Raw genomic sequence first — 72,089 nt, 5'->3', positions numbered from 1 at the left:
AGCCCCCGAGAAACGTTTCAAATCCCCGATATTTGCAGCCCCCGAGAAACGTTTCAAATCCCAGATATTTGCAGCCCCGAGAAACGTTTCAAATCCAAGATATTTGCAGCCCCCAAGGGCATTACAAATCCCGGATATTTGCAGCCCCCAAGGGCACGTTTCAAATCCCGGATATTTGCAGCCCCCTAGGGCACGTTTCAAATCCCAGATATTTGCAGCGCCAAAGGGCACGTTTCCAATCCCAGATATTTGCAGCCCCCGAGAAACGTTTCAAATCCCAGATATTTGCAGCCCCGAGAAACGTTTCAAATCCCAGATATTTGCAGCCCCGAGAAACGTTTCAAATCCCAGATATTTGCAGCCCCCGAGAAACATTTCAAATCCCAGATATTTGCAGCCCCCGAGAAAAGTTTCAAATCCCAGATATTTGCAGCCCCCAAGAAACGTTTCAAATCCCAGATATTTTCAGCCCCCAAGAAACGTTTCAAATCCCAGATATTTGCAGCCCCCAAGAAACGTTTCAAATCCCAGATATTTTCAGCCCCCAAGAAACGTTTCACATCCCAGATATTTGCAGCCCCCAAGAAACGTTTCAAATCCCAGATATTTGCAGCCTCCAAGGGCACGTTTCAAATCCCAGATATTTGCAGCCCCCAAGAAATGCCAGATATTTGCAGCGCCAAAGGGCACGTTTCACATCCCAGATATTTGTAGCCCATAAGAAACGTTTCAAATCCCAGATATTTGCAGCCCCCAAGAAACGTTTCAAATCCCAGATATTTGCAGCGCCAAAGGGCACGTTTCAAATCCCAGATATTTGAAGCCCCGAGAAACGTTTCAAATCCCAGATATTTGCAGCCCCCAAGAAACGTTTCAAATCCCAGATATTTGCAGCCCGCAAGAAACGTTTCAAATCCCAGATATTTGCAGCCCCCAAGAAACGTTTCAAATCCCAGATATTTGCAGCCCGCAAGAAACGTTTCAAATCTTAGATATTTGCAGCCCCCAAGAAACGTTTCAAATCTTAGATATTTGCAGCCCCCAAGAAACGTTTCAAATCCCAGATATTTGCACCCCCCAAGAAACGTTTCAAATCCCAGATATTTACTTTTTTCAAAACCGATTTCGAGTCAACGATATTTCTATTATTTCCAATTCGAGATACAACTAAACTAGATTAAATTCCTATTTATTTGCAATATCAAAATCTATACAAATCCTTACATCTCAAACATGTCTACTCATAATAAACATTGCCATGAAACAAAGATTTCAAACCGCTATTTATAATTTTCAAACAAATTGGAATGGAGAAGTTACCTCTGGCGTGGCTTACAAGGCCAAGCCTACCGTACCACGATATTGAAATATTTAAAATATATTGAGCATTAATAGTACAAGTTCTTACGAAAATACTTTGCTTATTTCACTGCCTCCTATTCGTTCTACAGTAGTTAGTTTGTTTACACATAATGTTGAATTGTTTAAACTTCCATTGACATCAGCGAGAAACAAAGGCTTCTGTGTTCTAACTAAGAAAGCCGTATTTACGTTCCGAGAGCGCATTAAGGCTTCTCAGAGAAGTCCGCACTTCTCTCGGAACTTCATACTTTTAATTTAATTGAATTTAATCAACTTGAAGTCACTTTCATTACAATATAATCTAATTTCAACAAGTGTTAAGCGGCCCGGTGACAATGGAGAACCACCAAAGAGAGTGCCGCGCGGTCTTCATAAAAATGGAAACGAAGAAATTATTGCTGAGTAACGTAGAGAGGCTAGAGAGAGAGAGAGGCGAGAAGGGAAAATCGAGGAATGGCGATTCGTCAGCGTGCTTGCCAAAGCAGGGGTTTTTTAGAAGGGATAAGACACATTACCTAGAAAAGCATTACACTTCTCGTCTCCCGTGCAGGGTAGGAAATAAGACAGGTTTACAAGTCCAAAACCAGTTTATTTATTCCAAAACTTGGGGTCAGTGGTCCCAGAGGCCACTTTATTAATTATTGTTTTTGGAAAAAATTGGTGGGACCAGTTTATTAATTCGGGGTTCATTATTAGAATTTTTCTAGCTCAACACATTTTCTTCTAATTCTACTCATAAGTAGTTAGTACTCCTTGGCTACAACTTCCCTACAAAAGTTTTGCAGTCTCTTGACTATTGTTCTTGTCTAGCGTGTTTACTCTAGAATGAGTCTCTTGCTGTCGACAGTCTTGACCATAGTCTGTACTAGTTGTCAGTAGTCGTATTAGGCAGTATTATTAGAGATGTGAGTCGGTAATTTACCGTCCATAAATTACCGGTAATATACCAAATACCGCGTAAATTACCGTTTATATCTTACCGTAATTTTACAATGGTAATTTACCGGTAAATTACCATTGTAAATTACGAAACATTTTTACTACGCATTAAATGTTCATTTTACTCTTAAATGATCAATTATTTCTGTGTTTACTTCCAAAATGACTCACCAGGTGCTATTCGCTAGCCAGTACCAGTGTGGAAAATAAGGCGGGGGCACAGGGCAAATGACCAGTTTAAAATTTGTCTCGACCAGTTTAAAAATTAAATCGGAGGGGGGTCAGTGGTCCACGGGAACACTAAAAAAACTCAAGGGTAACCAGAGTTCAGACATTAAAACTCTAACATTTACATTATGCTCTTCTTTAGTTTAGCAGACGACGTGCCCTGGCCAGTGGTCATGGACCAGTTTATTTATTCCAGGGGTCCGTTCAGTAACCCTCTTTGATGACAGCGATTACTAAGCGATGTCAGATTTTAAGTACTGTACGCTTTTTCGCGTTTCCGGTTTTGACGTCATGATGCTCAGCGCTTGGTCATCAAAAAAACCATCTAATCGATATGGTTTTTTTGATGGAGTGACGTAGCGCTTGACTCTTGAACACTTGACAGACGAAAAGTTGGCGTGGGATTTAAAAATTAAATTCCAATAATGCTATTCCTACAGTAATTGTTTTAGTTTTCTTTACAAAACTACTTCTACCATTCAAATGGACAATTTTCTTGAACAATTTCATTATTTGCGAGCTCGTTAATAATTGAAAAGAACCATTTGCTCTTCGTAACGTTTTGAGGGCCAGTAAGACGCTTCCCCAACTCCATTTTCAAAAACAGCGCTAACTTCAAATTGTCACTTTTGCGTTCAACAACTTTTTACGTCACTGTGACGTCTCGAGCCCATCAACCCAACATCAAGAAAACAGCGATTTCTTTGAGATTTTCGTTACTGAACGTACTCCAGATTAGGGGGGTCGCTGGCTTAATGTCCAGTTTAAAAAAATCCTTATTTCCCACCCTGTTACAATGTAAAGGTTCTATTATCCCCTCTGACCAGGGCCGGAAATAAGCACAGGACACTGGACATTGTCTAATAAAATTTTAAAATGTCCCATAATTTTTTTAAAAACTAAGGGGGTCACTGGACATTTTGACCTATAAATTTTCCGAAGTTTTGATACCTTGACTATGGAGAAGCGACACCATTTTTGCACACTCCAGTGGACAATGTCCTATAAATTCCAGTCAAACAGGGGGTCACTGGACACATGTCCTATAACAAATTTTTCTTATTTCCGGCCCTGCCTCTGACACTGTTTTACCCCGAAAAGCCGTAGCCGAAACTCGAAGTCATTTAGAATATTTTAGCAGACGACGTATAGGATGAATTCTCCTATTTCTTATACCGTTTTCCTTTGGGCCAATTTTGTGTTGCCGGCGCTGGCGGCAAAAAAACCCAATTTCGCGTAATGCTGTTACAGGATCAAACAAATTATCGACAACTTCAAATGTCAATGGAATATACCCATGACAGAAACATATTTAATCTTGTTTCAATGGAACACACTATTCGTTCGACTTTGGTACGAAATAGCTATGTTCGGAAGAAGTCAGTTCTTATACTAGTACAAAGTGCGTATTCCATTGGTAGGGTGGAAAATGCCCCTTAAGAACCGATAAATGCAAATTTGCCATGTAAATCCATTGGTGTTACGATCACGTGATCGTGACGACACAATAAATGTTGTAGTATGCATATTCCATTGGAAAAATGGCCCTAAATTACGAAAGCCTGATTTTTGAGGCTAAAAGTGGTAGGTGGCACCGTGGCCAGTTTTTTAATTAAAATACCTAGGCTCTACTGGCCACAGGTCCAGTTTTTAAAAAATCCTTATTTCCCACACTGGCTGGCATGGCGCTGGGAGCAGAGTTGGGCACTCCTCCTTAGATAGATTTTTTTCCTATCAAACTATCATAGATGGCGAAACTATCAATTCTTCTGGCTATATTTTAGAGTGGAACTCCTTCTTAGATAGATTTTTTTCCTCTCAAACTATCATAGATGGCGGAACTATCAACTCTTCTGACTATATTTTAGACTGACATTGCTGGTTAGATAGATATTTTTCCTCTCAAACTATCATAGATAGCGAAACTATCAACTCTTCTGACTATATTTTAGACTGACACTGCTGGTTAGATAGATATTTTTCCTCTCAAACTATCATATTTGGCGAAACTATCAATTCTTCTAGCTATATTTTAGACGGGCATTATTTGTTAGATAGATTTTTTCCCTCTCAACAAATCATAGATGGTGAAACTATCAAATCTTCCTTCAATATGTTAGATTGGCTCTCATTGTTAGATAGATTTTTTGCCTATCAAATCAAATTGAAATCTTTAGGAACGACTAAATTAATCGATTATTTAATTTCCGGACTTTAAATTTGATTGTTTTCGATCAAACTGATTTGGGCTCTACCTACTTTTACTCTGTTTAATCGATTCCTGATATTTCCTGATTTTGTAGAATTTCTAATATTTTCATATATTCATATAATTTCCATAATCTCATTTCTCAAGTTTGACTTTTAACTGTCTATAGTTCAAAAGCTACTATCCAAACTTTTTCAAATTATTCGCCCTTGATTTAATCTAAACCATCTACTATAAACGGTTAACTAATAATAATTAAAGGCAAAAATTGCAATTAAAACTGTGGGTAATAAAAATCAGAAAATCTACACTTTAATTTATCTAATTCTACGTTTGGATGATTTCGTGGAATCGTTCTTCCTCCTCGAGTAGTCGTTCACATCAGTGACAGCACGGAGCTTCTATATACAAGAAGCTCCGTCTTCACAGTTTGAACTGTTGAACCATCGTTTATTTTATTTTTATTTATTTTTTTTTTTGTTTGAGAGGGTTATAATGACCACCAAGTACAGAATCTTCTTATAGAATAAACCTACACTTGCTAACGTTCAAATATATTAAAAACTTCGATATCATTCAAAAAACGACTTATCTTTCCAGAAATTTTCATAACTATCAAAATTGCCTATCAAAGATTAGCACATAATTTTTTAAAATGAAATCAGAAAACAGATGTCGCCAAATAAACTCACTCAAAGAATCAATTTATTTCTCAAGGAATAATGCCTATCATTTTTTATGATTTCTAAAAGATGGGGTTAGTAGCCAGATCACGTTGAGAATCGATATTTTTCTCTAGAAGATTTCAACGAATCAATGAATCATATCAACTTCGAGTGCACTTTCTAAGCTATCAAACTCAATCGATCATTATAATTCAAATTTTTCTCGAAAATAACTATCAAAATTGATACTTTGATAGGGGCAGATTTAGTTTTCTATCGTATCAAGTGGTAAAACTATCAAATGATATGATAGTGCCCATCTATGGCTGGGAGTTCAAGGCTAATTTTACCAATGGAGCACGCACAGCGTCTCATCACTACTGAGCTTAAACCATTGGAATACGCAAAGGTTTTTCGAGCGCCTCCGGCAGTAAAAAATCTGCCCAAAGGAAAACGCCATTAGATTTTGGTGTAATTCGGGAATATGTTAGTAGTTTTGGGGTAATATAGTGTTCCCCGGTTTGCCGTGAAAGGCTAGCGAAGCTGGGTAAACGTAATCCTTGACTTGTAAATGTAAATGATTCTCCTGAAGTTTAACCGTAGTTTTTGTGGTTTTAAATAGCGCTGTTATAATTTTGTTACAATTTTAAAAAATGGAGCTAAGTTTTATTATTGTTATTCGTGCAGTTAGGCAGCAATAAAGGTCTTTCAAAGTGAGATATAAATAGCCCATCCACTTACTCCTCATCTTTTCCAATGGGAAAGGAAAAGAACCAAGGCTTAATGATTATAAGCTTTGTTAATTAATTTATAATTAATAACGCGGTAGGATTTTACTTTACCTACCTAACCCAACCAACACTTGATTCTGACTAATTAGGCCACGGGGAGTTCGAAAAAAATAGTGAAAAAATTCTAAACCCGCCGCAAGTTGGTGAAAAAAATTTTTGAAAATTTGAAAATTGCAAGTACTTACCGCCATTAAGACCGCTACGCGCCTAAACGCATTCTGCCCTCGATCTTGAAAAACTACCCGGGGGGGTAATAATAAGGACTCGCGACGGAAATCAAGGAGCACATACTGCGGAAATATAGCTATGAAATTTTAAACACCCACTGAAACATTTAGAATTCTCATACCAGGATAGAAAAATATTTGAAGCGAGCTCCAATTTTAAAAATAAACAACGATATTTTGCTAAATTGCGTAGATTATTTCGGAAGTAAATAAAGATAAACAATAATATTTTGGAAAAGGTGTAACATTATTTGGGAAGTAAATAAAGATAAACAATAATATTTTGGAAAAGGTGTAACATTATTTGGGAAGTAAATGAAGATAAACCACAATATTTTGGAAAAGGCGTAACATTATTTGGGAAATAAATGAAGATAAACCACAATATTTTGGAAAAGGCATAATATTTTTTGGGAAATAAATGAAGGCATAGAATGATATTTTGGAAAAGACGTAACATTATTTGGGAAGTAAATGAAGATAAACCGCAATATTTTGGAAAAGGCGTAATATTATTTGGGAAGTAAATATAGATAAACAATAATATTTTGGAAAAGGCGTAACATTATTTGGGAAGTAAATGAAGATAAACAATAATATTTTGGAAAAGGCGTAACATTATTTGGGAAGTAAATGAAGGTAAAGCACAATATTTTGGAAAAGGCATAATATTGTTTGTTAAGTAAATGAAGATAATTAGCAATATTTTTGAAAAGGCGGCCAATTATTGGGAAGCAAATGGTGGTGATCAACAATATTTTAAAAAGGCTTCAATATGTTGGAAGAAAGTGTATGTTAAAAATTATACACTACTAACTGCAAAACTGTTTATACCGATGGCTATGCAGTAAAGTGTGGCACTTAGCGTTACCCGAGAAACACCACTTGGAGGTGGCCACACGTCGTTTCTCATGAGGAGTTTTGATAAGGCAGGCCCCCTTGCCTACTGCCGCTACAATCCAACCGGGAGTTTTGATAAGGCAGGCCCCTTGCCTACTGCCGCTATAATCCAACCGGGAGTTTTGATAAGGCAGGCCCCTTGCCTACTGCCGCTATAATCCAACCGGGAGTTTTTATAAGGCAGGCCCCTTGCCTAATGCCGCTATAATCCAACCGGGGAGTTTTGATAAGGCAGGCCCCTTGCCTACTGCCAAAAACTAAGAAAACGTTGCCTTATTCGTCAGTGAATTCGGCAGTGTTTTCTTCGTTTTGGCCAGCAATTAAAAATGCTGGTTCTGTCTCGGGATCGAGAGTAGCCAGCTCTTCCTCCGAGACCCCGATTTCAATTAATTCAAGGCCTTTTTTGCCCGGTCCAGGGTAGCAAGCCTTTACGTCTTCCAAGAACCGAGCAAAATTGGTTCCAGGAGGAAGCCAGTTTCCATCCTGGTCCTTGAAAAATAGGCATCGGTACCAATAAGAAGCCATATAGCTACTTAATGACCTGTCTGTTCTGTGGGACTTAATGGCATCCTTCACGTGTCTATTTCGGTTCTCGATGTTGTTCGTATGGGCGCGAGAATCTTCCGAGTTGACAAACTCGTACTTATGAAGCACGGTAAGGTGCTCCCGAAAGCCCATTAACGTACAATTCATGTACATAGGGGCTCCGTCAGACACGATGATGGACCCAGGGGCTATATATTTTGCCATTTGCGTCCACAGAACAGCACGGGACTTATTTTTCACTTTCAAAAATAGACCATCTTTTGTATCCCGGCAATAAATTCCAAAGATACAAATGGTTTCCCCGGCTAACTCCGCCCCTCGGTTGTATTTGCGAGTATGAAGGTAGGTTTCGTCCACCTCCACAAACAGTCCTGGTCCTCCAATCTGAACTTTGTCGGCCCTATTAGAAATGACAATCTCCGTTACCTCACGACACATGGAAAAATAATCCACAACTGTTCGTGAGGAACATTCACTATGGGTTGTAGCGTCAGTGACGCTCATTTTACAAACCCAAAGGAAAACGAGGAAAAGATTGTCGGTAACCGACAAATTTTGATTATAAAACCATGTGTTTTTGGAGGGGACGAAAGCCTTCACACACTCGGAAACCAAATGATCGGGAACCTTTTTCTTCAATGCCCTTAAAGCCTTTCGCTTGTTGGCTCGAGATTGCCCAGTGGAACATCGGATTACGTATCCAAACCGACTTTGGTTGTTAAACACCCCCACAAGAAATCCATCGATAATTCCATCGTCGGATTTATTTCCGCAAGTACAAGCGATCTTTCTTTCATTGAAAGAAGTAACGCTTGGAACCAAGTCCAATGAAATCACCAGAGTTTTAGCGTCCCTTTCAGATTTGGCCCTTAACTCTTCGTTCATACATGGAAAAAATCCACCCCAATTTTTTAACGAAATACTGTGGAAAAACTGTTCCGCAGTTTCAAAATTAGGGTTTTCAAAAGTTGGATTTTCCATTTTTGAAAATAGGCCAGCCACAAAACCAAATGCTTCCCACCAAAAATGTGTTTCTTCCCACCAGAAATGTCTCTTCCCACCAAAAATATCTCTTCCCAACAAAAATATCTCTTCCCAACAAAATAATGCCACAAAATTGAGTTTTATTAAACCTCTCGCTTAGCTCGCTCAAACGCGTCTGATGAGTAATAAAGAATTGTCTTAAAAGGTCACCTGTTACTTAAAAACGGTTCGCGCATGCGCGAACCGTTGCCATGGCAAAGAAGAAGGTTGCCACGTTACCATGACAACCATTGTGCCGGCGGTGGGTTTGGATGTTTTAAATCTAGAACAAAAATTCATTTTCTCCACGTGAAGTGAAATCCTAAGCTATCCGAACCAAAAACCTAACCGAACCTGCTTCTGCCCACAATAAAAGGTAGATTTAGATCTTTTTTTTTCAAACCATTTATTGAAAAGGATTAACGGTTTGTAAAAATAAAAATTATTTGAGATAAAGTTGATAATTATGGCTTTCAAAAGCAATCGCGTTGCAGCGATGCGAAGGTTGCTAAATGGAAAGGATGTATCTGATTTTAGCAGCGTTCCTGAACATATTGTGTGTGCTTTTTTTGACGAATGCACCATAGAGAAAGAAAGGTGTTACTGGAGTGGCCGATACAATGCCTACAACACGCGTATGTTGTACCGATGTGTAGCACAGAATCCACCAGAGGCGCTACATGTTAAGGTTGGTGCGTACGACTATAGCGCCTTCTATGGTGAAAATAATTTAAAAATATTCAAAGAAACTTTGAAATATTTTAGTACAAATTTTAGTACACAGATGGCAGCACTATATTACGCACCAACCCAAACTTAGGCTGCTCATGGAGCGTCCACTCGGCCACTCCAGTAAAATGCACATACGTAAAAAGAATGCAAGTTGTAGCATTCTGCATATTGAATGGAATATCGGAATACAATTTTTGGCGAATCATTCGTTGGAAAGATTGTTCAAGGCAGGACGAACGTAAGGTTGCAGATCTTTTCATTTACATGAAAAAACCGGAAAATCAGGGTAGATATTATTCATATGATATTCATTCAGGACTTATAAAATATTTGGATGGGGCTACTAGATATTTAGGTTCTCGAATTGAGTCATCTTAATTAATTTATTATTTACCGATTTTCACGAGATTTGGTGGAATTTCAGTAAATATATACGGCAGTAGGCAAGGGGACCTGCCTAAACAAAACTCCCCATGAGAAACGACGTGTGGCCACCTCCATGTGGTGTTTCTCGGGTAACGCTAAGTGCCACATTTTAAGCAAATATTATATAATTTTCCAAATAAGTGACCGCCTTTCCAAAATATGTTGTTTATCATCCCAAATAATGTTACGCCTTTTCCAAAATATTGTGGTTTATCTTCATTTACTTCCCAAATAATGTTACGCCTTTTCCAAAATATTGTTGTTTATATTCATTTATTTCCCAAATAATGTTACGCCTTTTCCAAAATATTGTTGTTTATCTTCATTTATTTCCCAAATAATGTTACGCCTTTTCCAAAATATTGTGGTTTATCTTCATTTACTTCCCAAATAATGTTACACCTTTTCCAAAATATTATTGTTTATCTTTATTTACTTCCGAAATAATCTACGCAATTTAGCAAAATATCGTTGTTTATTTTTAAAATTGGAGCTCGCTTCAAATATTTTTCTATCCTGGTATGAGAATTCTAAATGTTTCAGTGGGTGTTTAAAATTTCATAGCTATATTTCCGCAGTATGTGCTCCTTGATTTCCGTCGCGAGTCCTTATTATTATATTTACCCCCCCCCCCCCGGGTAGTTTTTCAAGATCGAGGGCAGAATGCGTTTAGGCGCGTAGCGGTCTTAATGGCGGTAAGTACATGCAATTTTCAAATTTTCAAAAATTTTTTTGACCAACTTGCGGCGGGTTAAGAATTTTTTCACTATTTTTTCCGAACTCCCCGTGGCCTAATTAGTCAGAATCAAGTGTTGGTTGGGTTAGGTAGGTAAAGTAAAATCTTACCAATAACGCGTCATTCAGGAATCGAGGAACCTCAGGGTAAGTCTTCTTTATTAAAATGTTTATCATTAGAATTTTAATTACACTAATTTGGTAAACTACCATTAGGAGTATAGAGTAGTGGCACTCCATGTTATCTACCCATAGAGTTTAATACAGTCAAAGGCAAGTAGGTGCCATTACTCTATTTGACCTTTAATTATTTCTACATTAAAGTGATTATGATTGTGAGTGTTCTTTTAAGCCCAACTAAGAGAGGATGAAACGCAAGAAAAGTCCATTGCTGCATCGTAAAAGCGGGGGTGGATCGGGGCCAGGAAGCGATGGTAGTAGAACGCCTAAACAGAGCACACCTCCAACCTCAAGTTCTTCTTTACTTGTAGTACCCAACAGTTCCGTGGTCTCGTCTTCGGGTACGCCCGCGCAAAGTCACGCCAACGCTGCTCTTCCCGCTGAAGAATATTTTAGTAGCGAGGAATTGACTGATTGGGTAAGAAGCCCCCCCCCCATTCCTTTCCTTTCACTCTTAATTTGGTATTAGTAACATTATGAACCCTCCTTTCATGAGCTAATTCGGACCACGGGCCTCGAGACTTCCCGTAGATTTCCCGCAATCAAATGAGTTCGGTCTCGTTGCTGGAAAATGCTTGGTTCCTGATTTAGTTTGGACCTCGGGCCTGGGGACTTCCTGGAAACTTCTCGCAATCAGATTAATAGGGACTTGGCAGTACTACGTCATGCAACGTCAGGCTTCCTTCCACTAGTGCTAAAAAACATACCAGGAGGAGGGGCTTATATAGCTTTCATTCTGTTAAAAAAACATACCATAATGGTGCTGGGGGCGGAGTTAAGCCCGAATTGCCAAGTCCCTATTCACTCTCGTTGCTGGACAAATTTTTGGTTCGTGATTTAATTCGGACTGTAACAGGTTTAGGCCTAGGCTACCGCTATGTCAGTAGAACTATTAATAATAATAACTCACTCTCGGTATATCCAGTGAACTGCCAGGGGCTCGGTTCATATCCTGTCGTCTGCTGCTTATCAAATACCGTGAGACCGCGACTCCGTAACTACCCACCGCCGACCTCACTCGATCACAAAACAACACTACCCCCGGATCCCAGCGGATCCCAGGCTTTTATAGCCACCGCTCTATACTGCCTTGGTCACGTGGTTAGCAGACGACAGGATACTCCTACAGGACCACAGACCTCGGGACTTCCCGGAAACTTCCCGCAATTATTACCGAATTATTTAACTGATCAGAAAAATAGAGATAAGAATGACATTTCTGACCAATAGAAGTCGCTATATAAAAAGTTTGGGGGCGGAGTCGAAATATAAGCAGATGAAGAGGACGCTTATTACATTGATCCGCTTTTGATATTAGATCAGGTTTCCATGCAAAATTGACCTCCGTTCGTTGACAGAGCCGCAATTCAGACGTAACTGGTCAATATTTTTGAGAGTGTTAAGGGCCTTTTATTCTCCTAAAGTTTCCCGTGCTCGTTACCAACGGAATATGTATTAGGGCCAGTTTGACGTAGGGTTTGTAATTTGCACTGGCACTCTGGGATGTAAGAATATTTTTTAATCTAGTCCTTGGGACCAGTGACTCCCCCCCCCCTAGTGTTCAAAATAATAAACTGGTCCCAGCTTTTTTCAATGCCTACAAGATGTATGTATAAATCTCGTAGGCGTTGCTTGGGTTCTATAGATTTGCAATTGATAAAGTGGTCCCAAGGTCCAGTAACCCCCCACCCACTGCCTTCTCTAATACTAGGCCTTGCGATAGGAATAAAAGGGGGGTGGCAGTTAGGATTTCACAAATGGCACTAGATGTCGCTTTTCTGAGGTTTTAATATGGCGGCAAATTCAAAACTATGGGAAATTTGGTGGATGTTTTGACACGTGTCAATGGCGTCTGCATGGAAATTTCAACCCATCACAGCCCTTAAGTTTTTCCCAAAAACTGCCACTGCCAATGAAATAGCTTAAGTTTGATTTGGATTGCCCAATGAGCGAGCTTAGGAGAGGTAGGAGGAGATTTCTTTGGCGGCTGAATTCGGACACAGACATTAACTCCAATATTTTAATTATCCACTTCTCTTGTTTAGCAGACGTTGTGCCCTGGTCAAAAGTCATGGACTAGGTTATTTAGTCCAGTTTAAAAAATCCTTATTTCCCTTCCTGGTCCGCCATAAGCGAAAGACGTGACGTCATCCGAGACTGCGCAGTACGATTTTACTTTCGTCATCCCGAAAATTCGCCTCAGAAAAGAGCCATCTAACGGTTACTAAGCGAAAATGCAAAATTTCACATAAAAAATGCTTCTGTTGTACATTTCAAGGCCTAGTATTAGGGAAGGCAGTGCCCCACCTCTTGAATATGAAAAGTAGTCCAAGCAAATAACAAACTGGTTTTGGAGCAGAGGAAGTGTGCTATTTCCCAGACTTGTTTACAGACCATATTTCTGACATTTTAGTTCGCCGTTAATCTCCACTAGGTGAGCTCTTTGCTAAATTTCGCAGTCTACCCGCGGTACAACGTTAACAAACGTGACGTCACGCTTTTGGGAAGGATACAAAACTTATGTTTTTCCAATTCAATTTCCTCGAATCACTTTCACAATTGCCAAATGCGAAAACCTTTATTGTTCCTATTTTTAATTACTTTATTAAACTTAACTTTCATATAGATAGTTTTCACGCATGGAGGATTCATACCATTTACACCAGGAAGCCGGGCTATCTGGAGGACAAAAGCAGACTGGTTTTTGTCCGCCAGATAGCCCGGTCTCCTGGTGTAAATGGTATGAATCCTCCATGTGTGAAAACTATCTATAGATGCTTAAGAATTAACATTAGTCCCAAGGCTTAGTGAAATGAGACCAAGCGGGCATTTTACTTGTTTACATTCTACTGTCTTTCTCCAAGACCTTGTCGTCTGCTAGCTTTTTTTTTCCTTATTATTTTGGGACACTTTAGCTAGAAAATTTTAACATGAGATCCGCCGTTAAGATTCTGGTTCATTATATACAAGGTTCATGCTTTAATGAATGATCCCTTTATAGATGAATGGCAACTAGCGCCGTCACGCGACGAAATATATAAGGTAAAGCCCCCCCCCCCATCTTCAGCCAAGCTTGAACTTGTGGCCCAAAGATGCTGCCATATTGAGGGAAATTTCCACAAGGGAAAAGGGAAATTTTGACTACTGTAAACTGTAGAAAGGGAAAAGGGAAAGTCCACCAAAAATTTGCTAACTCTAGAGTACTGAGATTCCATGGGAAGAAATATTTTATTGAAAGCCAACAATCTCAACATAGAAATAGAACAATTTCATCAAATAGCCCCTTCCAAAAAGTTTGACTGCCTGCCCTTGTGCATCTTGTTGTTTAAGTTCTTCGCGCATGCGCACTTGGAGCTAAAAACGTCATATCTAGGTTGTGAACTAGGCTATGCGGGGAAACTACTTCCTGTTTGTAGGAAGAACTGAACTGACTCAGACTAAGAACATTTTTTCAAAACTTTTTGGAAGGGGCTATGGACTTATTATTTGGCGGCGACTATTTAGGCCCAAGAATTGTGCCTAAATAATTTGCTTAATTGTCCGGCAAACACTAATAATAGCTCCCGTACGGTTTATCAGTAGCCAGTAAAAACGACGTCATGAAGCTCATGCACATGCGTGACTTCTTATAAATCGGAAAATCAAAAACCGTACAGTAAAAAAACAATATGTATCTGATGCACTCGGTTACTGAACATAACCTTTAAGTACATATTGCACTTAGAATATTCTTTCAGACAGTTTTGACAAATTCAATTTATTTGGATTTGAATTAAACTCCGTAAATGCTACAGTATCTCGAATTGTTAAGGTGGCGTCCTCTACTGGTTTATGGGAACATTAAAGTATTTTATGTAAAAAAAGGTGAATACCAGGCTTTAGATGATCTTGAGTACGGACGTTAGGAGTCGAGACATGACGCGCACGCGCAATGCTAAAGCATAGACACACTGCTAATGTTTTTCTATTATTTAATTACAAAAGAAATTGGATAACTACCATAAGCGAATTGGCGACTTAGAAACCCACGGTATTAGCAGTAGTCATTGGCAACCCAGAGGGGTTCTACGCGATGTTGGACAAGGACTTAAGTAAGTCGTTCGCGCAATTCATTTGTTTACGCGAATAAAACGCTACAAGTTAGGAGCGTGGTAATACCGCTTTTTGGGGATCGAATTGCTTATCAAATACCAAAGATCATTGAGTATTTAATTAAGACTTGGAAAATTGTATATTGAATTATTAATTGCCACTAGGGATCTGCGAATAGCACTTTTTGGGTATCGAACCGGTTGCCGAATACCAAAAAATGTTCCTTATCGAATACCGAATAGTTAAGCCTTGGTTATTTTTAGTAACCGACTAATCGCTAATAGTTAACCCTATTACTCGCGAATAGTTAACCCTAATACTCGCGAATAGTTAACTCTAGTAATCGCGAATAGTTAACCCTAATACTCGCGAATAGTTAACTCTAATAATCGCGAATAGTTAACCCTAATACTCGCGAATAGTTAACCCTAATACTCGCGAATAGTTAACCCTAATACTCGCGAATAGTTAACCCTAATACTCGCGAATATTAGGCTTAACTATTGGCGATTAATCGGGTGGTAACCCTAATATTCGCGAATAGTTAATTCAAAGCAAGGACAAAAACCTTTTGAAGTTCCTAAATTTCAAAAATACCTCTCCTCTTTGGTCATCTAGCATTTCTTAAAATTTCCTAGGCACTTGCTGGTAGTTTAATTTCGATGGGAGACAAATAAAATCGGGATGATATTTTTTAAAATAAGGTGGGTCTCTCAGTCTCAAGTGCAAAGGGCTTAAATTTATGGCAGTCGAACTTAAACCGAATAGTCAATTCGGTATTCGATATTCGTATCGAATAGTGAAAATGGGCTTATTGAATACCGGATCGCAATATTCGATTTAAACGTTTAACCGCACACTTGTAATTGCACATTGTATGCGTGAACGTAAAAAACCTTGCTACTTTGTCCGCTAGATGCCACCTAAGGAGTAGTCCCAAGCTAAAGCGAAGTATGCTGGGTATTTTAAACTGCCAACCAGTCCGTATGGTGGAAGACCTTTCTGTAATGGGTATAGGCTAGCTTTTAGTCTCCAGTCAATCTGGTGATCCTCCAAGGTGGAATCATGGACGAACAATGCTAAAGAATGGGTTATAAGGAGTCAAACTTGAAAAATACTCGTTAATTCGCCGTTTAGCGGCAGAAAGTAGCCGTTTTTGGAATCAGATGAGCTAACAACGCCTTGTTTTGTCTAGATGGCGCTGTCTTTTTCCGGAATTTGCCTCAGTATTTTTCATAACCCCACCCACCACTATACAAGCCGCAGGGTTGGCAAGTTTTTGCCAGGGGTGGAAAAAACCGCGGTTTTAACCAGGGCGGCAAAAGCTAAATTTTCCGCGGTTTAAACCAGGTTAAAACCGGTGCCAAAAACTTTTTTCCGCATTTTTTTCCACTTTTTAAGGTTTTTTCCTGAATTCTATGCAAAGTATTTGACTAATTATTCGTTAAATATTCGCGCACAACTTGAAGCTAAATTAATATAAAAAATTAATATCAGTTATCATTATGCCTTTAATTTACTAGCATTGGGTACAAGGGCCACTACTCTAGAGAGCGTTAGAAAATTCAGTTCTTTTTCCACACGCTTCTTATTGGCCATGTAACCAACCAAATATAGTGACATGTTATAGCTCAGCCTCGATAGATAGAATGTTTTCTACTCTGTCTTTCATTAATGGAAAACTTTGAAATAGGTTAAAGAATGAAACCGCTTCTAATTCTGTTTTGTTGGCAAATGCTCGTGGAAAGACACCTGGCAAATTTGAATACTAAACATTAAATACATCAATAACCACCTCAAATTTAAAAATTAAAAATACTGTTGTTATTTTTCTAACATTACATCAACAAACATCACGAAAATGCACTTAAAACTCGCTAGTTTACCACTTTGTAACCATGAATTTAGTTTTTGCCGGTTTTTTCCACGTGTTCCGGCAAAAACTAGTTTTGCCCGGATTTTTGCCAACCAAGGGGCAAGTCAGCTTAATTAACATTGGTTGCGCTCTATGGCCCGTTTAGTATTGTTCGTCCGTGGTCAAATAAGTCCTTTCGATCCCAAATATTTAAGTAACACAAAGAAAATGGAAAATTGTCTTACGTTTTACATATTAAATCTTTAAAAACGTTTCCATAAATAAATTGGTCAATTTCCATGCTACCTTAGACTCATAGCACCTGACCCATGGACAGGCAAAGCCAGGTTAAACCCGCGTTAACAAGTGGCAATTCGTAGCACGCGCCCCCGTCTAATTTAGAATTTTCGGGTTTTATTCATGGTTTAATCGATCAAGTAATCAAATTACATTAACCTAATCATTAGGTTACTTATATAGTTTGATGTTTTTATTACGATTAGCCATACTTGCGCGTTAATTAATTTTCTCAACAAATTAAAATTAGTAATTGAATGGTAATTGTTTGAATGGATTGAGCTGGTTTAAAAAATGCGTGGGATCTCGTATCTTTAAACACGATTGTCCTTCTTGGAAAGTGCGGAGAATGTTTCTCAAATTGAAAGCGGGGCAATTAGACGCGGGATAAGATGTATTTCCCAGGGTGTCGGGTGCTCAGAATTTAGAATAGAATGCGATAAATAGAAGACGCGTGCTTTTGCTTTTCATTTTCCAGCTTACGGATAATAATTTAGCAGTCTTAAAGGTAGCGCGATAGTTTTTCCATGGATAAAGAATGCCCGAGAGCGTGAAATTTGTTTTCACGCTATAGGATAGGCAACTCCCTATCTCGAACGACAGCTTATTCTGTATATACTCATGTTACAACATCGGTTGTCAGCACAAACCTAGGTCTCGATGTAACCTAGCCATGTACGTGCTGTCAAGAGACAAAAAACTTCAGTATCTTCAGGATTTAAAATCGTTTAAAATATCCCGAAGTTTTTTAGCCTCTTGTCAGCACGAACAAGGCTAAATTACATTGAGACCTAGTTTTGCGAGTGCTGACAACCGATCTTGTAATAGAGTATATACGGAATAAGCTGTCGTTCGAGATAGGGAGTTGCCGATCCTATAGCGTGATAATAAAATTTCAAGCTCACGCGCATTCTTTATCCAGGGTTTTTCGCTACATCGTTTGGTGAACATCTAACGATGGGCTATTATTTTCACTCGGTCTGAAGAAAAAGTATCGTTCGCCTTTTTAAAGGGAGAGTGAAAACTGAAAAGAATGATTTAAATAAGAGTGCGGTGCGGATGCGCAATGGCACATATTTTTGAAGAAACTTTTTAAATGACATCCGTTGGGAAATGTCACAATCAATTATAGCATTTCGCTGACATACGTTGGGAAATGCTATAATTGATTTTAAATTTTAGCCTCACTTAAGTAGAGAATGAAAACGAAACCCTTAACCAAATTCACTTCAATCGCTTATGTATCTGCCATTCGTAACCCTAAGCCAAATTCTCTTTCAAACGCTTACGCGTCAAAGGCAGTCTATAAGGGCTATCCATAGGTGATTTCAAAAGGGGGTCTAGGGACTATTCGCTAAATCATTGGCGATTTTTAAGGTCACTCGAGTTGCTACTCACTTATTCAATGGTGACCTATACTCAATAATTGGTAATATTTAAAGGGAATCGAGGAGCTATTCACTAATTCATAAGTAATGATTGGCGATTCGAGCGACTACTAACTCAATCATTTTCGATTTCAAAAGAGTCGAGAGGCAACCTACTTATCATAGCCGATTTATAAAGGGAGTCGAGGGGCTACTCACTTAATCATTGCCTGTTTTAGTGGGTGTCGAGGGGCTACTCACTTTATCTTTGGAGATTTTAAAAGGGAATCGAGGGGCTACTCACTTAATCATTGCCTGTTTTTAATGGGAGTGAAGGGGCTACTCACTCAATCTTTGGCGACTAATAAAAGGGAGTCGGGGAGGCTACAGAATGATTCCTCTCAAATGTATGGATTCTTGTTACTATACATGGGGTACGATAGTATAGCTACGTAGATGGTTGCCGTTTTTATTATAATGGGGAATACCTTTGGAAAGAGTCGTATGGGTGAAAAGGTAATATATAGGTAACACTTTTAGCCATACATTACCAGGGTCAAGCTTGACTCAAATAACATTCTTGATTACCCCAAACCCCTTTGGCCGAGAATGTTATTTGGGTGAAAAAGTAACGCATTGGTAATATGGTTTTAGCCATACCTAACCTTTTAAAACCCCTGATCTATTCAAACACTTACTGTTGTCTCGTTACACCGGCAAACTTAACGCTGTTACTTATACCGCTGATTGGCTTATGTTAAGTACAGGTGACTACTTCTGTTTATTCATTGAATATCCGTTTATCGTTTAGTCTTCAAGATGAACTGCATCACCATTGGGTTCGTGAAAGAGGAAATAGCCAAATGGCATAAAGGCCCATGCCGGGATCTTCGAGCAAACTGTTCAACATGGGCCAGTTGGTTGACGCCATGCTCGCTACTTTTGAAAAAAATTTCAACCATGGCGGCTGTGTAAAACTGTTCCCGATTCATCCGCGAGTGACAAATCTAACAACTCTAGCGCTTTCAGAAGATCATTCCGTCAAAGGCAACCCCCAATTATTTGGAAAATGGTGGCCTATGAAGATAAAGATCCAAATGACGTTGAAATGGAAGAGGAAAGCTATACGATGTTCGTTGGAGAGAAAATTAACCTCCTTCCCATACCAAATCCTTTGAAAATGTACCTGAACCATGACCGCAAACTTTAATAACCCTGAAAGATTCAGTCGAAACTCTTTTTTTCTTTAGTTCTCTATACCCCTTTTTCTTATTGTTATTTACAAGAAAAAGTCTCTCTATAAAAAGAAAGAGTACTTTATAATTTTTGAATTTTTTCTTTCGATTTTTTTTAGAATGCACGCAAAATTAAAAACATCCTTGTCAAAATTTTCTTTTATAAAAGTTTTAAGGTAGTTTTGATTATAGAAATGTAACTATAATTAATTACTAGTTAGTTAATAATTTTAAGCAAATAAAGAATATTTGCTCGAATGTTTAATAATTGATGGGGAATACTTTTTTTTTACCATTTTGTTGTTTCCTTTTAAAACTAAAAACGGGGTTACTTATTTCCCCCACTAACAAGACTTAAGTACTAGATCCTCTTTATAAAGTTGATATTAATCTCAAATCGTTATAATCTTGTAAATATTTCTTGATAAGTAACGGTTATGAAACAGAAATTGCTTTTATTTTAATACGTATGTCGCGAGTAAAGAATTAATAATAAACCAACAACCGAAAAAAAGCATATTTCTTTTCTATAGTTGTAGAAGTTTCTTTTCTATAGTTGTAGAAGTTTCTTTTCTATAGTTGTAGAAGTTTCTTTTCTATAGTTGTAGAAGTTTCTTTTCTTTAATAAAAACGTGATATCTCCAATCATAATGGTCTTAATGTTTTTAAATTAGACCTAGGCTTAAAAATATTGTTTAGAGCCCATCGAGATTTGAAAACCCCATGCTTCTAATACTCTTAGTGAAAAAAAATTCCGTTATTTGACACCAGATATACCGCCTCTTTGGAGAGAGAGAGAGAGAGAGAGAGAGAGAGAGAGAGAGAGAGAGAGAGAGAGAGAGAGAGAGAGAGAGAGAGAGAGAGAGAGAGAGAATTCCTCCCTTAAAGTATACGGGAAGAAGCAGCCAGGGAAGAAGGGGACTTTTTTAATCCTTAGATGTTGTCGAAGAAAGCGCAAATATACATCAGAGCGGTTTTTTTAAAGGTACACGGTGACATTACGAATTTTCTAACGCTTCGTCGCTCATAGTATAAAGGTGTAGTATAGCGTTTCAGGTATAACCACCTGTTTTTGTAGATTTGTTTTGTTTTTTAAAAATATTTGACTCTCCAAAAACCTATTAAAAAACCTCATGTTATTTAGACCCTAATTTCGAAAGATTAAATGCATTAAACATAACTGAATTATAAAATATATCAAGTTAAAGTTAGGCTGTCAATAAAGAAAACAACACCCCACCGTGTCACGTGATTCAAAACAAAATTTCTCTGTCACAAGGAAAAGCAAAACGCCGCACGAGATTTTGAAAATAAAAATTCTCATGGAATGATTCGAGGATTTCCCATGGCTTTTATTGTTTTTTGTATTGGGATCTCATATTTATTTATGTCGGCTGCCGTTTAAACTGCATATGCGCGTCTTTGTTTCGCGGTCCTCGGGTCTCCTTGGAAGTTATGGTGGTATGTACAGGGTGTTTACGATAAGTCTGACGTAAATTAAAAGGTGTGTTCTTAGGGTCAAACTGAGTCAGTGGCAAGTGTCACCAGAACATGGATGGGGTCTACAACATTTAGTTACGTGCAGAGATATGAGCTCCCAAAACATGGATTGGCCCCTATCGTCGTAAATAAAGTTCTGCTTACACTTTCCACTCAGTTTGACCCTATAAGAACACAATCTCTAATTTATGGCAGACTTATCAGAAACACCCTGTATAGAAGGTACTCTTTCGAAGTGCTCATACCGAGTTTAGGTTATGGATTAGGTTTTCATTGAGAAATCGAGGGATGAAACTGAGATGCGTTTTTTTTCTTCTCTCTAAACATTTGGCCGGAGATGGGTTGGATGTTTTAAAACTTCCCGTAAAGAAATGAAAAGCGTTTGGCAAACACCTTTTCAGGAGTCTAGAAAAATGGAAGCCTTATTTTTATATGGCGATGCCCAGATCATATTGGGTTTCAAAGATGTTAAAAATAAGCGGGGACCCTTACGTTGGGCCCCCTTTTCAACCATATGCTACCCTAGTTACGCCTAAAACTACCTTTTTTATCCACTTCAAGAAACCAAATTCAGTATATATGAGAATGCTTTTAAAATTATATAAAGTAATTGCCTAATTTTTCTTAATACTACTATATGGGGGGGATCAAATAGGAGCTCGGAGTTCGGCGAATAACGATTGTTTGTTCGCTTATTCTTGGTTTAGATGTAGTGTTGCCACTGGTTTGGGAAAAATGTGTGGAAAAAACTAGGAATTTTAACGTTGACATCGGAGAATTTTATTTAATGGGGAAGATTTTTTGGGTTTTTGGAATTGTATTAATGAACGTACTTTCCAAATTAAGAGTTGACTCTAGACAAGTGTCGCGAGTCATTTGCTCTAGCTCCTTTAGTGCACACATCATTCTTAACAAATATCCCTGTTAACATTGACAACTAATTTTTCTTGTTGTTATTTGGTCTAAAAAATAATTACGGAAAATCAAATGAAGGAAATACAGGTAGTATACCACTGAAAATTATTTCAAATTGTAGCAACCGTATGAAAGGTCAACCCCCTGTTTTTCCTGACCAATATAACAATGTCGGTATGATCAAAAAGAGTAGTTGAAAATAGGTATGGTTGCACTTTTGTAGAGAGGGGAACCCTTTATGGTGAATACGGTCTAAAAAGGGGCTTCTATTATGACATGTTGGCCATCAGGCTAGCGTCATGACAATCAACAACACACCCCCTACCAGCGAGAAAAAACTCAACATCCCTGCATCTCTCCAAAATACCATTGAATAGAATAGGTTCTCGAACGATTTCGCTAAATAGGGGCTTAACCCCAAGGTTCGTAAAGAAAGCGCTATATAAGGTTGCCTCGATCGCGCCGTTTTCTTTTGATTTTTTCTCGTTATTTGATTGGTCTCTCCCTGACTCTCTCTGTGACGTAGTACGTGGAGATTCTGCAGACGACGATAGCTCAAATATACAGCGTAGAGGCTATAAGTTATGGACAAGGCTTAGATAAAATCAATTAATTTTGATTAGTTCCTATTTTTTAACTTGTTTTAATGACCTAAATAAAATATTTAACATGCCGTACGGTGGAGCAAAGTGTGCAATAACTGGATGTGATAATAAATTTTCCGTAACTTCCAAAAATGTGGACAAGAATCATATCAGTTACTTTACATTACCAAAGGACTCAAAAATCCGAAGAATATGGATTACTTAATGTTACAATCCTAAAATTAATACTACTTATGCAAGAATTTGCTCGGAACATTTCAAAGACGAAGATTTTGTAAGAGATTTTAAAGCTGAACTGATGGGAACGAAGCCTAAAAGACGGTTAAATTCAAGTGCAGTTCCTTCTATGAAGTTACCATACCAACAGTCTGTGTTGGTGAAAAGTTCAGAAGCAAGAGAGTCTAGAGCCAGATGTAGAGAAAGAAGAAAACTTATTGATCAGTTAGTAAATTCAGAACTGTTAGAATCTACCAACATTTCTTCCAAATCAAGTATATTATCTAATGAAACTTCCAACGTATTTACTATTGATACGCCCAATATTACTATTGATACGTCCAATGTTACTCTTGTTACGCCCAATACTACTATTGATACGCCCAATGTTCCTATTGATACGTCCAATGTTGCTATTGATACGTCCAATGTTACTATTTCCTCTGGCTCAAATGTGTCATGTAACAACATTATCAACGTTAGTATTACTACCGAATCGTCAAGTACTAACAACACGACCAATAGCGTATTATTCAATGTTAATACTGAAATTATCAAAGCCTGTGATAATTTACACGATTCTAGTCTACAAAATAATTCAAGTGAGAAAGTATTAAAGCTTTACAATGAAGACATGAATGTTTGTAAGGAAAAATCAAGTTGCTTGAAAATGGTTCCTATTAACGAAGGTCAATGTTTAAAGTGTTCTCGGTGTTACTGAAATTGTGATGGCGTAGAAGAATTAAGAAAAAGTAACATTTTCTGGAAAAACTTTGAACATTCAGAAAAAGAGAACAGAACGTTAGCCAAGCACTTAAACAATGCTAAACATCGGCTTTTGAAAAAAAAGCGAAAGAATAAGCTTCAATACTATGAAATTGCTCGTCAAAACGCTACTATTCGGAGTTTGAATAAAGAAGTAAAGCGTTTACAGAAAAAAGTTAAAGACAGTGAGAAGTATCACGGAAAATACATGGGGTGTTTAGAGAAAATATTTACACTAAGTCAAATAAAAAACTGTTGGGGAAGAAGAAAGTCAACTGGGACCGTGAAGTCATAGCGAACGCTTTCACACTCCGTTATCTAAGTAAACGAGCGTATGTCTATTTGAGAGACCAAAAAAATATTCCACTACCTGGTATATCAACTCTACAACGCTACGCTTCCCAAATATATCTAAGAAAAGGCTTAATTGCTGATGTTATTTCATTGATAAAGTCAATAGGTCAAACCAGGGAGTAAGGAACGTTAGAGGGAGTATTAAAGTGAATAGGCGCGTTCGTTAGATTCGTGGCTAAAATCGTCTCTCTCTGGCGCTGACTCGGGGACTCAACGCGGTGTCCGCGCGCATGCGTCAAATTTAAAAACCGTCGTGCATCTGTTTTTAACGAGGTATTTTTCTGTTCTCGCCGTTACGGCAAGCCCGGCCGCCGGCGGCTCGAGATGCGCCGCTCGGCCTCAGCCGATGATATCTAACCAAGGCTTAGTGTAGTTTTCGTGTCTAATTTTATTCTCAGAGCTATATTTATGTTGAAATTTAACGAAAATGTTATAATATTTAGTTGAAGACTTGGTAAATGTCTCAAAAAATTTCGAAACTTGAGCTTTAAAACGTTGAATATTTTATAACGCCTACCGAACGATACCGCAAATTCGCCTTCCGGGCTTTCGGTTATCTCGACGGCGAGTCGAACAGAGTGAGTGGGGCAGCAGTCGATGGAAGCGGAAGCTGGCGCTGGCTGCAGAGAGAATTTTTAAATTCTCTCTGCTGGCGGTAGTAAACGACGTCACTCGCGCCTGCGCGTTAGCAAAAATTGAGGAACGGAGATAAAAATTCCTACCCCCCACTTTCTTTACCATTTGCCACTGTATGACGGTTTTTTTAGCATTAGATCAAAACTCCCTCTAACGTTCCTTACTCCCTGGTCAAACTCTCTCCAATACAGAGAAACTTACTGTACTATCATTTGACGAAGTTAACGTCAAATAGTTTTATGAGTACGACGTCAAAAATGACCAGATAATTGGCAAACACAAATATCTGCAAGTCATAATGGCTAGGGGTTTGTTTGGAAAATGGAAACAACCCATATATTTAGAATTTGACCAGAAAATGACCAAGGATATTTTATCAAGCGCCATTACGGAGATGCAAAAAGCTGGATTTACGGTTGTGGCTTGCGTCAATGATATGGGAGGAGGGAATATGGGACTTTGGCGTCAACTTGGTATAAATATAAATAGAACCTGGTTTGACATCCCAGCCCTTCCGAATGAGAAAATATACTGTTTCGCTGACGCACCGCATGCATTGAAACTAGTCAGAAATTGGTTTTTGGACACTGGATTTGATTTAGAAGGAGCTACTGTTAAGAAAGATTTTGTTGTGACTGTATTTAAGCAAGACAGAGCTGAATTGAAGATGTGCAACAAGCTTACCAAACTTCACCTTGAGTGTGTCAAAACACAGCGGAAAAACGTTCGCCTAGCTGCGGAACTGTTGTCAGGAACTGTAGCTACGGCTGTTAAGAGACTGCCTTCGTTACCCGATGAAGGTGAAGAAGAATCGCGAACAAAAACCGTTGAGTTCCTTGAAACCGTCAACAGTTGGTTCGATGTCATGAATAGTTACAGCCAAAATAATGGTACCAAAAGTGGGTATGGTGTGAATTTCAAAGAGCAGACAGCAGCTTTAGAAAATATGAGCCACCTGATGCAAGCGATAAGATGTTTCAACAAAAAAAGGTGTGCCGTTAAATAGTTTGCAGCTTTTTCAAAAAGGAATTATTATATCCAATAAATCACTTCAATCTCTCTGGTATGATCTGAAATATAAGTATGGAATTAATTATATTTTGACACACCGTCTGAATCAGGACTGTTTGGAAAATTTCTTTTCCCAACTGCGAACACGTGGTGGGCTTGATGATCACCCGACACCATTAAACGCTCTAGCCCGAATTAAAATGATTATTCTGGGTAAAAACCCCGGAATCCTACAAAGAAATTCCAACACGCAATCACAGACCAATGATGAGTACTTGGTTACAAAAGTATTTGAACCAACAGATGTAGAAGAAATTGATGATGTTGATGAAATTGACTTTCTTTTCAATGGTGGCTTAGATTCAACTGCAAACTGTGATAGTACAATTCTAACGCCATTCAATTCAACGCCAATCATTCGACCTAAACTAAATAATATTACCAATTGCATTCAGAATGTAGCGCTTTCACCATCCAAAACAAGTACACCAAAAACGAGTACCTTTGAGCCTTCACTACAAACAACACTAAGAAGAAATAACGAAAATCAGAATCCGGAAAGAAATAAGCTCCTCTATGATTTCAGTGAACAAGAAGAAGGGGGTATAGAATATTTAGCGGGTTGGGTTGCGAAGAAATACATAGATAAATACCCTAACTTAAATTTAAAATCAGTTTGCTCTGTCCTAGAGCACGACAATGCAGTTCCTTCGTGGGTCACACAACTCTCGTATGGTGGAACTATTGTACCATCAAATCAATTTTTGAAAGATGTTAAATAATTTGAAACCATTTTTCTCAACCATCATTACAAAAACAATGATCTTAAACAAACAATGTCAAATGAGGTTGGAGTTGTTCGAAATGTTGTGGATAAGGTGTGTCAACAATTTACGACATACCCAAGAGATCTAATTGATACATTTGTGAAAATTCGTACTTTTATCCGTATGAAGTTTTTAAACCAGCTAATTCTGGAACCAAACCAAAATATAAAAGCAGCTAAAAAAACCTTAAATTTGTTTGGTAAAAAATGAGCATGTTGTGATTATTTAAAATGTACTTCATTTAAAAAATTATATATATATATATATATATATATATATATATATACATACATATATACTAGCTGTTACCCGCGGCGTCACCCGCGGCGTCGCTCGCGCGTAATAAGAACTTCCATCAAAATGATATAAAGAATGGGTAGATTTTACTGATGACTGGCATTTTGCTATCGTTCCTTTCAACCGAATTCCCAATGGACCGAAATCCCATTCGACCGAATATCCCGCAATGATTTTAGATTTCCAGCCCAATGGCTATATTCCCGATGGACCGAAATCAAAATCGTCCGAATATGCCCCTAAAAAATACATGAATATAACTTGAAACACTGTAGCCGTCAGCGATTCGGTGGTGTAGTGGATACGATGTTGGACTGCGAAGCGATAGGTTGTTGGTTCGAATCTCCGAAAAGTATGTTAATAATATTAAAAGTAAATGTTTCGTGATACTAATTATAACGCTCACTTTCATTCCTTTCAAGGCAAGAGATATATAGAATTAATAAACAAATTGTGCTTAAAATCAAGTACAGTCTTAATGGTAGTTCCATCGATGTCTTTAAATTTTAAATTAAAATTTTAATATTTTGGTTTCGGGTGGGTTAGGTTAGGTTGGGTTTGGTTAGGTTAGGTTAGGTTAGGTTAGGTTAGGTTAGGTTAGCTTAGCTTAGCTTAGCTTAGGTTAGGTTAGTTTAGGTTTGGTTTGGTTCCAATAATTCGTTGACACCTTTGCCAAAATGTGCTCCTTTTAATTAGCTACCACCTTTTCCAAAATATTCTCCCTTTAAATAGCTACCATCTTTTCCAAAACATTCTCCTATTAATTAGCTGCCACCTATTCCAAAAGATTTTCCTATTAATTAGCTGCCACCTTTTTCAAAATATTCTCCTACTAATTAGCTGCAACCTTTTCCAAAACATTCTCCTACTAATTAGCTACCACATTTTCCAAAATATTCTCCTTTTAACTAGCTACCACCTTTTCCAAAATATTCTCCTTTTAATTAGCTACCACCTTTTCCAAAACATTCTCCTATTAATTAGCTGCCACCTTTTCCAAAATATTCTTCTATTAATTAGCTGCCACCTTTTCCAAAATATTCTTCTATTAATTAGCTGCCACCTTTTCCAAAATATTTTCCTATTAATTAGCTGCAACCTTTTCCAAAACATTCTCCTACTAATTAGCTGCCACATTTTCCAAAAGATTCTTCTTTTAATTAGCTACCACCTTTTCTAAAATATTCTCCTATTAATTAGCTGCCACCTTTTCCAAAAGATTTTCCTATTAATTAGCTGCCACCTTTTCCAAAAGATTTTCCTATTAATTAGCTTCCACCTTTTCCAAAATATTCTCTAATTAATTATCTGACATCTTTTCCAAAATATTTCTATTATTGCTAATAAATTGTTCGTGGTAAGAGGCGGGCTTTTAATACTCATATAAATAATCTTTTTACCTCCAAACAAGGTTGGGTTGGGTTAGGTTAGGTTAGGTTAGGTTACGTTTGGTTAGGTTAGGCTAGGGTAGGTTAGGTTAGGTTAGGTTAGGTTAGGCTAGGGTAGGTGAGGTTCGCCGTAATTAAAACGTAGTTAAAATAAGTGCAGTAATACATTTTCAACTCACATTTATTTTAACAATAATAAGTTGTGAAATTAAAAATATATTTAATGCAAAACCACACAGTATGTCTTCTTCCAGTTCAATAGAATTTCGGTCCAATGGGACTATAATAAAATCGCACCTTTGGCTACGTTCCGTCGAATGGGACCCCCCAAAAAAAACCCTTCTGTCGAATGGGAATTCGGTTCAATGGGACCAAAGCGATATTTTTGTAGCACCCTAGGAGCGAGGGCACGCGGCGTTGCCCGTCAGCCCGTCGGGACATTTTTTATTATTTTTCACGCGGATATCATTCTATAAAGAAGGGTTTTAAGTTTTTGGCCGCCATTTAAAAAGAAGGCAACAAATCGAAGGCGAAAGACCATTCAACCCGCCTATAGGTCAAAGGAAATCAGTGTACTAAATATTTGCGAAATCGTTTGAAACGCGCGGACTCTGTTCCATAGAGAAGATTTTTTACATTTCTGGTCGCCATTTTTTAAGATGGCGTCGGATTGGAAAAATCTTTTATAGTACGCGCCTACTACTTATGAGTAACGTTCCATATATATATCCAATGAACCTGATTTTAAAATTTCAAATGTACCTGATTTTTAAAATAAATCCACAAAACACTTTAAATAAGAAAAAAAAGGTTGTCTTCCTTAAAAATACTTTTAAATAAGCTAATAAATAAGTTATAGTTCATAGAATATTAATACCAAAAACAGCGAAGTCAATATTCCCGCTTTTACGTTTTAAAAATTCTCCACGTATGACGTCACATCTATAGAACGCGGACCATAAGCAGACGAACTTTCGTCAAGAGACAGAAAATTGAAAATTCCTAGCTCCGATCGAGACCCCCTTGACTTTTCCGTACTGGTTACCAGAGAGAACTATAGAACTTGCAAGTGATAAATTTCCAGCATAGAGGCCGTGAAAATTCGGTTGGCTTTCCCATTTGCCCTATAAGAGTTGAGATATACCTTAGGCATTTGTGATTGAAAGAAAACAATGGAAATCTACTAATTACCTTTGCATGTTTTCCACCTGATCCTTCGCAACAATTCCACGTGTAAATGAGGGCGGTAGCTCGCCTATGAACTTTGTAGGTGATGGCTGATTTGCAATATTGGCACTTTGTTCCAAAAGCTTTTTGAACAAGAGATGTCACACAAAACACATAGGTTCCCTTATTATTTCTTCGGCCGTTAGATGTTTAGGTTTTTGCGGCACAGGCTAAAAAGAGTAACATATAAGTATTAATTTGAAATTATAAGAAGATTGAAGAATTAAAGTGGGAGAACTTACTTCATTGTACTCAATTATTAATTCTTCATAATCAGCATCTTTATCGTCATCTTCCGTAAAATCATTTTCAAAATTGAGATCATCACATTCTCCTTCATTACTATAAGTGTTTGCGGAGATTTAGGAAAATTTCTAACAAATTAATTAAACAATATTCCAAAAAAATATTACTCTAGATTTTCAAGTTCGTCTCCCAATGCCTCCTGCTCTAGTTCGTCAGCGCCTCTTTCCATTTCATCTCCATCTTCCTCCCTGAATTAAGGTTGCCCAAATTAGAAAGAACCAAGACTGTAGGATTGTTTTAAGTTTAACACAAATGAAAAGGGCATGTTTACTTTTCAAGCTCTTCCTCCTCTTCCATTTCCACTTCAAATAAGGTACGTTTTGCCCGTTTTGTTGGAGTTCTTTTAACAGGCGTATTAGCCAATGGTGACTCCATAGCCAAACCTAGCCTCTTATAGGTAGGAGTCTCTGGTTTATCTGCAAATAAAAGAAAAAATAAACTCCCGGGCTTAGTTAGGTGAATAAAGCATTGAATATCTACCTTTTGGTGTCACACGCCGATAATGTCTTTGAGGAGGAAACCCTGGAGATGTCATCATCTCAAATGTGGTAATGGGGTCAGTTTGAGTAATTTTCTCAGTGGTATCAAACACACTTTGGGTCCATTTATGACACATTTCCCCCTGGCTTGTTTTCAATAAACATATAAATATATATTAGCCAACAGCATAATAATTACTGTGAAAAAGAGGGTTGGGGGCCTCAAAAACTTACTGCAGTTTGTCAAGCAGGAATGTCACAAATTTATCATTTTGTGATCCTATTCCCATACCCCACCGATTCTTCTCCGTTGTCCATCTTTCAAAAACTGCTTTACTAAGCTTAATTCTATGGATAGGTTCTGCAAAACATAATGGATTTCTAATTTGTCAGACAGTAATTGGTTTAGTTAAATTTTTTACCTTTAGTCGCCATAGTATCTTTACTTATAAATGAATTTCCAAAGCCAAAATTTGAAAGTTTCCTAAGCCTTGGTCAAAACAAACGTTTCACTCACTGTGATATTTTCCTAAACTACAAAAATTTTTCTAATATTTCAGTTACTAGTACTATTAATTCTTAAATTATGTTATGAAAATTATAATAAATGTAACAAAAAATTATAAAAACAGCAACAAATTCGTGTCAACTTTATATTCAAATCGTAACGAACTAGTCTAGTACAGCTCTCTACGACAGCAAAGTTAGAATGTATTTCAAACTTAGAAAACCGTTGCGAAAACCGGATGAAACCGAATCCTGAAAGAAAAAGACGCGACAATATACCCTAAACGGACGCCCTACGCGCGGGTTCTAGCAAGCCATGATTGATATTGTATTGGACAGTCCAGAATAGGGTCTTTGTATGACGTCATATAATTCAGCCAATCGTGGGGTATGGACTTTTTTGGAAATCCTATACAACACTGTCTTCTCCTGGCGCCATCTAGCGTTCCAGATCGGTAATAAACGGCGCCGACGTAACCTTTAATTAAGCAAGAAAAACATGGCGTTTGAGCTGTCGGTTAAAATCAAAATTTTGGATTTGGAATTAAACTGGAGGCTAATTAGGTATGATTTTTATTGTTTTCACAACAAAAAACGTCAATGAAATTTACTAAAATTAATTTTAAATTTAAAAGCCAACAGAATATTTTATTATTAACGAATTTCGCTAAGCTAATTTCGTTAAGCCTCGGTCAAGGTAGCGTTGCCGTTATGTTGATGTTATAGGAATAGGCAACATTAGCTTCGGTTAAGATAAAAGCTAGACATTACGAATACTGTTGGTATGTTCAAATTAATTATTAATCTTACTGGTAGATCAATTAATTACTACATTATTATCTGTGACAGCTAGGACACATCAATCAGCTGTAGTGGTAAATTTTACACCTTGATGAAGAACCCTCCGCTGGCTGAACGCTAGCGACAACTTTTCAAGGGAAATAATGACAAACAGAACTGTATATAGTCTTTCATTTAATAACATTTTATATTTGCATTATTTAAATTTAAATTTTGTATTAAACGTGCAAAATGAATTGGTTCTCTAACATGTTTTCTTAATATTCGACATACTAACGTAGCTTTTGTATTTGAGGGCACGTTTTTTTTAAAGGCGTTTATAACACGATATATAGTTAAAATTAAATTTATTTGGTTTATGTTTAATGTGTAACACACTGTTCAGTGTTACAGTGGTTCTGCAACTAAGCCTTGATTCCGAAATTATCGTAGGTAAATATAAAAGAAACGAAAGTGTTCATTTTCAAAAACTGTTTCAAACTATAACACTTACAGGTCTTGGTTCTGGTTTTAAGGGGATCCATTCTCAAGCTCTTTATTTCATAAGGTTTTTTTTGTTAGGTTAATTAACATACATTTTGGTTAAATATGTAATACACTAGTTTTTGTAAATTTTCAGAAATTAACGGAGCCAAATGTCAAAGAGATGGATTTAATAACCGTATAGATTTATTCATTTAATAACTTTTTTCGATTGAAATTAGGCCTAAAATGTCAGGGGAAAGTCTGGGATATTGAAAATGCGCCTAAAAAGTCTGGGGAAAGTCTGGGAAATTAAAAATGGGCCTAAAAATTCAGGGGAAATTGAAAACGGGCCTAAAAAGTCTGGGACAAGTCTGGGAAATTGAAAATGGGCTTAAAAGTCAGGGACAAGTCTGGAAAATTTAAAATGGGCCTGATAAGTCAGCGACAAGTCTGGGAAATTGAAAATGGGCCTGAAAAGTCTGGGACAAGTCTGGGAAATTGAAAATGGGCCTGAAAAGTCTGGAACAAGTCTGGGAAATTGAAAATGGGCCTGAATAGTCAGGGAAATTGAATAATTAACATAAATTTTGGTTAAATATGTAATACACTAGTTTTTGGTAAGTTTCAGAAATTAACGGAGCCAAATAACAAAGAGATGGATTTAATAGCTTTCATTTGAACATAATTATAACCATCTAGATTTATTCATTTTTTGATTGAAATTAGGCCTAAAAAGTCAGGGAAAAGTCTGGGATATTGAAAATGCGCCTAAAAAGTCTGGGGAAAGTTTGGGAAATTAAAAATGGGCCTAAAAATTCAGGGGAAAGTCTGGGAAATTGAAAATGGCCGGGCCTAAAAAGTCTGGGACAAGTCTGGGAAAGAAATTTATGCGGAAATGGCAGATTACAGATTCTACGGAAGTTAAGGGTCAGTTTCAAAGTACTGATGTAAACTGAGCCAGCTTTTATCATTGCAATAACATTCAAATAAAGGCGGGAAGAATTAAAGGTTCGCTTTAAATTTTAAAAACATGGAACAAAAAAATAAAAAAACAGCTGGAAAAATTGTTTTAAATCATAAATAAAAAATAAAAAAAATTATAATGTTTATACAATTAAAAAATAAAAAAAATAAAATATTTATACAATATATATAAAAATTCGCCTTTTCCAGAACCTACGTGAAACACAATCTCAACATTATTTTTTCATTCAAGAAAAAAAAAATTAACTGTGACTTACAATTATAATGCTTATAATGTTTTTTAGTTTTCTCCGGTGTCAACCTCCATTTTTTTTTCTTCCTCAATTTTTTTATTTTCCTCGATTTTTTTGGCTTTCTCCTCTTTTTCTTCTTTTTTTTCGTCTAATATTTGATGGATATAAAATTAATTGACATTAACTAAGAATATTGTCCTTTGTTCAATCATAGCCCACTTGATCACGCTGGCTGCACGCGCTATAGAAGCCCGCTCAATCGACCCTAAGAATGAGAATAACATAGGTTCGGTCTAAAATTCAAACCCGTCTGGTTTTAACATGGGCGTCTATGGGAGGGGGCCAGTTTTTTCAACGTTTTTGGTCCAAATAGTGCATCCACTGGTTCAAATGTCTTGAATTTTTAACGAGACGTGTATTGAAAGGTTTGACATTATCCTGTAAAATTTAAAGTCTTTAGCTATAATAGTTTTTATTATAAAAAAGAAAAATCATCACATAATAGAGAAATTGATAGTAGAGAAACGTTTCAATTTCTCTACTATGTGATGATTTTTATTTTTTATAATAAAAACTATTATAGCTAAAGACTTTAAATTTTACAGGATAATGTCAAACCATTCAATACACGTCTCGTTAAATATTCAAGAGATTTGAACCAGTGGATGCACTATTTGGACCAAAAACGTTGAAAAAACTGGCCCCCTCCCATAGACGCCCATGTTAAAACCAGACGGGTTTGAAAGTTTAGACCGAACCTATGTGACGCGCCGCATTCGCGAGTTAACATTTAAAAAAAAATGTTTGGACGGGCTTCTAGAGCGCGTGCAGCCAGCGTGCGTGATCAAGTGGGCTATGGTTCAATAAAAGACCCAGGTAAATTTATAAAATTATTTTCTTGTCCTACCTTCCTTATTTGGCCAACTTTTGGCAATATGCCCCGGTTTTTTGCAGTTGTAGCAAATCCTTTTTCCACTCGATTTTCCGCCTCTACGCCCACCTCCTCCCCTACCTCCACGTCCTCCTCCACCACCCCGTCTACCTCCACGTCCCCCTCTTCCTCCACGTCCTCCTCCTCCACGTCCTCCCCCACCATAAAAACTAACGTGGCATCCTTTGTTAAAATGGTTAACAACATTTTCCATTTTCTAAGCCTAAATCAATAAACGATAAATTATTTATTTTAAACAACATAAAAATATCATTATTTTCCATATATTTTTAAACTTGGCAACAAAATTAAGTGTTGCAAATTCTAATTTTACGCCAAAGCTAAAAAATTAGCAAATTATGACATATTTAATTATTATATTTAAGAACTTACTTTCAGTTGAACAATTCACGACTTATAGGTTTGAAAATTAGGCCTAAAATGACCTTAAGCTATTGGCTATCGCCAATGAGATCCTATTGGCTATCGCGAAAAAGTGATGCGCCACCTAGCGGTAATTTTGGTAACTGTTCTAACGGAGTAAGTGTTCCTCCCTGGCGAGTGCCGAGGCTTAAGTTATCATAAGAGGATCATAACATGGCGCCTAGCAAAAAGTATTGCAGTGTCCCACAATGTAATTCTAGATTAAAACTAAGTATCCCTGCAGGCTCGGTTAAGTATGCATAGTTTTTCAAAGGAAATCAAGTTGCGCGAAGAATGGCACCGTATCCTAAAGATTGGACTTTCTGGCATAGTTGCGTCAACTTGTTCTCTTGTAGGCCATAGATTTATTTGTCCTAAGCGAAAGTACATGAAATTTATCCAAGTAACGCAATAATTGGACGCTGTGCTTGGTGAAATACCGAAGCGGTCTGCTAAATCTTTTAAAAAAAGGCCGAGTCGCAGACGCATCAAAACTAGAAGAAACTGATCTTTCACATTCAATTTCTTGTTTCGACCTACAGGTGACATTTTTGGTTTAACCCTCCCACCATTCCAAAAGTTGATGTTTTCTGCATTGGGGCCTGGATTAAGCCGATTATATAAGGCCATAAGTTTATCATAACAGGGCAGGCCAGTGTAAAATAATATATCCTTGTTGTTATCCTTTATTCTGTCTATACTAGGTTTAAGCTCATTATAGCTCTGCTCAGCAATTTTGGCCCTATGCTTTGCATCAAGTGAATCCTTTTCTACTTTTTTGAGTTGATAATTTTTGATAGATACTTTCAAGTTCAGTTCAGCGATGCACGCTTCTAATTCTTTCTCTTTTGCTTCCAACTCTTTCGCTTTCGCTTCCATCTCTATCACTTGCGCTTCCAACTCTTTCACGTTCTTCGAACATTCACAATTACAATAAATGGCTACGGATGACATGTACTCCTCTGTTGAAGTGACAACCGGGATCATTTCTGATACCATATCTTTAACAACAGATTCATCATCTTCGGTATTATTTAAACTTTCAACCACCGTGTCTGTAGAGTCAACTATTTTGGTACCAGTGGTAAAATCCCACGTAAATACCGAAGGAACCGTCCCTTTCTTCAGTATATTCTTGCCATTTCCACGTCCAGGGTCATAATCAGACCTTTTAAAATGTTTTGAACACACATAAATGTACTTTATTGGTTTATAAATGAAGTCTCGGCGGCGGATTTTCTTAAGCCAAAGCAATCTCAAGGATTTGTTTTCTAACGAAGGTAAACTATGGTAGGAAATCTGAAATAAAATTGACAATTATTGGGAATAATTTAAACTCACTTAACTATACTAACAGATTTAGAATTTCCTTTTTGGGTACAGTTCAAAACAGATAAAATCTTGCCTGGGGGGCACCTGGGACTCATTTTGACTAAGGCTTAGCACTCCAGCAATGAAAATGCTTTATTTACAATGATTTAAACTATATTTTTATGATTATCAAGTAGCATACGTTACTAATATTTAAAATTAATGATAATTATTTGATTAAAATAACAGATCTTTTAACTAAATGACTAAAAATACCTCAACCATCAAAATTTTGGAGCCATATTTCATTTTTTAACTTTTTTTTAAACTACGGTAGCGCCGCCTTTTAAGAGATCCGCGCATAACGATCTTATCCCCGCCCCTGGAAGTTCGTCTTCATTTCCGAATTTGTCTATGCAGTTTACATTTCAAGAAGACTGATTACTTTTTTCCTAGTATGTTCTTTTTTTATTTATTAAGAATTTAAGACCAGCATTTAATGTACTTGTATTTCAGATATACCGACAGGGAAAAAAAAATAAAACTTGGAACTTACCCTTCACAATGTTTGCCTATATTGACCAAGGGAAAAATTATTTCCGAAGATATTAGAAAGAAAGTTAATGGAAAGAAAAAAAGGGCTGATAATCGACAAATAAAAATTAAAAGTGATGCAGAACCTTCAACTTATAGGCAGTCGAGTTCAATGCTCCCGAAACTGAAGTCTGTGAGCCCTTACATCAAGAGAAAAAAGATGTTTCAGTGCAAGTAAACACCTACTTTTCTCAATCCTTTAATATTATGAATTCTGTTAAAACTGAGAAAGATTTAAGCCGTATGACCAGTATCACCAGGAGTTCATAATAACCCCCCTTCGGGGGGGGGAAGTACGAAACTTGCCATAGAGCTAATGGTAAAAATCGCGAACAACAAGATTTTGTCGTTGCGCATATAAAGGACTAGCCTGTTGATGGACATACAACTTTACAGTAGATTGTAGTAGTATCTATACTCCTTGGTTTTCATTCCAAAACTTGGCAGGGATCTCCGTCGTTAAGTAAAATGGCGAGAATGTGGACGTAGAAACACGATGGAATTCTTATATTAAAGATACTGGGAATCAATTTGTCCATACCGTTTTAATTTAACCGCGGAATTCTCACACATATCACAAGAAAACAATAATGACTATCGTTTAAATGTTTTGTAGAAAACTAGAAACCATCGCAAAGCCAACTTCTTAGCCAAGGCTTAATGTACACCGCGGCTGCCCGCGCCGACAGACGTGAGACTCGACTCGCGAGCCATTTTCGCTCCCAAAATCACAAGATAAAAATAGTGCTAACCCGGAATATGGGAAATTAATGCGCGTGGGCGCTAAACATTGGGGTAACTATTTCTTTGGGAGTTAAGCGGTGTATAAATCCGCTGAGCTTTACGGCGAAACTTTGTTGTTACCGGCTTTTTAACCAGTTTCGTACTTCCCCCCCCCGAAGGGGGGTTATTATGAACTTATGGTATCACCAATTTTAAATTATTTTATGCCATTGTGGAATCTATGACAATGTTAATAAATTTCAAAGCTCAGATCCCAATAGAAGGACTATCTCTTCTCCTTTTAATTAAAATTAAACTAAACTTGTCGTTCCCAGTTCTTTCTACTATGTTTAATATGGCAGATACCAGTTGCCGCAGATACTTTAAACAAACAGTGTTTATAGTCGTGGATGTTTTTAAATGTGCAAATTACCAAAAGCAAGAATGCATGTAGAGAGAGTGATACAAAGATTGAAACTTTTTTCAATCTTTAATGAAAAACTGGATTGCGAGATGACGTCTCTCATTAACCCCATGTTTTTGATTGCAGCTGGTATTGTAAACTTGTCATCACCAATATTTGATGAAGTTAGATTTTAATAAAATGGACATTTGGTTTTTTAAAAAATTATTTTAATTGTGACTCAATTTTACAATTTTATCCCACTAATTTTAGCAACAAGAAAATAAAATAAACGTGTTTTAACTTTTTAACCAATACAAAAAAATCTGTCTCTTTTTACAACTGTGACACTTATGTCGTCGTTGAATTTTTTTCCTTTAAGCCAGCGCTTCTCAAACTTTTTAATCTTGCGGACCGGTTTTTTCTTTCAACTATGTATGACGGACCAGATATATTTTTTGTTTGGTATAAAGTGCAATTTTCCAAGTTTAATGAATGAGAAAATGGTAAACACATTAGTAGTTTATTTATATACGTGTGTAAACCATTATTATGAGATTACAACTTAAAGAGTTTGTGGATGACGAGTGCTATAATTTTCGTCATCCAAAAACTTAAAATACGAAAAAAATCCTTGAAAAATCTAGTTTATTATGATATGTTTACTTTTGTATTTGGTTTCGTAGAAATTTGTACATTGCAATCAAAGTTTTGTGTTTGGAAAAGGCCTAGCTAAATTTTGTTTCGTTTGATGACGTAGTAAGGAGAAATTTTCTCTCTTGATGTCGCTCACGTGACCCCTGTTAGTGTCTCAGCGCCGCGTTAAGCCTATTTTATTCAGATTCGCACGGCATTAGTAGACTCGGGAGTCTCGGGCGCGCGCTTGGCTTTTCCGCGAGATGCCGTGAGTGACGTAGCGAGGAGAAATACCCGCCAAAAACTTCTCCCCAAATTTTCTTTTGCCCCCAAATTTCAAGTTTTCGAAGTGTTTTTTCTGTGTTTTCCCTCCTATTTAAATATTTATTAAGCATATTTTTGGAATCAGAAGAATTTAAACTCTCAAAAAAGTACGGTTTTCTTTAGATTTGAGATAATTTTTAAATCAGTTCGGTATTCCTTTAATGGCAAGGATGAGCCACTGGGCCTCTTTTCACCATCCCTTACCAAAAAATGTGAACTATTCTCCAACAACAAAATAGATGTTCAATTTTTTTAGAAACCATATTTTTTAACAGAATGGGTACTAACGGTATAAAAATTAGTACAGATATAACGGAAAACGCTTAAATTTCAAATAGTGAATAAGCTTAATATGCTAAAATAATAGACGTTGAGTCGCAGAGATCTTATGAAAAAGATATTTCTCGGGCACGCCTCTCATTAGTCAGAACTTGGTGACACCTAGCGGGGTTCGTAAAATAAACCGAGGCCAATTCTACTTTAACTAAAGGGGTTAGGTCAAAAAGGGTAACTATAATGGAACAGCTCGATCTCTAACTCTCGCGCACCTAAATCGGCGCATGTGATCCGTTAAGATGAAAATTCAAGAAGGTAAATACGACTTTGGTCTTTTTTATCTTTACTGATATAAGGAGGGACTAGAAACAGAGAAACGGCCGTTTATAGCAGGGAAAGGCAGAGTCTGCCGGCGCTTGCCTACGGACCGGCAGCCGCATGTCCGCGGACCGGTGCCGGTCCACGGACCACAGTTTGAGAAGCGCTGTCCTAAATGATTATTTTCAATTTCCTGGTGGTTATAAATCCACTCGGAAAATAATATACCTTTTGAGAGTGCACACAAATATTTCTTGTTATTATATGCAGGCTTATGATTAAGCATACACGTCACCATCGGACCATCCCCATCGATTTCGTTAGCTTTTGGACATCCTACTCCATTTAAGTCTATAACTTCTCGATTAATAATGATCAACAAAAAGAAACATTTTTCCTCCCCTTTACAGAATACGCGGTCGTAGCCTTGAACTGCAGATCGGAGGCACTCGCCGAGTTTTTCGTAGGGGGTTACCCACAATCCCATTCCAGGCCGTGCAGGTTGTTTAGAAGCCACCTGTTCTGACGCACAGTGTCGTATGTAAGTTTTTTTTCACTGTATGGGGGCGCGAAAGACAGTGAACCAACACTCGGTGTTTTCCCTACGGTTGTAACGGCCACCTCTTTGACTATTTGTTCCCGTTCAACTCCAACAATTCGCCCGGTAAGAAAATCAAAGTCAACGACCACGGATTTCTTAAGCCTTAGTGAGGGTTAAAAAAAACCTCCGATTAACATCGATATTTACGATTCAAACTTTAACTTTAAAAAAAACCATGTCGACAAAAATTATACTTACATTGTACTTGATGGCTGTTACCTTCCTTCCTCGTCGAGCTTGAGTGAGATTGTGATGGTGGTTTAACTTGGGGTATCGGCTTTTTATACTATTTAATAAGATCAGCATCCTAGCTTCGACTGTACATTAATGGTGTTTACGCCGTGGGTTTTTTCAAGAAGATTATTCTCGAACAATCTACAACTTTGACTGTACATTTTACGGCATGGCCTTAAACAACGCTAACCTGGGTTTTATGGTGAACTCTAATTTTTCTAGAATAATCTAGTGACTTGGGTTTTACGGGAAATATATTTTTTCCCAGTAGGGATTTTTGGGGATTCTTTCTTTTCCCCCAAAGTTATCTGGAGTTTCATCCTCCCTTAACCATTTGATTAATACGGGAGAAATAATGGTTCGTATTTTAATCTAATTAACATATTAAAATATTGTTCATTTCTTAAATCATAATTCACCCTATCTTCATACTCCAATGTATGTACTTCTACATCCGAGAATCGAACACGCTTCATTGACCTGTCTATCAAAAACACCCCTTACAGGTGCGAGAGCACGGTGCGTCAATCAAAAACGCCCCCTTGCAGGTCTGAGAGAAGGGTGCGTCAATCAAAAGGCTTACGTACAAAGTCTCCCCCACCATTTTGTTTTCTCATCCGCCATCTTGCAATCCTCAATCCTCCCTGCCTTCCACTGTACTGTTTTGGGATCGGCATTTATGTACAACTGACATCTTTTCTTTTGATGAACTCCTCAAGTGTGATGTACTTCCAGCTCAAAACCTGATCCATCCTGTTTTACCAGCACGTATAAACGGGAAGCTCACATTCCCTCTATGCTACACTTGTTGCAAAACACAATTTGAAAGCGATGGTATTCATTCCCAAGAGCAGAGAGAACTACGGGGGGGGGGGGTTACCGATGAATAAAGATATGCCGTACAACGGGGTATAAAATCAGCCGCATGTACGAGGCCTGGCCATACCAAATAACACAATACAATCCCGAGACTAAACAGGGTGGTCTTTTTAAAGACTATGTCAACTCCTTCCTCGAGTATAAAACCTTGACTAGCGGATTCTATGCCGATTGCGTCGCCCAGGAGGACAAGGAAAACTATGTGAGGAATTATATAGAAGTCGAAGGGATAGATTTAGATATAGATAAAATTGGAAAGAACGAGGGGTTGAGATGCCTAAGTAAACTTATGCTGAACTATTTTTGGGGGAAATACCAGACACGTCACCACAGACATTATAAAAGATGCCAAGACTCTATATCAACTACTTCTTGACCCAGACAAAGAGGTCAAAACGCTATTGACTTTAAAGGACAATACTATTCTCGTCAAATCAGAAGATCTTGCGGAAAACGAGATAGCCCATAAACACACAAATGTCGTTATAGCTTGCTATACTACGACTACGGCTCGCCTTCACCTCTTAAAACATCTCGAGATGGTGGGTGACCTAAGCTACTACATGCCATATCTACAGCCATATCTACCTCTGCCCAGATGGCGTCCCTATACTACCTACAGGAGATTATCTTGGCGAGCTGAAGAATGAGTTAGAACCATAAGGGAAAGATGCTTATATTTGTGAGTTTGGCAGTGCAGGAGCAAAAAATGACTCCATGAACATTTACGACCCCGCAACAGAAAAAATCACCAATTTAATTAAAGTTAGAGGATTCAACCTAAATTCATCAACAGAAAATCACGTCAATTCTGATATTAGGAAAAAACTATTAGGGGTAAACAACCATGGCAAACCAGTAATGAGCTCAGTACAAGTTCCCATTGGCCCCCAAATTCGACGATTACCTAATCACACTTTAATTACAACGGATCAAACAAAAACATATCAAGTAGTCGTTGACAAAGTCAGAGTTTTCCCCGATTACACTACCACACCTTATGGTTATCTTAAGTAAACCCTCAATTTAATCTGGCCCAATTTAAAAGTCATATATTCCTTCAAGCCTATACAATCAATGAATCAAATATTGACAGGTTGAGGAAAAAAAGAGGACAGAGATCGGGAAACCCCAGCTCTTAACAGTGGCCGCCATTGTTGTAAGCCATTCTGGGTGCATAGTCTCTTTTCATTTATGTTACCTTTAATCTTCATGCCAGATTTCTGTTTGGTAGTTTCTTCTTCCTAATTTTCATTATCTATAATTCAAATATATGCATGATTTTAATTTTTTTATGTTCTATAGACAAACAATTTTCAATAAACCGACGCATGGCGACAATGTATATTCTTTTTCAAAAGTCTTTGTCCGTTGATTCTTTTCGCAAAAATTCAATAACTCAAGAAACGATGATCACAGAGAATTGATTATTTACAATTAGATACACATTTCAGTTCTTCATCAATTGAGACACAGTTTGAAGGCGTGGGTCCAAGCACGCGCTAAAAACGCGAATTTTTCTAAAATCTGAAAATTATTTGTAAATATTCGTTTTTGGAGAAAATATATGTGATATTCGTTATCAGCGGGGTCGATTCATATTTAGAAAGAGTCTTCAGTTTTCTGCTATCTTTATTGTTTCGCTAGACAGTTCAATTTGTTTAAATTTATAAAATTGAGAACCATCTACGTTCCACAAAGATTAAAAATGAAAACTTTTCCCAGATACCTAGAAAGTCCCATATAGGGTGTTTCTTCTGTCTTTTTGTTCAAATGACGCATTAGTGAAGTCCAGCTAACTATTTATTATGTTCTGGAGTTTACATATTTAGTATTTCCAGAATAATAAAAATCAGACGTAATTAGCCTTCAGTTTAATTCCTAATCCAAAATTTTGGTTTAAACAGAGCTAAAAAACGCCATGTTTTTATTGCTTAATCGCCCTCTAACGGCGTGAATCACGACAAAAACGCCGTAAGTCCAATATAAAAAACTAGGGCTAAAATGCGTGTCTCTAACAGCGGTAAAACGCCATAACTTCAATACCCAAAACAACGTAAGTCACAGTAAGTGTTTTTAATGATAAAAATCAATACTTAAACTTAATTATTCATAATGAAACTATGGGAAGGCACATTACTGGACTGCTATCTTTCATTTAAGATGGTTCGCAAACGTAACGAATGAATAGTTTTCTTTATACACTATCCCAATTAAGGTCATTTTTCTAAAAAATCCCAGGTTATCTCTATGGAAGAATATAGTATTTTTCACCAAATATCGGATTAATTTTATGGACTCTAAAACCACCCTTAACAACTTTATTCTTTATAGAATTAACTATACGATGGATTTTTTTGAAATTTTAACCACAAAATTAGGGCCCGAATTTTAGTTCACTGGCAAAATTTCAAAGCAGCAAACACAATACGAAAAAAGTTACGGTCAATCAAATAACCCTCCTTTAGCATTAGAGGCAGTATCAAGTCTTATCTAAGAGAGCGACAGCCCTCCTAGAATAAGTCGTATATACACCTCCGTGGCCTTTCCAGTTGGTCAAAGGTATGGGTCGGGTAACGCCAACGTATCACGCAAGTGTCCAACCTCACCGGAGGCACAGAAAATACTTTTCCGGCCAGGAAGGGCCGACTGAGGGAGGCGCTGTAAAAGAATGTCCCTCAAGAACTCTCATGGGGTGCGAAGTGCACGTACCCAAGGGGCGGGTTATCCCTAGGGGAAGAGAGTGGTCGTGACTTAGCACACCAAGCACGAACTCGGACTAGGTCTAGGGAGCCCGTACCCGGCCCTATCCCGGCGGGGTGTCAACTTGTCGGGATATTAAAATCAGGCAATGTATGACTCAAATCAAAGCAAAGAAGAGGGCTCAGTGCGATTAGCTGAGTCCCCTGTCCATACCATTGCTGCGATTTTACCTACTCCAAGCGGGATTACTGAATTCCACTATCGATGTGACACCTGTCTCAGAGCTTTTAGCTCAAAGAGTGGCCTTGGGCTACATAGACGCTCCGCTTATTTGGTAGAATATAATGAGGGTATTTCTACCGAGCGTTCCCATAAAAGATGGTCTAAAGAGAAATTGTCCCTGCTTGCCTCGCAGGAGGCCGAGTTGCAATTGGCGGATACTCGGTATATTAAAAGGGCTTTATTGGAAAAATTCCCCGAGAGAACATTAGAATCCTTGAAGGACCATCGGCGAAACCCTGCCCACAAAATTAAGGTGACGGAATTCGTTCACCTGTTCTCGCAATCGGGGTCTCCTGATGTGCAAACTTTTCTTTTCAGCCATACTGACAATAACACTGATATGTCAAGGGTGACCACGACGGCTTCGGTCGTTGGGGACGTGGGAACCCCCGATGCCTTCTTCACATCGGTAAACCCGGCTGACTCACCGGGCTTTATTGACATTGCGACACCCCCACCCAGCCCATTAAACCCAGCTCTAGACGGTGCGATGAATTCCAGGGAGGAAATGCCGGCTCCCGCAGGTGAGCCGTTGTTAATGCCCGATTATCTCAAGTTGGCCCAGGAAAGCCTTCTTAAAGAGAAATCAGGATTAACACAAAAAGAGACGGGACTGGATTCCATCATTGAAGGTGCCGTTGCAGGTCACGATATCATCACCGATCTAAACGATTGGTATATATCCGTGTTTTGTAAGACCAATGTCGTTTCCTCTTCAAAAACGGTTGCTCCCACCAACCGCAAACCATCAACAGCCAAAGAAATCGGCTAGAGACAGCCGTAAAAAGCGAAGAGAGGCCGCTAAGGTTTCTAAGAAACAACTTAAAAGGCAACAATTTGCTCGGGTTCAGCAATTGTTTAAGAGCGATGCCACACGATGCGCCAATCTTGTATTGGGTGATTCTTTGGAGTCACAGCGGAAGAGCCCCCCAGTTGGGGAGTTTTCCAAATATTGGGACCAAGTATTTTCGAGTGATTCTCCCCGTGTCTAGCGGATGTGGATTTTCGGCCTCCTGTCTTCCACTTCTGGGATCCGTTCTCAGTTGAGGAACTTTCAGTTGCCAAGCCCCGGCTTGCGTCGCCCGCCAGTCCGGATGGGGTTTCTGTTCGCTTAATGCTGGGAATGCCGCTTCGCATCGTTCAGAAGTTGTTCAATCTTTTCATCTTTGTGGACCAATTACCACCAGTTCCGTTGCAAAATAGAACCATTTTCATCCCAAAGACGGATGATATCGAGGACGTCTCGAAGTTTCTTCCCATCACGGTTTCGTCCGTGTTTGCACGATGGTTTCATCGGGTGTTAGCTAACCGACTCCGAAGCTCGATTAGTATCAATGAGAGGCAGAAGGGTTTCATTGCAGTAGACGGCAACGTGGAAAATGTACTCTTGCTGCATGAGGTTATCAGAAGCTCGTTCTTACATACGAAAGAGCTTCATATTGCGACGTTGCACTTAGCGGCCTTTGATTCTGTCTCGCATGGGGCTAGGCGAGTGGGGCTTCCGCCCCGGTTTCTGTCTCACCTCAACCATCTTTACACGTATTCCACAGCGATGTTTCAGTCAGCAGGCAAATTTTCTAAGCCGTTTCCTCTTTATACTAGGAGACCCCTTTATTTTTCAACTATGTAATAGATATTGTTTTGGAACGGTTCCCCAAGCACATTGGGTTCCGTGTCAACAAGTCGACTGTGCCTCTTAATGCCGCTGCCTTTGCTGATGACTTGAATCAACTGGCATCCTCTCGGGTGGGGCTACAAAAGTTGTTGGACATCATGTCCTCTTCTTTTGCCGAGATGGGTTTAGCCGTGAACGTCTCCAAAAGCCACACTCTCTCTCGTCCCTTCGGGTCGAGAGAAGAAGATTAAAATCGTAAGTGACGAAACCCCTTTTCCATCGGGGGTGTTCCATTACCAACCATTAAAGTCAATGAAGCTTGGGCTTATCTCGGAATCCAGTTCCAGGCATCCGGGATAAAATCTTGTAGAGACTTCGACTTAAGACCTGGACTTTGCCTTCTTCGGAAAGCACCACTCAAGCCTTATCAAAGGTTGAATATCCTGGTGTAGCCTTTGCTACCAGTTGGAACTAGGTCGTCCGACCATAGGCCAACTTAATAAGGTTGACACGCATGTTCGTCAAACCGTCGGGGATTGGCTGCGGCTTCTTGCAGAACGCCGAACGCGTATATTCATGCCTCACTAAAGGACGGTGGCATGCCCTCCTTTAGGTGGAAAGTACCAAGCCTAACCCTATTTAAGCTAAGTAAACTCAAAGAGTCTCGTGACGCAATGGTGGTGGAGTTCACGAAGACCTCCAACTTCTCCAAATATATTAGGAGAATTGAGAAAATGGCTTTCGATAAGATACTCAAGCTTCAGACGAGGGAAGCGATTCGAATACGCTGGGCTACTAGACCCTTAAATTATTGTGGGAAGAGCAGGGGAGCCAACTCAGGATTTGACCGAAGAAATAGAAAGACGTAGTGAGGTTTCACATTCCCAAGATGAGGATCCCAATGAAGATACCTCCACAGAAGAGCTTTCCAAATGAAAGTAGCCTAAGTCAATCTTTGTTAATTGGCCCGATTTCTTTTAAGCCTCCTTTAACATAAAGCATCTGAGGAGAAATATTGCATGCACGATTGATTTGAATGAAAGCCCCCCTTTTTACCTCTCCGAGTGACGTATGTCACGGAGAGGTATTACACCGGCCGTGTCTGTCTGTCTGTCTGTGTGTCTGTGTGTCTGTCTGTCTGTCAGACCCCACGTGACCGCGTTCGCAGTTTACAAATCGGAGCAAACAAATACCCGATTTCCGGAACGCGTTCGCGGTTCACGGAAATTTGGCTATTCATCTACCAACACCAGTTTTTACTAACTGGCTTCTAAGGACCACAATCTGCTAGTCTTTGTCCATTCCACATGGACACTAGTCTGTACTTGCTAGCTTCCAAGCACAACCATCTTCTGTTCTTCGTCAATTTCACCTTGACACCAGCTTCTATGCACCACCATCTTCTGTTCTTCGTCAAATCCACATTGACACCAGCTTCTATGCACCACCATCATCTGTTCTTCGTCAATTCCACATTGACACCAGCTTCTATGCACCACCATCTTCAGGTCTTTGTCCATTCCACATGGACGCCAGTCAGTCCATTCTGGCTTCTTTTCCTTCGTCATCGTTTGGTTTCAAGATATACGCGGCGATCGGCTAGGGTTACGAGAAACGTCTAGCCTCCCAATGGCAGGGTTTCCACCATCGGTTCACGCGAATGCGTTTTTATCTATTATTGGTTTCAAGATATACGCGGCGATCGGCTAGGGTTACGAGAAACGTCTAGCCTCCCAATGGCAGGGCTTCCACCATCGGTTCACGCGAATGCGTTTTTATCTATTATTATAATGGAAACGAATCTTATATATACCCCAAAATTTGAAAAAAGCGGGCAAGAGGGGTACCCTTCACTTTAAACGTCAATATTTGCAAAGTTTCGAAAGATTATAGGAACAACTTTATTTTAAACGATTTAACTATTTTTAATGTTATTTACTGGCGATTAAAATAATTAAAAATAATTATATTTATTTTAATATTAAAGATAAACCCAAGTACCGAAGTCGTTAAATCATTGCCTCCTATATCTATCAAGGCCCGTGCATTGCGTTATATTTCCTACATTGCCTCCTGTATTTATCAAGGCCCAGGCATTGTGATATATTTCCTTCATTCCCTCCTATATCCAACAAGGCCCGTGCGTTGTGATATATTTCCTTCATTGCCTCCTATATCTATCGAGGCCCTGCATTGCGATATATTTTTGAGAACAACAACCAAAATGGGAAGCTCCTCTCAGAACCATAATAATTTGTTTTCTCTGTTATATGAAATGAAAATATGGATAATATTTTCGGCAATTCGATTTGAATGGCTCTTTCTGATGTATCATTCTCTCAGCACTGTTCATAATGGACAGGAACGTAGAGATTCGAGACACTAGGAATTACGATAGTGTTTCAAATCCTCTGTAATGAGGGCTTAAAGGCTTGGAGTGAGTCGAAAGATAAATACACATCCTATTTTTTAGTTGTACCATGCGTAATACAATGTTGCCAGGCGTTTATTGAAGGATGCTTGGGTACTAGTACAGACTGTTACGTCTACCAAGTTTCCTAGCATCCAACAATAAATAGGATTCATAAAAGCCAGTGTTACGCTCATGTCATGGGTCAAGTCGTTAAATATATCGACGCAGTTAAATAGCTGATGGCATTATTTTCTCCACTTTCTCATTGCGTTTTGAGAGGAAGTTCAACTTTGGCACGGACGACAGATGGCGCTCTTAACCTTCCACCCCCAAAAATCGCTGTTGTGTGCTCGATTTCCCCTTCCGCGTTTTTTCGTTATAAACTTAACTGTTAAGATAAAATTTCATATTTCCTAAGACAGATAAGCTTCTACTCCTTTCATCTTACTCCCAGTTAGATTTAACCTTGTTAAAACATAATCAGATGAATTTGAGTTACAATGTCGTAAAATCCTGTGCATACAGTTACCTAGGAGTGATAGAGACATTTTTAACGATGCCTAGAGATGATTAACTTAAGCGAAATTGTTTTACGTTCGAATAAAAATACCGCTTCCAGTTGTGGGTTTATAGTACTCCTTGTTTGTGTAAGATTAGTGAAGCTGTAGAGCGTAATCATGGTAAACGCTTAAAAATATATATTTTCAATAAAAACACCGCTTCCACTAGTGGATTTATACTCCTTGTGTTTGTGTAAGATTGGTGTAGGTGTAGAGAGTAATCATTATAAACGCTTAAAAATATATTTTCAAAAATGAAGAATATAGAACATTTATTTTGTATCAAAAAATATTTTGGTGCTAAGATTGCTTTAGAAAAATCCAAACGGCTAGGTATTGGTAAAAAAGACATGTGTAAGCTATTTGTAGATGAGATAATGTTTTAAATGTTTTAAATGAGGCTAAAACTTCCACTATTGTGTCTAAAAAAGTGTTGACAATGTATATTTTTTAAATATGACGGAATTGCGGTTGATATGATAGCGCCCTATTTGCGAAACCTTTTTTTAAACAGTTGAATCACTCTTTGATAGAATTTCAAGAGAAGAAGTTAAGCGTTAAATTTGCTCGATTAATTTGGTTCGGAAAATAATATATTTAAGCGCTACGTATTACTGAAGGAGATTGATTTTGCCAATCTTTGTGAGTATTTAACTGTTTAATAATTATTTTGGTTAAGTGGGAGCCTAGCTTATGTGTGATTGGGTTGTGGCTTCCATGTTTTGGGGACATTTGCTTTTTGTGTGGCGAGGTATGATTCAGCTTTGATATGGACAAATGTTACAAATCATACTGGTATACTAAGAATACGGTTAAGGTATAGCGAGAGAGTAGAGTTTCCACAGCAATTGAGAGATATTGAAAAGGATTGAACAATTGACTATTTTAAAATTGAATTCCTGCACTTGCAAAGAATTAAAAAAAGCGATAGATGCATATATTAAGGTTGTTTAAGGCAGCGCTTCTCAAACTTTTTAATCTTGCGGACCGGTTTTTTCTTTCAACTATGTATGACGGACCAGATATATTTTTTGTTTGGTATAAAGTGCAATTTTCCAAGTTTAATGAATGAGAAAATGGTAAACACATTAGTAGTTTATTTATATACGTGTGTAAACCATTATTATGAGATTACAACTTAAAGAGTTTGTGGATGACGAGTGCTATAATTTTCGTCATCCAAAAACTTAAAATACGAAAAAAATCCTTGAAAAATCTAGTTTATTATGATATGTTTACTTTTGTATTTGGTTTCGTAGAAATTTGTACATTGCAATCAAAGTTTTGTGTTTGGAAAAGGCCTAGCTAAATTTTGTTTCGTTTGATGACGTAGTAAGGAGAAATTTTCTCTCTTGATGTCGCTCACGTGACCCCTGTTAGTGTCTCAGCGCCGCGTTAAGCCTATTTTATTCAGATTCGCACGGCATTAGTAGACTCGGGAGTCTCGGGCGCGCGCTTGGCTTTTCCGCGAGATGCCGTGAGTGACGTAGCGAGGAGAAATACCCGCCAAAAACTTCTCCCCAAATTTTCTTTTGCCCCCAAATTTCAAGTTTTCGAAGTGTTTTTTCTGTGTTTTCCCTCCTATTTAAATATTTATTAAGCATATTTTTGGAATCAGAAGAATTTAAACTCTCAAAAAAGTACGGTTTTCTTTAGATTTGAGATAATTTTTAAATCAGTTCGGTATTCCTTTAATGGCAAGGATGAGCCACTGGGCCTCTTTTCACCATCCCTTACCAAAAAATGTGAACTATTCTCCAACAACAAAATAGATGTTCAATTTTTTTAGAAACCATATTTTTTAACAGAATGGGTACTAACGGTATAAAAATTAGTACAGATATAACGGAAAACGCTTAAATTTCAAATAGTGAATAAGCTTAATATGCTAAAATAATAGACGTTGAGTCGCAGAGATCTTATGAAAAAGATATTTCTCGGGCACGCCTCTCATTAGTCAGAACTTGGTGACACCTAGCGGGGTTCGTAAAATAAACCGAGGCCAATTCTACTTTAACTAAAGGGGTTAGGTCAAAAAGGGTAACTATAATGGAACAGCTCGATCTCTAACTCTCGCGCACCTAAATCGGCGCATGTGATCCGTTAAGATGAAAATTCAAGAAGGTAAATACGACTTTGGTCTTTTTTATCTTTACTGATATAAGGAGGGACTAGAAACAGAGAAACGGCCGTTTATAGCAGGGAAAGGCAGAGTCTGCCGGCGCTTGCCTACGGACCGGCAGCCGCATGTCCGCGGACCGGTGCCGGTCCACGGACCACAGTTTGAGAAGCGCTGCTTTAAGCGACATTGTTCAAAATTTAAAAATGCCATTCCCCAACAGAATCTGTCCGTAATATTTATGTTTCTTCTTCAAAACATAATTCTCTCCGTCCACTTTTTGATTAAGTCAGCAATTGACAGGGTGGCTCCTTTTGTGGGACACCTTATTTCCTATAACAATACAGTGCTCGTATATATTGAGTAGCACATCGCGGCAGAGAATCTTTCCCATCTCTCCAACATCCACTTCTGATCTTTTTCTTCTTTCGCTTGCTTAATTATTTTAGAGTGTAGATCCTTTGCAATTTCTTTAAAACGGCAAAACTACTCACTGTTCACTTTGAGTTTACATTGTTGGCCCAATGAAGTTGCGCTTACGTCCTCAAGAGGCTCAAGTACTAAAACAACCAAACAGTGCTTTCATTTTCCCCTTTATCTTTACCTTTCAATTGACTGATTATTTGATTGAAAGATTATCTGCGACAAAATCTTTGGACAGCTTGACTAGAGAGGGGAATTCAAAGTTACTCTCACGAAACCTAAAATGCCAATTGACAGCGGGTAAAATTTTACAATTGAAAAGGCAATTATATTCTGCATACAATTACCATCTTACAGGGATGGTTAGTGAATTTAAAGATATTGCCGGGAGAGTCCAAAAAGTTGGGTCTGTTAATCAGGACAATTTAACGGATGTAGTGGGTGGTAAAAGGCTTCACAGTAGTCTCAAAGAGGCCTATTTCCATAAAACCACCTATTACCCAATTGGAAATAATGGAAAAATGTTGAAAAATGACCACGAATTACGCTATGCCAAAGTTATCCAATTGGATGCTGATGGTCATGTACAGTCCCGGACAAAAGTTTCTGGACATTTTCATTTGGCTGCCATTTTGTTCCTATTTAATAATAATTTATTTATTTTTTTTTTCCACTACGGTCTTGCCCATTACAATTCAAGGCCAAGTCAAAAAATGACTTTTAGCCGTATTCCATATTTTATACATAGTTGTTTAATCATTCCTTTTATTTTGTTTTCATTAATGTTATGTTTACTTTTAATATATTTAGTTGTAATATATTAGTTTAAGTATAGGAACAAAGGGTGTTGGACACTAGTGAATTGAAATTTTAAAATTACGATTAAGCATAATAACGAAAAAAGAGGAAAATCTACACTTAATTACACATTAGTTTAAATGAGTTATAAAGTAAAGTTAAAAATTAGGGTCGATATATTTCTAGAATTTTTAGACGTTAGAGTAGATAGATTTCTAGAATTAGATTGAAACATTAACCGTTCTCATATGTTACCATTTAATGTTATTCGATTTAAAATATACTGCCGCGCTACAGTTTTAATTTACCTATGCTTATATTTAGGGAAGAGTTTAGGTCATTGAATTGCTTGGTCATTTTACAAAAGATAGAATTGAATTTTGTTGAGGTGCGCGCGTATTCTATTTCCAATAGTAGGTATTGTCGTGTATGGTGCTCGGACGGTGTTCGTAAAAGAAACGGGTTAAATATGTTAGATTTTAGTGATTTAAAAATCAGTAATAAACAAGCAAATTCATATAGTTGATAGATAGAAAGGACCTGGAGGGATTTAAATATCGGGGCGGTTGGAGCCAGGTATGGTTTATTGTCCACTATTCTTAGAGCTCTTTTTTGAAGTATTAGTAGTCGATTCAAATTGTATTTTGATGTGTTGCCCCATGAGCTAGAGTAACAAAATAGGACTTTCTAAATAGGTTTACTTCTCAAACTTATTTTAAAATTACAAATGACACTGTGGCGCTAATAGGGCGTTAGCCATAGCGGAAATAGTAAAGCCCCCGATAATGACGTTACGAAATAATGCTTCAAATGGATCAACAATGCTATCGTTGCACGCGTCTTGTCACGTAGAATCCGAAACTATTTTCAAATTGTAAATCGGTTCAGAAAATCAAAAGTTATAACAAAAAACGTGACGTTCAAAACAACAGCAAATAAGCCTAACAATTATTAATTTTATCTATATCAACTTAGCTCCGTATTAAATATTACGATCAGAAAAACAAGATGTTCCAACCCGAGAATTTTTAGTTCCACACTGACATATGAGAAATAAGAACTTATGAATTAGACTCAGTATTCAGAAATGCAGGGTTGTTGGTAGCGGTTTGAAAACGTCTAAATATTTAGAGATTTGGATATGCTTTAATGATTTTTTATAATTTCCTAGTTGCTAATACAGTGGGTGGATATTTGGGGATAATTCTTTTGACGGATATTTTACGGCAGACGGCGTTATCTGTTGAATCGCTATTAAAAGTTGGACGAGCCGCGGTATTGGATGATGGACAGTGTTTCAAGAATATACTTTGAGAAAGTTTAAGGAGCAAAATAGGTGGCATGCCTAAAATGCAGGTGTAACAGAGATAGTTTATGGAGTGGATTTTGTTAATTTATAAATATAAGTAACAGTGGTGCTAATTAATCCAGGAGGACAGTGTCGTTATGTAATTTAATTAGTCAAATAATTTCCATGTTTACATCAGCGCAGATTTTTCCAACGTAACCACGTCGGTAACGGAGGGTTACGTTGTTCGCAATCTCCACAGTTCACATTGCCGTTTGTTTATTCGTCTAAATTGCTATGAATTGTTTAGGTATTTAATTTAATTACTGTTATTGAAGCCAAAGTTGCTAAACTATAGAATCACATCATTCATTAACATATGTTATAGATGATCTTTATGTTGCCGCAAATTTAGCACGTGGTATGATAAAAGTTTAACACATTGTGTTGGCAAGAATGAAAAACTCTTCTAAACTTTACAATTAAGGTGATTTGAAACTCATTTTGTAAGCAAAATCAACACTGCCAAACCTCAATCCTTCATTAATTTCAACTTAATTAAGTATAATTAACGTGAATTTAATCATGAAATATACATATTTGGATGAGAACTCGAGTAACTTTGAAATAAAATACTTAATTAAGATTAAAACTGCACAAGCTGTTAGTATAGCCCCTTGTTTTCAATTTCACACTTAAGTTAATTTAAATTATCTTTAAAATACATTAGTAGGCGCGAAATTCGAAAGTGTAGGGTAAAATAAGATTCAAAAGCTCCACTAAAAATTGCAAATAACGTGAAGTATATATTGAAAGTCATTTTATAACCTAAATGTACACTGCCGAAACACAATCCTACGTTAATTGTCACTCAATTAAATATAATTACCGTGAAATTAAACCAAATATATTCATTTTTTGGATAAAAACTCAAATAACTTTTAATCTTATTTAAAACTACCCAAGCCATTGGTATAAATCCCAATGTTTTCTATTTCACACTTAAGTTAATTTAAACTATCATTAAAGTACATTAATTGGCGCGAAATTCAAAAGTTTTGGGTAAAATAATGACTGGCAAAAATGTTAAACTTCACTAAACGTTGCAATTAGGGTAAAAAATTCCAAGAAATTATACTTTTAAGCTTAATCCACTCTCACGAACCACGCGCAAATTAATATTAAAACATCACAAGTTTTTCGCACAACCACAGATGTTTCCTATTTCACTTTCAAATTAATTTAATTCATCATTAAAATACATCGAAAGCTCTTACATATTTTAGAGTAATTGCAATTAAAGTTAATATTCTATCGAAACTTGTATCCACACTAGATAAACCGTTAAATTAAACTTAATCAAGTATAATTAATGTGAAATCAACCCAAAAAACGAATGTTTTTGGAAAATTCATGGATACCTTATAACTAAACTAACAAATTATAATTAAAACTACACTTATCTTACACTCAGCCTCCATTTTCCTGTTTAATTCTTACACTTAAATAAATTGTCATTTCCCATATTGAAAGAGAGCCATTGAAAATAGCGAAACTTAAAGTTTGGGGGGGGGGGGATGTTACAGTATTTGTGCCTTTTTAACAGGAGTATTGTTACAATTTTAACACTACCAGACTTAGAAATAGCACACGTCCACTGGTCCAAAACCAGTTTATTGGTTGCTTGGACCAGTTTTTAATTGAAAAAATTAATAATTAAGTTTTTTGATGGGAATTGAGGCGGGACCAGTTTAAAAATTCAAGCTTTCTTCCAATTTCTACTCTTAACTTTTCTCTTTCTACCACAATAAACCGCAACACTCTAGAGTTTAGACCCAAATGAAGGGCTTGCCAAGTGGTACCAGGTTTTGGTAGTGGTATTAAGTTAGATTTAAAACTACGCGGCAGTCGGCAGTCTCGGCACGATTGGAATTTTGAAGTCTCGCAGAGTCAATTTAGTCAAACCTATCCTTTATGGTCAAACTACCTTGAACCTTCTCGCAAGTGGGCTAGCGCCTATATATATAAATAGCCCACGTATATAAATATATATATATATATACGGTAAAGCTAACATAATTATTCAAAATTTAATTACATTAAGACTGAAGTGACAGATATTATAAAAAAACGTCTTGGTTTGAACCAAGACCGAAAAAACAAACGATATGTGTGAGGTTTATCAATTGGCTGAAGTTTCAGATATTGCAATTTTTTTTAGTTATTTTTATCCATTTAATCCTTAAAAAATATTAAATTCAATCAACTGATTTTACTAAATTAATTGAAAAAAATACATATCTACGCTTTTTCAAGAACAATTACATTTTCCGAAAACATTTTATCATGAAATTAATTATTTTCAAGGGATTTCGTGTAAGCACCTTGACGGACGTAGATTTAATTGTTGCTGGCTTGACAAATTTTCAAATTTGCACCCAAAAAAGTTTAAATCTGTAAGTTGCTAAGAAGACTGATGTTCAAAAAAATATGATAATTTAAATTTATTTTGTTCAGACTAGTTAATAAACTAAATAACTAATGTCGTCTATTTAAGACAAAGCAACATCGTTTATCCTGTGTGGTTTCATTTAGTAGGTAGCTATCTGTAACACTGGACAAATATGATAACGGTATATAACCAAAGGTAAGGGTAAAGATTACATAAAAAGAAATACGTTTCAGTACCAATGGCTTGTTATATTCACTCCATTCATTACCAGTTAAACGAAGAAGGTCACAATTAACTTAAAGGCCGACTTCCATCGAAAAGGGTTCTTACGAACTGAAAACCGTGCATCGAGAGTAACAATGGAGCGACCGTGCCGATTTTCGAATCCCCGCTGGACAAAATTTTGAGGGGTTCTTACGAACTGAAAACCTTGATACGGTGGTTCTTACGAACTGAAGATAAACAATAGATATTTTCCTTCAGAGGGTCGTAAAAATCGGGAATAAAATATTTAAGAGACTTTCTATTGTTTATCTTCAGTTCGTAAGAACCCGCATAGCAAGGTTTTCAGTTCGTAAGAACCCGCATAGCAAGGTTTTCAGTTCGTAAGAACCCCTCCAAATTTTGCCCCAGTGGGGACTCGAAAATTGGCATGGTCGCTCTATTGTTAAGAATCGATGCACGGTCTTCAGTTCGTAAGAACCCTTTTCGGTGGAAGTCGGCCTTTAACCCCCCCTTCCTCCATTTCCCCAATATATAAAATTTTACAATCACCAGTGGTTCCAGTGTTTTGGGTCATCTGAGCCGACGCAATACACCCAGCAAATATTACCATATAGGTCGAAACCTTTTCACATTAGTGAACGGTACATGACTCTCCGGACTTGCCCACCAACCTTAATAACCTAAAACTATAAAACGTTCGTGTACAAGAATTATTATTGTTGTGGCTTGACACTCGCTAGCGCCTGAAGGACCGATCACTCAGTCTAATCGGTGTACATTTGTAAGAGAGTAGACCATTTTAGAAATTATACATACAGAGAATTAAAACACAGGTGTGATGCCGCCATTAAGGTCTTCTCTCTCTCTCGCCCAGAAGCACCGCTATAGGCAGTGCAAGTTGACTAGCCTCCTGCTTGTAGTCAACTTTGTTACCGTCTGGCGGTGACCCTTGGTACGAGGGAGAATACCCAATGGTGGACTCGCCACTGTGTGTTTTCCGAAATGGTATTTACGCGTGCTAAAATGATTATGCGTAATACGTTACCGGTGTACAAGTAACGCCAACAATGTAGAAAGGGGTGGTTATAAAACTCTAAAGTACGAAGAGGGAAATTGCAGTGCAACCTTTCCTTCATAGTCGCGACATTAGAAATGTAGCATTTCGATATACGAAATTAAATGTATGAATTCGTGCAACACCCTGGTTTGGAATCGACTTTTAAAAATTTACATTTTCCTTTCGAATTATGTCAAAGTTCGCTTGGTCTTTTTAGACAGAGTGTTTCAAATATTCATTATTGATCCCTCAGCACGTACTCCCTTCAAAATAATTAATTTCATGATAAAATGTTTTCGGAAAATGTAATTGTTCTTGAAAAAGCGTAGATATGTAATTTTTTCAATTAATTTAGAGGGAATGGATCGATTAACAGTAAAATCAGTTGATTGAATTTAATATTTTTTAAGGATTAAATGGATAAAAATAACTAAAAAAAATTGCAATATCTGAAACTTCAGCCAATTGATAAACCTCACACATATCGTTTGTTTTTTCGGTCTTGGTCCAAACCAAGACGTTTTTTTATAATTCATTTAGGCTTAGAAACTGGAAAACGTTGTAAACCATTTTAACAAAGGATGCCTCGTTAGTTTTTATGGCGGAGGAGGACGTGGAGGAAGAGGGGGACGTGGAGGAGGACGTGGAGGAAGAGGGGGACGTGGAGGTAGGGGAGGAGGTGGGCGTAGAGGCGGAAAATCGAGTGGAAAAAGGATTTGCTACAACTGCAAAAAAACCGGGGCATATTGCCAAAAATTGCACAATTAAGGAAGGTAGGACAAGAAAATAATTTTATAAATTTACCTGGGTCTTTTGTTGAACAAAGGACAATATTCTTAGTTACTGTCAATTAATTTTATATCCATCAAATATTAGACGAAAAAAAAGAAGAAAAAGAGGAGAAAGTAGAAAAAATGGAGGAAAATAAAAAAATTGAGGAAGAAGAAAAAAGAATGGAGGATGACACCGGAAAAAACTAAAAAACATTATAAGCATTATAATTGTAAGTTTCCTTGAATGAAAAATAATGTTGACATTATGTTTCACGTAGGTTCAGGAAAAGGCGAATTTTTATTTCTATTGTATAAACATAATTTTTTTTTATTTTTATTTTTAATTGTATAAACATTATATTTTTTATTTAATTGTATAAACATTATAATTTTTTTTATTTAATTGTATAAACATTATAATTTTTTTTATTTTTTTTTTAATTGTATAAACATTATATTTTTTTATTTTTTTTAATTGTATAAACATTATAATTTTTTTACATAACGGCAACGCTACCTTGACCGAGGCTTAACGAAATTAGCTTAGAGAAATTCGTTAATAATAAAATATTCTGTTGGCTTTTAAATTTAAAATTAATTTTAGTAAATTTCATTGACGTTTTTTGTTGTGAAAACAATAAAAATCGTACCTAATTAGCCTCCAGTTTAATTCCAAATCCAAAATTTTAATTTTAACCGAGAGCTCAAACGCCATGTTTATCTAGCTAAAGTCCCTCAAACGGCGTGAATCACGACAAAAACGCCGTAAATCCAATATAATAAATTAGGGCTAAAATGCGTTTCTCTAACAGTGCTAAAACACTGTAACTTCAATACCCAAAACAACGTAAGTCATAGTAAGTGTTTTTAATGATAAAAATCAATACTTAAACTTAATTTATCTAATGAAACTAAGAAAAGGCACATCTATGGACTGTTATCTTTCATTTAAGATGGTTCCCAAACTTAACGAATGAATAGTTTTCTTTATACACGATCCCAATTAAGGTCATTTTTCAGGGTCAGAAACCATGTCTTTGCCTAGTTTCAGTGTGATAGAATGTGAGTCCTCGCGGATGTTACCCTTAACATAATTCCAAAACTTTCGCGGGTGAGACCAAGCATCATGACACACATTTGCGAAATGAGTGGCTTTATCGCGTGTGAGTAACCGCGTGACTACTGCACGCATGCGCTTAAATTCTATTATGTCAGCTAGAGCCCCAGAGCGTTTTTTCTTTCTAAAATGGTACTTTTTCCGCTTAATAGCAGTGCGGAGTGCCAGTGAATACCAGGGAGGAAATCCAGGATTGCCGCTGTGCACCATACGTGGTATAGCCAATTCCATAACCGCCCGAAGACGACCGGTAAGGATTTCCACACAATAGTTAACGTCCTGCGAACCGAGTAAAACTTCCCAATTCATGTCGCGCAAAGTTGAGTACAATAGATAATAATCACCTTTGCTATACATATAAAATGGGTCCGAGGGTGGAGGTGGCAAACCAATTAAATCAGACATGGTAATTAAAAAGGGTGGATGAAGGCATCGATGGGCACAAAGGGATCATTAAGACTATCAATATCCAAACCATTTATATTCGTTAGGCACAAGTCCAACAGATTACCATGTGAGACTGGAGGGGCAACTTGACGGAGATTTAAGTCATAGCAAACGTCAAAGATGTGGTTAGCTTTAGTACGTATAGGAGCAGAACAGCCCCGAGTCCCGCAGCTAAGCCAGTCGACTCCAGGTAGATTAAAGTCGCCGAGCAAAATAATATCAGATGAGCCGCCAGCTAAACCCTGCACTAAGCTGTCTTTATAGAGGGCATAGGTCATGTCATCTAGGGAAGGTCGAAAATAAGCAGTACCAATTACGATTGAACGATGGGCTGACGCCTTAATTTCAATGAACACACTCTCTGATGTTCCCTCAATGTCATGACGCCGACAGCAGTGCAAGGAACGCCGAACGGCAATCAATGAGCCTCCACCCCGAACGTTATTAAAATTCGGATCTGGGCGATCGGACCGAAAAACATTATAATGGTTTGGAAAATAATCAGCAGTAAAATGAGTAGAATTAACCCAGGTTTCAGTTAAGCAAATAATGTCAAAATCCTGAGTAGCAACATTTCTAAAAAATTCAATAAATTTTGTCCTTAAACCACGGACATTTTGATACGCAATTGATAGATATCATTGTTTGGGAGCGGTGTCAATATTGTCTAGTTCACTACTATGCTTGTTAGCGTCACGGGGAACGCCATTGAACTCAGTGATGATGCAATTGACAGGCCAAAATGAAAGATCAGATAGTTTGGCATAATCACTATCATCCTCACAGGCGACATAGAAGGATGAATGATCGGCGTCAGGGTGCATCGTTTTGAGTCGAATACAAATAGGCTTGGCAATGCCAGCGTCTTTCTTAAGTGTAGCAATAAGGTCTTTCGAGAGCAGATCCTTGTCCAGGCGACTAACGAAAAGTGCCTTGGGCACGGGGCCACGTCGACCTGACCCTCTGGCGACTGCCTTCAGCCTAGAATTAGTAGCAGAGCCAGTCAAGACAGGTTTGGCAGGCCTCGGTGGGGGCGGTCGGATGGCACTCGCCGATTGGGAACCGAAAGCCCGAGGCATGGGCAAGGTACTCGAAAGTATGTTGGAGTAGAGTAAAGGACGCTGGGTTGGTAATAAACGGCCAGTCGGGGCTGTAAATACCGTCACTTTGACCGTCAGTGTGCAAAGTGTTTTCGCATCTGCTCTTTTCTATTGCCGTTACTCTAGTGCAAAGTTCCTTAATATGCATATCTTGAGCATTGATAATAGACTGTTGATTCACTAATTGCTGCTGGAGAGTATGGACCAGCGTCTCAGTGCTGTCTAATTTCGCCAGGATACGATCCAAAATCGAGTTAGGATCACGTGTAACACTATCAGGCTCTAGTAGTTTATTGAGAGCTTCATGGATAACAGATAGGGGTACCGACGATTCATTGACCACTATAGGCGAAGGGACACTGTTACCAGCCATCCCGCTGCTCCGACGAGTTGGACTTCTAGAAGCCCTAGCAGTCATGGAGTCCGGTTTGCAACCCCGACAGGTGAAAGACGAAGCCGAGTGACAGGCTCCGTGTACGCGTTTCTTACAGCCCAAAGTGCAGTGAAGTGACTTCTGCTTACCGAAGAAGGGTGCTTTACAAACTTGGCATAAGTCCTTGGAACCGGCCATAAGTCAAAAGTTTCCCATAGGGCAGCGGAGAACTCGAAAACCGAAAAACGTAGACCATGCAAACTGGAGGTGTTTTTAGTAAGGTCTCAAACACAGTTATAGAACATGACCCGTCATGAGTCCCGCGGAACAAACAATACGAGCTTTTCCACAACTATGGCAAACCGCTGTCAGTAGGTAACACCAAAATACAGCGAATACACGAAAAATAGTGGTAAAATAGTAGTATTCCCCCTCCACGGATTTTTAAAAGTTTGTACTCATTTCTGATAGTAAATGAGGTGAGGAACACGATGCCGTTAAAAATTTCCACCGCAAATGATTTTGAAATTTTTTTTTTAATTTTTTTTAATGAAAATTGCAATATTTTGGAAAAGGAGAAATCTAATAGAAACTGTACCTAACCTAACCTAAGCTAACCTAACCTAACCTAACCTAACCTAACCTAACCTGAACCTAACCTAACCAAACCTAACCAAACCTAACCTAACCTAACCTAACCTAACCTAACCTAACCAAACCTAACCTAACCTGAACCTAACCTAACCTAACCTGAACCTAAAATATCCCAAACATAATCTAAACAAGTGTATGCGCCCCAAATATCAAATATACAAACAACCATAAGTAATATGTGCTACCTTTTTTCTTTTTTTAAAAAAAAATCATTTGCGGTGAAAAATTTTGACGGCATCGTGTTCCCCACCTCATTTACTATCCGAAATGAGTACAAACTTTTAAAAATCCGTGGAGGGGGAATACTACCATTTGGCCAAAATAGTCCAAATTACTGTAAATTAAGTTTAAATACCGTTAACGGAAGACGTTAGACGTCAAAATGTGCAAAAATCCGGAAACAGAACGAAGTAGGAATCGAAAAACGAGAGGAAAACTTGGAGCGCGAGTAAAGCGGCGAACTTACACTCAACCATAGATATGTTAAAAGGGTAGATACACAATCCAATGGGAGGTCGACGCGGAAGGGGCAACGAGCAGACAGCCGCTATTTTCTGGGGGTAGCCGTATAAAGCGACATCTATCGGTAAGTTTCAAAACTAAAATAGGTATTAAAGTCGTCATGCTGATATCATTTTTTTTGCTCTGTTTTAACAAAAGTATAGAGATCATAAATCTGTATACTTTTGGTTTTATTTCTCTTTATTTAACAGCTGTAGATTATTTCTTTTTACCTCTCCGAGTGACGTATGTCACGGAGAGGTTCTAATTTCGACGTGTGTGTGTGTGTGGCTGTTGTTATTGACTTACACCCCACGTGACCGCGTTCGCAGTTTCCAAATCGGAGCAAACGTGTTCGCCATTTCCGAACTGCTTTCAAAAGTCACGGAAATGGCGCCTCTACTTGAGTTCTCACACCACCATCTTCTGATCTTTGTCCATCCCACACGGACACCAGTCTGTACATACTGGCTTCTAATCACCACCATCTTCTGGTCTTCGTCCATTCCACTTGGACACCAGTCTGTACATACTGGCTTCTAATCACCACCATCTTCTGGTCTTCGTCCATTCCACTTGGACACCAGTCTGTACATACTGGCTTCTAATCACCACCATCTTCTGGTCTTCGTCCATTCCACTTGGACACCAGTCTGTACACCTGGCTTCTAATCACCACCATCTTCTTCTCTTCGTCCATTCCACTTGGACACCAGTCTGTACACCTGGCTTCTAATCACCACCATCTTCTGGTCTTCGTCCATTCCACTTGGACACCAGTCTGTACACCTGGCTTCTACTCCATCGTCATCGTTGGGTTTAAGACATTCGCGGCGATCAGCTAGGGTTACGAGAAACGTCTAGCCTCCCTAGGGTGGGATCACCACCAAAGGTTTTCGCAATTGCGGTTGTTCTTGCTTTTAGCTGTAGATCGACACCCTTATATACTACCTATTTGAGTAAAGCAAAGCAACCGGAGTATGCTTCATTTCAAACGCCAATATTAGTCAAGTCTCTCAAGAATGTCTAATTGTTCTTTATCAACGCGATGTAACGCTCAATAAGGCGAACAACTATCGAAGAAAATATTTAATATTAATTATATTTATTTTAATATTTAAGATAATCTAGTTTCTCAACTCAAAATTAAAACGGAAAGAGTTAAAAATTAGCCTATGTTTTAGTCTGTGTGTGTCCGTCCGTTAGTGCACCGCGTTAGCAGTTCGCTTTGTTTTGTGGAAAAAAATCCTACAAAACCTTAATATTTGGTTTTCTCATAATGTATAATTAATATATGGAAATATTTTTCGTAATTTCGATGCCTTTAGTGGTTTTGTAGCTATAAAGCTCTGTTTCATTTTGATATGCCAAGAATATTTTTTATTATTATTATTTGAAATCGATGTTTATATATTACTTAAGCTATACTACATCTGTTTATAGCATAATTTTTTCTAAATTGATTTCAAGACGAACGCATCTATATTGGTCAAATGAACTTTTATTTGTCAATAGGCCTATCGAACCAAAAAGTAAACGCTTGGGTTTGGTTTTCGTTTCTGTAATACAGAGACATTAACGGTTCAGAGTGAGCCGAAAGTTAAATACACTTTTAAATAATTAGGCTTAGACTTTATAATCATGGTGGAAATCTGGGCCGCGTTCAGAAGAGCTCAGCGCTGTTAGCAGTGTCCTACAGAACGGGATTTTGTTATTGAATTTTGACGTCACGGTGCTCAGCGCTGAGCCAGCACGGTCTTCAAGGAAAATAGTCGGGTTTTTGGATAACGTGACGTAAAACGCGTAGTTCTCAGCTTGGCGAAAAAAGCATGGAGGAATTAATACAAATAGCTCTTGCTGATTATGATGGGACTAGAGCTATTTAATTAGCGTGAAACAAGTTGATCACGCGAGAAGTTTAAGAGACATGTTAGTTTCTGATTTTAATTATAAAAGTTGTTGTTTTCTATCTCTTAAAATATGTTATCATACAATTTTTGTTAAGCCTTGGTACCTTGCACGCTTTATTGCGCTAGCGTCATTTTTAAAACACCGATGACCGGAGAAAAGCTATGACGACAGAGCTCACAGGTAAACGTTTTCCAAATCCGCTGTCTTTTTTGGTGAGCTCTGCTGAACGCAGCCCAGATCAGAGAAAGGTCTGATCGCAATCGGATTATAGCTTCGTGTTTTCATGCTTTTTATGGTGCCCATTTACCTTCAGTGTGTGTGGCCACAAATTAGCTTTGGTGTTATGTAACGTTAACAGTCATGTTGACAAACTAAGAAAATCGTTGAGGTGAAACGAGAGGATAGTGTTTACATGGCAACCCTTTTGTGAATATGGCTTTGAACATAGAGGGTGTACAGTTGAGGAGTAGAAAATTGGGCCTTTACAAACACGTAAAGGTAATATCACCCCAAAGTTTTATCTCTTCATTTCCCGTTTTTCCCCCATCGGATGATTTTAATGTGTACAAGTATATCCTTATTGGATGTAAAATATCGTCTGATTTACAGTATATTTGCTATGCTTTGTATACTGCTTTAATATTTCATAAATTTTAACTTCACTATTTGCTCATAAAAAAAAAGAAACATTTCCATATCTGGGTAAATAAGTTTGTAAGTAGTCCTCTTCTAGACTCGGAGAGGTAATATTTTGGTTTTCCCAACTTGTTTATTATTATAATTACTCGCCTGGAATAAATAAAAAGTAATTATTAAATTGTAATAATCTGTACTCGTATAAGCAACGTAAGTGAATATTTTAATAAAAAAAATTATTTTATTGGCCAAGGCCAAAAGTAGATATCTACTTGGTCTGGGTTAGGTTGGTAGTGGTTGGTTTATTGGTTACTGGCCTTGAAATAAAATTAGCTTTGACAGTTTATGCCTGATGGCTTGGCCTTTCAATTCCAGATTTTTATCCTTAGCCAATTTGTGAAGCCTGACTTTGCAGTATAAGTTAATAGTTTTTTTAATTAAAGTGGTTGCATGGTGTTCAATACCCACTTCCGCATCAAACATGTGCTCATGTAGATCGGGGAAAATATCCATTCCTACAATTGTTCGTAGAACAGCAAGTTCAATGGTCAAAGTTATGTTTTTGCATGGCATAGAAACTGATACATTTTGACGAATGCAGGACTCCGTTAAACGACATAGCTGAAAAACACTTTTTGATGGTCTATGCAACCCACCATTGTCTTTCAGTTGCGTAAACCGCGAATGCATATTAAAAGCATAATTATGCTCATTTGGGGGCTCTTCGAGTGCCTGGAGACAGGTTTTGCAGCGTATGACTTTTCCAAGACGCGATACCACAAAGCCAGCAATGTAGAAAACTGAATTTTCTCGGAAAATGGATGAATTTTCTTGTTGAATGTAAAATTCTTTAATTTCGTCATCTTCTTGATTTTGAAATTCTCCTACTGTTGACGCCTGCATTTCAGTGTCATATTCCGGGTAACGGCGAACATTGCAAAGCCTGGGGATTTCAGTGTCGTCCAAGAGCAGTTACATTTCCGGTTAAAGTAGGAGTAAGGCGAGTCGCTAAAGATCTTTTGTAAGCGCCTTCAAACTGTTTTGTTGTTGGATTATTATTCCAGCCTCCTTTTCCACGAATTGTGTTGAAAAATAATTCCAAGTGGTCTTGGGAAAATTTGTAGGTAAGTAAATAACTTTAAGGAAGGAGACATTTGGTTAGTGTTGCATTTAAATGATTAATGTAGATGTTTTCATTTTCATGTGCTATTGCTTACTCTAATTGAGGCATTTCTGGCATGAGGTGTTTTTCTGATATTGCCTGGATGCTGGTGATTGAAATAGCTAACCCTAATGGGCCAGTCTTCCTTTTGCCTTTAACGAGAAGATTTCCTTCCTCGTCTTTCAAGTTTAAAAGTAATTCTTTAGTTTGTTCTAAAGATTTTCTGGTAAGCTCAAATTTATTTTTTCATGTGCTATTGCTTACTCTAATTGAGGCATTTCTGGCATGAGGTGTTTTTCTGATATTGCCAGGATGCTGGTGATTGAAATAGCTAACCCTAATGGGCCAGTCTTCCTTTTGCCTTTAACGAGAAGATTTCCTTCCTCGTCTTTCAAGTTTAAAAGTAATTCTTTAGTTTGTTCTAAAGATTTTCTGGTAAGCTCAAATTTATTTTTTCTAATAGGAGCTTTGTAGCCTTTAGCGAATGGAGACCGTGAGTTCAGGATATCAAAACATCTAAAGGCAATAATTAATTTGTGGGAATTATTGAAGGAATGTATACTTTTGTATGGATTAAGTACCTATCAATTGATTCTATAAATTTTACTGTCGCTTGACAACCTTGGAAATTTTGAGCCCCAGTCTCCTCCATGAAGGTTAGCGATTTAGCAACAGAGTTACTTAAAACTTGAACTGCTAGTTTAACTTTCATTTTTTGTGTTTTATAGTAGATGTGGAATTTGGTTAGTTTATTTCCAAGAGTTAACTGTTCCTTATTTTGTAAATTGTGAATAGATTTCACAAACTGCCAATCAATCACCTATTCCAAGAACTTAGAATTAGGACTTTCATAATTTCAATTTGTTAAACGGGGTCTGAGTATGTAGGGGTGGACTTTACTTTCTAATTTTCGGCCGTGAACAGGCGCGACTTCCTAAACCACTCAATGCACTGAGAAGGTTGGCAAAGTCGCGCATGTTCGGTAGGTTTATGTTTACCGCCGAAAATTAGAATATTAAAGATCTCATGTTTCCTTCACCTCATCTGTTAAGCCATTGTAAATCTTTTTAAAATCGGCCCAGAGGTTACGCAGCAGCTTAATCATATGACACACATCCAGGATCAGGTAAATTATGTCGTCAGGATCTGAACTATTTCCTGGATTAGGAAAAGAAGGATTGAGAGCCTCGGGGTCCAAGTTTGCTCCCAGGATTTTTGCCATGGTAAGGTTACTGCTTAACCCATCACATACTAATGCAATGCATTTAATTCCCGTCTCAAAGATGCGACAAAAGCACTCTGTAACCAAGTTTGACAAAAGCCAGCCTGGTGTACCGTGTACAAAAAAATAGCCCAAAGGAATTTTCCAGCTTCCATTCACGGCCACTAGCATAAACACCAAGGCAGATGAAGCTATAGTTTGTTCCTATTGCGTATTGTCCGAGACCTTTCCGTAATTGACAAACCCAGTGAATTTATCCCCACACCACGCTACATGTTTTCTAATAGACATTTCGTCTATGTCCAGAACGGCTAAGGTTGGATATTTATTTTTTTTAGCCGTTTGACGAAGAAACTCGAAACTTTGGCTGGTAAAACCAGGTTCTCCATCGATCCTAGCGGACCACTGTCTGATGGTGTTTTCATGTGGTAGACAAAAATGACTACGCAAAAACTGGTAAGCTTTTGGCGAATAAAACTGAAGGGTTAATGCGAATTGCTTTAACTCCTCTGAGTAGGGCCTTTTTCTCTGGTTGTTAGTTCCGAGTTCACTTAGTTCTTTGAATAGAGCTTTGGATGTAGTTGAAAACTTTTCATTGATGTTAACAAGATGCTGTAATGATTTAGGGTTCTTGGTGGGATCTAAATAATACGTCTTTCTCGTTCGCCATCTTTATTTTCTCTGCATTACACACACCATAGTTTACATTCCATGCCATCTATACTGTCGCATATCTTTTATAGATGGCACTAGTGATAACATTTTAACTTTTTCGCGGTAAATTTAAATCAACAACTGGTAGATTCTACATTCCTCCCCTTTTTCAAATTTTTGATATAATATAGATTAATTCTTAATCAATGTTATACAAATATAGCAATATTATCAAAGAACAAAATTTGTAAAATTAATGTAAAGTTCAATTACATTTCGTCAATTAAGAATCGAGGGGGACGACGGTGTTGTCTTTGAGGATATCTGCGTTCTCTTGCAGGTTGCTCTTCCCTGTGAATTTCAGCAGGTGCTTCTGGCAATTCGGCCATAGGTGGGATTGGTGAAATAGGAATTCCTACAATTGGCGGTGGTACCATATCATCTAGATCTTCTTTGTTATATTCTTTCCATTCGTGTATTTTAGATCCATGAAATTGTTTGAAAAAACTTTGGTTTCTGGTTGCTGATCGGTGATCATTTTCAGCAGTTATCATCGAACCCTTTATTTTTACGACTACCAAAGGGTCAGCAGCAAAGACTGGAGTAAGCTTATTTTGTCTTTTCGTTTGAACTAGAACTTGATCTCCCAGATTGAAATGTTGTGATGTATGACGCAAACGACGATCAGCGTTTATCTTCATTCTAGATTTCGCATGTGCGTCATTAAGTTGGATTTTGATCATAGCTTTGTCCTGGGGATCATTCATGTGTACTTGTGGTAGCTTACAATAGATATCTCTACCAAAGAGAATACTTGCTGGAGACAATTTCGTTGACGAATGGGGAGTAGATCGATAGTTCAGTAGAAATTGGTGAAGCGCGTCTCTCCAATCTACTTGTTCAACCGCAGATGTTTGTAGAGATTTCTTGAGCGTTCGATTTAGTCTTTCAACTAGTCCGTTAGCTTGCGGCCATAGGGGTGTTACTCGACGGTGTTCGAAACCCATTTCTGTGGCGAATGCGGCAAAGTCTCTACCGTTAAAAGGCGGACCGTTGTCTGAACGGACTATCCGTGGAATACCAAATGTGCAAAACAACTTCTTGGTGATTGGGATAACTCTATCTCCTGCCGTTGACCTTACGATTTCCACTAGAGGGAAACGTGAGAAATCATCCACCAAAACTAATAGATAGTCATTGGTAGGTAATGGGCCAGCAAAATCTACAGATATGGAATGCCATGGATATTCCGGTAGTGGCGAAGGTACGATTGGATTTCGTTCGCTGGGTAATCCCGTTGTTTGGCAGGGTAGACAATTTTTAATTACTCGTTCCACCATTTCATCCAAATGGGGAAACCAGAGTTTGGAACGAAGTAATTGTTTGGTCTTAGTTGTCCCTTGCTGCCCTTCGTGAGCAAGGTCGATGGCTAATGCACGAAGTGAGGAAGGAACAACGATTCTCGATCCTCGCATAAGGATGTTATGCACAACCGATAGTTCGTCTTTGACTGTTTGTAGTAACGAAAGTTCATTCTGCGGAGAGGTATTATTCTTTTTGATTGGCCATTTCTTAAAAGAAAGTAGTCTCATTGCTTCTTGTAAGACTGGATCTTCTTTGGTGGCTTGTTCTATTTGGTCCATTGTCATAGCTTTTGGTATAGCTCTTTGTAGCGCGTGTAAAGCGTATAATTCTTCTTTGCTTTCATCTTCGCGAGGTTGCGCTTGTAGATGGTTTGGGGATCGGGAAAGGAAATCCGCTGGATTGTTGATGCCCTTTTCATACCTGGTGATGTAATCATATCGCTGTAAGCGCAGTCTCCATCGTTCTATTCGTGCAGGAGAATGTGGATTTTTGGTGTTGAACACAAACTCCAGGGGTTTGTGATCGGTTAAGATCGTAAAAGACTTTCCAAAAAGGTATACGTGGAATCTTTCACAACCCCATACAACTCCCAAAGCTTCCTTTTCTATTTGGGAATATTTGGCTTCAGTTGACGACAACGAATGACTGGCGTATGCTATGACACGACGCTTCTGATCTTTGTTCACTTGTACCAAAATGGCACCTAAACCGACTGGACTTGCATCGGTATAGAGTTCTGTAGGCAGTAGCGGGTCAAAAAATGCAAGGCTTTTCGCTGAGACTAGCTCTTGTTTAAGCTGTTCAAATGCTTCCTCTTGCTCATTCCCCCAAGCAAATATAGCATTTTTCTTGGTTAATCTCCTTAGTGGTTCGGAGATGGTAGCATATCGTGGAAGAAATCGAGAGCAAAACGTAACCATGCCCAGAAAACTTCGTAACTCTTTCGCTGATTTCGGAGGCGCAATATTCTGGACAGCTGTGATCTTACTAGGATCTAAGGTCAGGCCTTGTCCGCTCAGAATCATTCCGTAAAACGATATCGACGATTTATTAAAATCGCATTTGTCCGGATTTAGTGTTAATCCACTTTCAGATAGAGCAGATAACACGGCCGATAAAGTTGCATCATGTTCAGCTTGATTCTTACCACCCACCACAATATCGTCTGTGAGATTCATGGCATGGTCAATACCACTGATGACTTCACGAATCGCATTTTGGAACACTTCTGATGCAGATGATATTCCAAAGGTCAATCTTTTATAGCGATATAATCCTCGGTGTGAAGCAAATGTTGTGATATAGCGAGAGGCAGGATCCAATTCCAACTTATATCCACTACTGAGATCTAACTTCGAGAATATATTGCAACCGCTACAATATCATCGATAGTGGGAGAGGGGTATCGCTCTCCGGTTATAGCTGCATTTGGCGCTCGCATGTCTACACATACTCTTATGGGCGGTGGCTCATTTGGATTTCTTTGCGGTTTTGGCACGATTACCAATGGTGACATCCATGGAGTTGGACCTGTAGATGGTTCAATGATGTCCAACTTCTCTAAGCGATCGAGTTCCGCATCTAACGCTTCTCTGAGGTGAAAGGGTACTTTGCGATTCGTTTGTGCGATGGGTGTAACCAATGGATTGATATGCATACTTGATTAAAAGCGGGACACCCTTGCCTTCCTTGGGGATGCGGATAATTGCCTCCACACAACCCACATACAACAGCTGCTGAGGTTACGGCTGGACGAGTTGTACTAGGATTGTTGGGACCTTTGGTGATATTGAAAAGAGGTTTTTGGTTATGGTGATGTGTGCCTGATGCACTCTCGATTCCTTTCGTTTGCGATTGTGCGAGTTCATGAGCTCGGGCCAGATCCAGTGTCTGTTTCAAAGTCAACTTGGGCTCTCTTAAGAATTTCGCACGCAGAGTTGATGAAATACAACCTTGGATTATTTGTATTTTTAACTCTCGGTCCACATCAGCAAATCCGCAGGTAGATGATAAGCGCCGAAGTCGGGTATAAAATTGATCCATCGTTTCCTCCTTAAGCTGCTTGCAGTCACGGAAAACTAACGTTTCATAGTCGGTATTACATGCAGGTGCGAAGTGATTGGTTAACTTCAATTTTGCAGCCTCATAGGTTTGAGGATCCGTGGCTACGTTGATATTGTCAAAATTTTCTTCTACATCCGATCCAACGTAATGTAACAATAAGGCCCTTTTTTGGTCATCGTCTTGAATGGCCATAGCTTTGATAAGATTCTCAAATCTGCGCAGCCAATTTTTCCAACGTGGTGCAATCTCAGCCGAGGCTCCGTGTATTAAGAAAGGTTCAAACGGAGGTAACGATATTACCGACGCAGGGGAAGGAGAAGGCGGTGGGGTAGACATTTTAATCAAGATATAATTAAAAAAATAGACCTTTTTTCTTTATCCCATCTCCGTCGCCATTGTAATGATTTAGGGTTCTTGGTGGGATCAAAATAATACGTCTTTCTCGTTCGCCATCTTTATTTTCTCTGCATTACACACACCATAGTTTACATTCCATGCCATCTATACTGTCGCATATCTTTTATAGATGGCACTAGTGATAACATTTTAACTTTTTCGCGGTAAATTTAAATCAACAACTGGTAGATTCTACAGTGCTCTTTAAGTAAAAAATTTTGGTCTTCCAACTCTCTTAGCAACTCTTGTAAATTTGTAATTTTTTGTTCCCGTCTAGCGAGTTTCTCAGCGGCGCTTCTGAATTTTTTGGCACGATTTTGGTTCTTTTCCTCCAAAAATTTAACCTTTCTTTTGAGTGTTTTAACAAAACTTTCCGGGTCTCCACTATGGTAAGAATGATCCAACTATGCAAAAATAATCAATTTCATTTTAACTATATAAATAAATGCTGCTTTATATATTTATTTTAATAAGTCTGCGTATTGTTAGAGTACAGACTATAGCAATACCGAAAACGTACCATAACATCATCTAGTTCACCAGACGTATTTGAAGCAGTGCTGTTTTCAAGACTAGAGTAATCTGATGTAGCGTCGTAGGGATCCGCTGTTTCTCCAGAAATACTTACAGTGCAATCATTCAAGTGTTTATTTTCAGTGCCCTGATAAAAGTTACCGTTTTTGCTCCGATTGTTTGTTAGAAATAATTTGCCGCGATATATACCGAAATTGGAATATTTTCGAGTTCCGAGTGCGATAAATTAACCGGTTCGCCACCTGGTAAGGTCTGATCTAATTCGCG

At 38.0% G+C, this 72,089-nt stretch overlaps 4 long non-coding RNA genes across 11 annotated transcripts; 3 read left to right on the top strand and 1 right to left on the bottom strand.

Annotated features, from left to right (window-relative positions):
* The first annotated feature begins 10,895 nt into the window (after positions 1 to 10,895).
* On the top strand, positions 10,896 to 20,454 carry LOC149662759 (uncharacterized). 8 transcript variants are annotated; one of them, XR_016368621.1, is made up of 5 exons: positions 10,901 to 10,930; positions 11,136 to 11,217; positions 11,275 to 11,381; positions 11,460 to 11,568; positions 12,103 to 13,829. It is a non-coding gene; the product is annotated as an uncharacterized LOC149662759 (long non-coding RNA). The 8 variants fall into 8 exon arrangements; XR_016368620.1 differs by lacking the exon at positions 10,901 to 10,930 and adding an exon at positions 10,999 to 11,060; XR_016368618.1 differs by having other exon boundaries at positions 10,896 to 10,930; positions 11,136 to 11,381.
* Positions 20,455 to 29,687: 9,233 nt separating this feature from the next.
* On the bottom strand, positions 29,688 to 30,003 carry LOC149662758 (uncharacterized). The gene is made up of 3 exons (XR_016368660.1): positions 29,964 to 30,003; positions 29,793 to 29,892; positions 29,688 to 29,720 (listed from the first exon to the last, which is right to left on the bottom strand). It is a non-coding gene; the product is annotated as an uncharacterized LOC149662758 (long non-coding RNA).
* A 1,322-nt stretch (positions 30,004 to 31,325) lies between these two features.
* On the top strand, positions 31,326 to 31,868 carry LOC149662757 (uncharacterized). The gene is made up of 3 exons (XR_016368659.1): positions 31,326 to 31,406; positions 31,478 to 31,624; positions 31,692 to 31,868. It is a non-coding gene; the product is annotated as an uncharacterized LOC149662757 (long non-coding RNA).
* Positions 31,869 to 65,397: 33,529 nt separating this feature from the next.
* Positions 65,398 to 66,207, top strand: LOC149662756 (uncharacterized). The gene is made up of 3 exons (XR_016368658.1): positions 65,398 to 65,549; positions 65,862 to 65,990; positions 66,051 to 66,207. It is a non-coding gene; the product is annotated as an uncharacterized LOC149662756 (long non-coding RNA).
* Positions 66,208 to 72,089: the final 5,882 nt, after the last annotated feature.

Source organism: Phalangium opilio, unplaced genomic scaffold (genome assembly GCF_054372755.1).
Source record: "Phalangium opilio isolate 3A_F unplaced genomic scaffold, DU_Popi_V2 ptg000063l_1, whole genome shotgun sequence".
In the NCBI taxonomy this organism is placed as follows: Eukaryota; Metazoa; Arthropoda; class Arachnida; order Opiliones; family Phalangiidae; genus Phalangium; species Phalangium opilio.
Note: the sequence above shows the minus strand (reverse complement) of the source record. Positions and strands in the feature narration are given on the sequence as shown.